Raw genomic sequence first — 71,280 nt, 5'->3', positions numbered from 1 at the left:
AAAACCAAATCCTATGAACTGATATAAAGATTCGAATTCATCAATTCTAATACGTCTTTTACGTCTATACGGAATCTCATAAATTTGCGGCCACATTTGTACTGTAATAATGTGATGATGGCTTTATTTCACTTTCATTTCACATGTGCCGCTACAAAATAGGGGTTTCGTATACCCATTTGTGAAAGAAAACTCAACACATGGCCTCCGTTTCCTCTCTCTTGCTAATTATGCTTTGAAATTACATTTCATATCATGTTCATCAGAAGAAACTTAACAATCGGTAGTTAATATAAATTATATATATATAAAGGATGTTGCCTTGTGAACCATGCGTAATATTAGTATATTGTAAATATACAGTAGTCCAAAATTGATGCTATAACAAATTTATAAATTATAACTTCAACATTGATTTTTCTTTTAAGTCTGGAATTCTGCTTGGATTAGCTAGAGTAATAAATCTTGAAATATAATTATTAGACTTATAATTATTATATTAAATAAATTAAAGTTTCATAACTATAATAAAAACTCAAACTCAAACTTAAACCTTCTTTCTAAAAGTTTTAATATTTTATTTATAGATTTATTAGGATTAAAACCAATAAATTGTTTTTTTAATACTATGTATTCAGGCATGTTGGAGACTAAAAATAGTTATATCAAATAAAAATAATATAAACAAGTGGTATATAAATGTGATAGATTATACCTTAGTACAGATCCTATATATTTTTATATATTATTAGAGCTTAAAACGAAGTGGTGAATATGGTAGATCTAACAACTTAAAGTGATACTGAATACTATTAATAACCTAAAGTGATCCGTAAAACGGTGAATCTAATAATCTATTGTGGTTGTACTTGAAATTGAACATTAATATAAGTTAATTGATTTTATATAGTATAAGTTTCGATCTCCATGACCCAATATATTTCTGCAATGTAGTAGCAAAAAATAAAAATAAATTTCAATAGAAAATTCAGTAGAGACAAGCCAAAAATAGATTCGAGCAATAATTAGTTTTATATTTTTTGTTTCAATTAGAAGAATATTGATGAGTTTTTATAAAAGTAAGATGAAAAGAAATATTGATTGCTATTACTTACATGCATGCAAAGTTTCTCCTTATAAAATAGTACATACATACATACATACATACATACATACATGCATGGTTTGTGAAGTTATAATTAAGAAATTACAAACGGAGACATCTGTAGATTATTCAAATGAAATTTTACTATACTTTTTTAATTTTATAGATGATAAGATAAGTAATATAAATTGCCGAATGAATTATGTAAATGCCTTTTGTCGTGGTACTGATTATACTTTTTTCTGGTGTTTTAATTTGGCTATTATCTGAAAGAGCTAACGATAAGAAAGGCTACTTGGCACAATTCAAAATGTGGGCTTTTAGAAATTAGATGTCACGTTGCGAAATTCTAAGTGGGCCTGTTCTCCTGTCGAATTGGGTGCCTAACAGTAGTGGCATGATAACTGTATTATATTTTACTCAAAATGACAAAAATTACCATTTCAACCTAACGCCGTTAAGTTGCAAACCTTTGCTGTAATTACTTTATATTATAGATAGATCCGAGTTAAATTTGAACTTAAGAATTTAATATTATTGAATTCAAGTTTAAGCTCAAGTTTTAAAACTATTTAGCTCGTAAAGTTTGGAAGCATAAAATTTTTTATATAAATCAACTAAAAAGATGTTGTTTTGATTAATATACATTAAAATAATATCATTTTAGTGTCAAATCAAACTTAAATTTGATTCCTCTCAAATAAGTCGAAATCAAACACTTTTAAAACAAATTTGACGAGCTTAAACTTGACTATACTAAAATGAGTTTGCTCTTAATTCAATTCAAATCTGATCTTATTTTATATGATTATGTGTTAATGAACCTAGTTCGAGCTAGAATTTTACCAGACTTCAAACTCGACACACAATCATAACAAAAACAAATATAAAACAAAAAAAAAATTACATGGTTCAATTACAAATAATATAGTCTATACCTACGAGACTTATTCTAACAGAATAGCAGAAAGTAGAAATTCTAGAAAAGCTAATTTCTCACTCTCTCAAACAGGAGCTCAATCACTAACTAAGATACCAAGTTATCCCACTTTTGGGTTTTCACATGTCCCATTTGATGTAGTTCAAAATGCACTTAAACTTTCAAAGTCGAAATTTATTCAACCCTCTAGCTTTGAAATCCCTTCAAACACCAGTATCAAATCAAACTCCAATCTGTTTACTAAAACTAATATTCTATTAGAAGATTGTAAGAAATGAAAAAATAAACTTGAAAGAATGGAACATAATTGCAATGAAAAATAAAAACATAACCACACACACTAAACGAAAAAAACAAGGTTAAATTGTAAAATAATTAGGTTACTTTTAAATGAACAAGAATATTGGTTTAGGTAGCTAATACAAATGAACAGGTTTAGTGCACTGGCAAAAGCAAAACAGAAAGAACAAAAACAAAAAGCAGTTCATGCTTGTACATAAAAGAGATCAAGGTGTCGAACATAGGACACAAGCCAAATTTAATTCAGTTAACATGCCAGTCTTGTATCAATGGAACGTTTTCTTGGTTAAATTTACGTTATTTTAATTAATCTTCCTAAGAACAGACTGGCATGCCCATAATGAATTTAATTAATCATAATATATAACTAACTTCCTCGTACTATAAATTTAATTGACAAGTGGATGCGAAACACAGTTCATTCAGGCTGCCAATAACATTGACTGTCGTTGAAGCTTTGATGGAGATGAAAACTCTACTTGTCGTCTACCTTGAGGGTAAAAGACAAGTCATGAGGTTGAAGACAACTAATGAAACACACATGCAACTCCCTTAAAACAGTAATTAGGAACTCTATCGTAACTTCAAAGAGAAGCGAAAGCCCATACATATATTTTTTTATTTTCTCCTGATACGAAATATAAAGCTATTCAGCCTCTCGAGCTATGAGGCTATGAGCTGAATAGCTTTTATACCAGTTAAAAGTTGGCTACATGAACAATTATTAATCAAGAGACTTAGAATACTATTATTAGTTGGATCCTAATTGATTAATTTCAGCACTGGTAGAATATATTGGAATATATTTTAAATATATAATTTCTTATCTTAAAATATAGTTTAAATATATTATTTTTTAGATTAGTATATATTTTTCTATTTTACATTATCATATATTGGTTATATTGATTTGTATTTTTCATATATGACTTAAAATAAATATAAATTCATAAATGCTAGCAGGCACATTTTCACGAGAACCTAGATGGGTAACCCCAGATTAGCTTTGCATGTGACTGCATGAGGGAGAAGTCTGATATACGTTTCTGATGAAAGTCATAAATTTCACTCAATTGTTTTGCTTAATTATGAATAATTTCCGAAGAAATCGAGGATCCAGAATGGCATGCAGATCAATCCCAGGAAATGGATTTTTTTTTTTTTTGGTTTTTTTCGAAAGCAACACGCAATCACGGATGCCCGTATATTATTTAACTGGCTCTTAGCTTCATAAGTGATGGCCATCTGGGCTCTGGCCAGGATTTTATTTGATGTAGAGTTTGTGAAAAGACATAATATATTTCTACTATATTGGACACTTACATTATAACATACTGCCATTTAGTGTTTTTAATTCTCACTAATGTAGATATTTTTTTAATAAATAATATTATATATTTATATATTTTATACATAAATATATACACAAATAGATATATCTTTATATAATTGAACGTTACTTTATTATTAATTTAAAATTATCTAATCATATAATAATATATTTATATGTGTATATTTATATACAAAAAAATATATACACATAATTTTATTACTTTTTAATACACAAATAATATTAGTGATAGAAAAATGTTATTTTGTATTTCACTCTATTTTAAAAGAGTTTGTATAAATGGGTATTTGTACAAGAATAAAAAATATATTTTTCATTTTTTTTATTGTTAAGTTATTGCTAACATTATGCTTGAATTGATTGAGAAAACTATGCTCTAATTGATTGCCAAAGTCAAGCTATGACTGACTGCTAGAATTGCATTAATTGATTGTTAAAATTAAACTGTGATTGATTATTGGAATTACTAAAAGAGAAATCAGTCTATGGCTGATATTATTTTGCATGTGCGTACGAAATTTCTGAGCCTCTTTATCGTGGAAGTAAATGCATTGAGGGGAGTGACATACAGGCAGAATGTCCTGTTGAGGGTGATCCCGATGCCAAGCGAAACCAGTGAGATAGGCCCTCCACATATATCCAGTATCCTTATAACTCAAGTTTGCGTAGCTCTCAAAGGCCTCGGATCACGACATCGCATGTTCTCCTTTACGTAAATTAGCTTGTATCTTTTTCATGCCTAGTGTGTCGATCAATTTTTTCTCTTCATCAAAGCCTTTAGTCCCAAGATGTTGCGCACTTCCACATCTTGCAACTATCACTTTCTACTCTTTTAACCGTGAATTCCAAGTCTGCTCAACAGTTTCACAATCTCACCAACCTTTAATTTGAAGATTCCAATGAGATACTCAGAAGAGAACAACGAAGACAGAATTAATAATAATAAAATTACAGCTACAAAACTTATATACTTTTCATGAAGAAGATTGACATGAAGGGAAAGACCAGTTGATTAAGTGGTGATAATCCACAATGAAGAGAAAAAAATAAATTTGGAGTATTAATAAGATAAGTTTGCTGAGAATTAACCACCGGAGAGAGTTCAAGGAAGGATTTGGAATATTACCAAGAAGAAAAATATTATAATCTTTACATTTTAATTTGGGCTAATTTATGTCCAAAATAATCTTCCAAACCAAAAATATTTAAATTAAACCATACTTGAATAGTACAAATGAAGCTCGAATGGTCCTGCTCAAAGCCAATGTTAAAAAAATATTAGGTCTTACTTAATTCAAATCAAATTTAAGTTTAACTCTTTTTAAATAAATCAAATTCAAGTATTTTTTAAATAAGCTCAAATTTAATACTATTTAAATTGAACTAAGCTTGAGTTTAAATGAATTTAACTTTACATTAGTTTTTGGTGATGAATTCATTAATTTTGAGTAAGAAAAAGAAAAGGATCATTTATCTTTACCAATATATCTTTACTTTATACTGTTGCCGACGGGAGAGCAAACTGGCAGCAAAACACTGTGCCTTGATATGCCGGTGGCTCATTTCCTTATAATATATACATATTTAACCTTTCATGTTGAGCATTTTTTACACAAGATGGATTTCAAGGTCAGGCAAGCACAAATGGTGATATCAGTATTGTTGTGTTTGTTTGAAGCTATCAAGAGGCTAACTCACAATACACCCGTATAGAAATACAAATTACGAAACGTGTAAGATATAAAATTTAAATCTTATATTAGAAATGAATTTTAAATTTTTAAATTTTAAAAATTAATTTATAAAGTATGATTATTTTAATTAAAAAATATTATATATGTATATAATAATATATTATTATTAATTAAATAAATAAAAATTATATTATTATATAATTAAATAATTAAAAATTAAAGGTAAATCGTAACCGAATAAGTCACTAGACAGATTTTCTTCGGTCTTTTTCGGTAAAATATACAGAAAGCAAGAGGGTATATTTCTGTTCAATTAAATAATGCCAGATTTCTAAATCTGCAAGCAAAGATGGCTAACGCGGATACTTCTTCCACCACTACGAGGGGTCCAAATGGCGCCTCATTTAATTAGTCATCTCGATTCATTTTGGCAAATGATCGCCGTTTGGACTCCTTTCCCTGTAAATTATGAATACGTAAAGACAAATGTAGAAGATAAAGTGTAACCATCGTGGCTTTTTCTCTGTAAGCTGTAAACTTTGACTAAGCTTTTAGAATTAAGTCTTCTCTATCTTTTTTAATCGTTTAAAGGAAAAAAAAAAAAAAAAAAAACACGTAGCAGGGTTCTAATACAGAACAAGTGCAATGCAACTATTCCGAGCCATAAGGTTCAAGCATGTTTAAATATCTATTAACTTAAATATGATTATTGTTAATATTTATACCGAAAGAACATAAAGTATACAATAAGATGAAGAAAAAATGGACTTAAAACTAAATATATAATATCATAAAATTTACACCGAAAATTTTGTGATTTTTGAACAATAGGGCTATATATATAAAAGAAGCTAAGAAAACAATTACAAGGATACGTAATAAATGGAGTTGGATGCTATGTTGCCCCCGAAGCTGTTGTGATTAGTCAAGAGTGTTAAAAATTTTCTAATGTAGACTGATATTAATTATGTTTTAATTTAATAAAATTGGATAATTAAATATTCTAATATTAGTTTATAGGTGGACTTAAATGATTCATAAAGATAATCTTAATATACTTAAATGTTATAATCTAAATGTGAGCCTTGAAGTTTATTGGACCTCGATGGTAGAGTTGGATTCAAAATAAGCTTATTTGGGCTCGAGTGAGCCCGAGCCAAACTTCTATTAAACGAATCCAAATATAAATGTGAGTTTGGATTTTAAGCGAAAAACGAACACGAGTCTGAACCCGAACATAGGTTGAACAAGCCGAGCTTAGCTTGTGAGCCGCTCACTCAAATGAAAAAAAAAATTTAACTTGGAATAAACGACATTGTTTATTCCCTAAAATACTAGTCTGAAGCCAAGCATTCGAGCTTGAAATGCGAGCCCGAGCCAGAACATACGAGCTCGAACACTAAAATTATGAAACGAGTCGAAGACGAGCATGTGTTTAATTAGCTCGGCGAGCCCGAACTCGAGCCTGAGCTTGGGCTTATGAAAAACAAGCAAAAAATGAGCCGAACTTAGTTCGGCTCGTATCCAACCCTATTCGATGGGGATCAAGTAACTTATTATATATTGACTAGTTTCTTATTCCAAAACCTAATGCAGTATAATTTACTCATTCAAAACTGTCATTTAGATGTTTCTGGAGTAAAAGACCAAGTCATATTAAAATAATCTCAACAAATAATTTTAAAAGCTTTGCAGAATTAGATTGCATAGCGATTCAGATATTTTTAAAACATTAAAATTTAATTCATTGTATAATCTATACATATATCCTATAAATTAGGGTTCTAGGATTTTATTTGTTTGTTCATAGTATTAAATCTTACAAAGAGAGATTAGGAAAAGGTAGTCGATACCGTCTGATAAAATAGTGAATTGGAGAAAATAATGTGTGTGGTTGGTCATATGGACAAATAGTCTTAGCCTTAACGCATAAATGTGTTTACAGCCATTACTAACTATCACATAAAAACAAACGATAGCTGCTACCAACTTAGAGATGGTACCGGGGGTGAATAGCTAGGCTTTGAATGCCTTAATCCCAGTCCCGTCTCCGGAATTTGCCGTCTGATTCCCTCCCATCGAATCTGTTATTGCCAAGCGATTAAAACTTGACTTGCATCACTGCTAGTCTTGTTCTTTAAAAAAATTAGCAATCATAATCACTGACTAAAGCAGTATTTAAGAGACGTTATTATCATTACATTTCCATTTTCACGGTTAGTAATGTTGAAAAAAAGACTCAGCATTAACATAATAAATGAATTGCTATGTCAATTTTCATACCCAGAATACCAGTTGTATAAAAGAACATATACTTGTTCTAATCATACATTCTAAGGATAATATTGAAAAAGCTAAGTTTCAACTACAAGATTCTATTTCTATATTTGATGAAAGGGATGAAACTTGTTTAACTTATAGAAGAAGATAAAGATTCTATGTTAGTATGGGAGATGATCTTATTGTTTCACACAGGATGTTATTAATAATCTACATGGGGTCCTCCAGGATATGAAGGTGGTGTTAGTTTTTTATTGGTGACACAAATTGCAAATTTTGAAAATGAACAAATATTACTCACTCCTCCTTTTTGTACGTTTTGTTTCATGTGGCCCTCCCTCTTGATGCTGGATTGTAAAGGAAGGAAATCTTTTACAAAATTATTTTATAATCTTAATACTACAGAATGCTTACATTTTTCTTCTTTTAAGTCTGGACTCTCCTCTCTCTCTCTCACTGTTCAAAAGGGAGAGAGGTGGTTTCTTCGAGGCCACTCTAGGAGCCTTTTTAACTTCAATTTAAGTACCTGGGGACTAATGACTATGCTTGTTACATTGAATCCTTCACTTGAAAGACTTCTGTTGATCATTTCATTGATTGATTCGTTGTAGTAGAATTAATATTCTTCTATATCTTTCATAAGTTGCAGCTTCAGGGGAGGTGTCAGATACCTGCCAGAGAATTCACCATGGCTGAAATGACCAAGTGTTCAATGGAGCACGAATTGGGTTGTGGTCTTATGGGAGGAATTTTTCAACTTCGGAGCTACTGGCCAGGAAAAAAATCAGTACCTTCACTTTCTTCCGATGGCACCAGCAATGATAATTTGAAACTACCTGTCCTTCATAATTCAAAGAAACCTCCTACTCATGATTCCAATATAAGGCGTAGCACCTCTGCAGACAGTTCCCTTGTCGACTCCATTTTGGCGAAGCCTTCTCAAAAACCAGACAAAAAACAAAGTAGGAGGCCTAGTTTGGTGCCTCCTAAGTCTACAACTTCTCAGCAGGAAGGTCATAGCAGAAGGCCTTCAGACGCCGTGAGATCGACCTCATCTTCATCTAGTCCCAGCAAACCCAAGGCGACTAAATTTCAGGATTTAACTGACACGAGAAAGCTGAGTAATGATCCCCCTTGTACCTCCACAGAACTTAGCACTGTAGTCTTTTCTAATTGCCGACAATCTGGTGCTAACAATGCTCTTGCTCGAGCTACTTCGAGTAATATAATGCTTATAGGCCAACTGGGGAACCTGAAGCAGCTTGGTACGGGGAGTCTGCTGGGGAATAATAGTCCTAATGCAACAATTAAGACTGCTGATTACCTTTACAGGAATCTTCAAGAGGGAAATTCCAAGTCTAAACACAGGTATGGCCAGAGTAGATTAGGTGATAATGGTGTTATGGGCAATATTGTGAAGCAGCCTAGTGGTGAATTTCCTAAAGTTAAAGGTTTGACGAATAAATTGGATCCTGAAGTATTGAAGTCGATGGGAAATGACGCATACAAGAAGGGTAGATTTGCAGATGCCTTAGCTTTATATGATAGTGCAATTGCTCTGAATTCAAATAATGCTACTTACAGAAGCAATAGGAGTGCCGCTTTGATCGGTTTAGGCCGCCTAATGGAAGCTCTTGTAGAATGCAAAGAAGCTATTAGAATTGATCCTTCCTATTGCAGAGCTCAGCACCGTTTGGCAACAATATATCTCAGGTATTTATCTAATTAAAGTTGCATGTAGACAAAGTAACAAAATTTAGAACTTTATAGTACACCCTGCAGACTGGGAGAGGCAGAGAAAGCATTATATCATTACAAACAGTCAGGCTCCCTTGTTGGCCGTGAAGACATTGCCAAAGCTGAGGCTCTTCATAATCACCTTATTAGATGCAATGAAGCTCGAAAATTAAAGGAGTGGAGCGATTTGTTAAAGGGAACCCAATTTGGAAAATCAGTTGGTGCTGATTCGGCTCCACATGTAAGCTTCAAATGTGCCAAGCTTATATGTCTTAACATGATTAGTTCCCTTTGTATGATTATGCTACATAGTAGTTTGCCCTTAATACAGGTGTATGCTCTGCAAACCGAAGCCTTGTTAAGGCTCCAAAGACATCAAGAGGCCTTTGCCACCTACAAGAAGGGACCAAAATTTTTCATTGAACCATGCACAAAACTGTTTGGCCCTGCTGGTAGCGCTTATATCTTGGTCATGAAGGCGCAAGTTTACATGGCAACTGGCAGGTTTGTGGGCATTTTTAATATATCATAGCCGAGTCTTACCAATTTTGGTATGGGCAAATTGATGCCATCTGCAAAAAGATATTAAAATTTTAGTCCCAACTCAATATGGTTTGTGTTACTGATGAATAGACTTGAAGATGCTGTGAAAGTAGCTCTGCATGCAGCTCAACTTGATCCAAACAACCAGGAGATTGCTAGCGTAGTAAAGAGAGCTAAAGTTATAGCATCAGCCAGACTGAGAGGTAACTTGTTGTTTAAAGCATCGAAATACTTGGAGGCATGTAACAGGTACAACGAAGGACTAGAGTACGAGCCATACAACTCAATCTTACTATGCAATCGGGCAGCTTGTCGATCTAAGCTTGGCCAATATGAAAAGGCTGTGGAAGATTGCACGACCGCACTTATTTTGCAGCCTTCTTACAGTAAGGCCAGGCTACGCAGGGCAGATTGCAATGCTAAGGTAAATTATGGTACTTGACAGTTAAGGCTACCTTAAACAATATTGTTGACCCTTGCTTATGATATTTCCTGTGAATTTGATGTCATTAGCTAGAAAGATGGGAAGCATCAATTCAAGACTACGAAATTCTGATTAGAAAGATTCCAGGAGATGAAGAGGTGGGGCGTGCATTGTTTGAGGCACAAGTGCAGCTTAAAAGGCAACGTGGCGAAGATGTTAAGGATATGAAATTTGGTTCAAATCTGATTCAAATTTCTAGCAATGAACGGTTTAGACACTTTGTAACCTTACCTGGTTAGTATCTAACAAACAATTTGTAAAATTTTTTTTTCTAAAACTTGTAAGGGATTCAAATTTGATGGGAAAATTGACCTTCCGGTGTGAGTAACAGGGATGGCTGTGGTACTATTCTGTAACAAGGCCAATCACAAGCCAGAATTGCAGCTTATGGAACAAGTCTGCAGGAGATTCCCATCTGTCAACTTCCTCAAGGTGAAACCCAAAACTCAATTAAATTAAAGTATGACCTAAAAAGCTTAAAGCTTTGATTACAAAATGAAAAATAAATCATAGATGAATCAATTAAGCTAAAACCTTTTCCATGGGCCTACCATATATATATATATATATATATATATATATATATATATGCTTTGACATAATCATTTTAGAAATCCCCAATTAGTATCTAAAGAAAGAGGTAAACAAAGATGATTATAATGTCTTTAAAGGCATATTGAAAAGAAAGAAAAGCAATAGAATGTTTAATGCTACACTAATTATGGCTTTAGTATTATATAGTTGTCTTGTCTGATATGTGTTTTTGGCAATTAACTAAATAGGTGGAGGTGGAAGACCATCCTTACTTAGCTAAATCAGAGGGTGTAAGCTCCGTCCCAGCCTTCAAGATATACAAGAATGGATCAAGAGTCAAAGAAATTCCAGGAAACAGCCTTGAATTGTTAGAAAAATCAGTTAAATTATACGGCAGCTAAAGATATACACACACACACATTTGTATTTGGACAAAAAAACTAACAGAGAATTTGCTGAGACAGAAAGAAAGAAAAGAAAATAAACAAGATGTGAAAAGATAATGTGGGCTCATGGCCTCAATGAACTTGGCAGAGAAAATGAAGATAAGAAGGAATCATTGAGTAAATTCATGAAGAGAGACGAATTGGTTAGTGATGATAATTTCTATATTAATTCTTTTTTTATTGACTTTGACTGGATGCTTAACCAATGTTTGTTGGTTGAGATCTTTTGTTTGTTTATTAGGTAAAAAAGTTGTGGAAGATTTGATTAGACATGTTGATTTTACTAGCAGAACAAGATTTTGATGGGGGCCTTCATTGTTTTGGGTTTGTCTTCTCCTCACAATTCTACCCTCTATCTATTTATATTCGAAGGAAAGGGACTATGTCCCACCCAAATGTTAGACTATTTCCAAACTTATACCACAAGAGTTGAAAAACCTCTCCTCTCATCTATAGTCAAACTTATGTTAAATTTTTTTGTTAAAGAAAAAAATAAAATAGTCATTTTACTATTTATATGAAAAAATTATAAAATTTATTACTCTTCACCCCTCCTCCTCTAGGTTTTAAAAACTAATATTTTACTTTTATCTAAAGTTTTCAAACTTTAAAAAATAATATTTTTGCCCCAAACTTAGAGTTTTTATATTTTTTTTAAAACTCAACCACCCCCCATAACTTTCAAAAATAATAGTTTCACCCAAACGACGAAGGATAACGCTTCGTCTGTTCTTCCAGATCTGGACTATACTTTGTCATCTAGATCTGGGGGATGAAGGGTTGTCCTTTGTAGTCAGAGATAAGAGATCGATGGAATGCGTTGGTCGTTGGTGGTGGTCGTAGAAAGAAGCAAACCCTAGAGGTAAAATCTAAATTTTTCAAACTTTGAAAATGAGTTGAGGTGTTAGTTTTTAAAATCTGGAGGGGGAAATGATAAAATTTTAAAGTTTCAAAGTTTATAAGTAAAATAACGATTTTATTCTTATCTTTAACTGAAATTTTGGACGACAGTTTGATCATGGATAGGAGAAGAGGTTTGTCATCTCCAGTGGATGTAGGTTTGAGAATAGTCTAAAATTTGGGTAGAAAATAGTCCTTTTCCCTTATATTTAAAGGCATTAGTCAATAGGTTAGGGTTTCATGCTAAAAATATTACGGAATCTAAATCAAAACCTATTAGTTATTGAGACATGGGAGTCGAACCAAAACCAACCAAGAGAAATTCTTATCTAATTAGTTTTGGTTCTAGTTCCACTTGACATCATTCATCGTTATTTTTTTAAAAAGGAATTTTTTTTTTTGTAACATAAGACAAATGAAAATAAAATTATGATTTTATTCAAAAGGATAAACAACTTCTGATAATAGATGATTATAAATGTGACGACGCTTCAACTATAAGTTTGTTCATTGAAAATGAATGATCATAAACCGCTATTTTCCAATCATAGATATTGATGATTGCAGTTGAATGATCAAATTATGACTACATTGTAATTACAATGTAATAAAACTATATATATAATTTTTATATATAATTTTATATATAAATAATAATTTATTATTATATAATTAAATTTTATTTTATATTTAATTTTTAATTATATAATTATATAATAATATGCCATTTTTTCTATATAAAATTTATATATATAACATTACTTGGTGTAATCAGCGTGACCAGTACTTTACTCTTAATTCTTCAACCCAAAAGCCAGTGTTGCCATTAAACTTGGCCTGAATCACACTATTGGGTTCAAATCGGCCTATACTATCACAAACTGAAGCCCGGTATCCATCACAAGATGACCCTGTAAAACCCTAATTTTGTTTGAAATTAAAGACTGGCAAATCACAATTGCTTCTTTACAGCGGCAGCTTCAATCCTTGAGTCCTACATTTCAATCACAGGTAACTTTTGTTTCTTCAATTTCAGATTTTACATGCTAAGGAAACAACATCTCCTCGATTATGAATTCTGGTATTTGCAAAACCCTTGTGTCTCTTTTCTTCAACCACTCTTCACACATCCACAAACCACCAATCGAATGCTCTTCCCTCTCGCTCTCGTTCCTCTCTTCTTATTCTTCTTCTTCACGGCCCGAAGATGTAAAAATCAAAGTTCCTTTAGCTGATTACTCGATCAATCGGCACAACTTTTCCCCTGCTGCTGCTTTAAAAGCCTCATCAGTTAAAAAGGATTTGAAAAAACCTGAAAACTCGGATTCAGTACTGTCATTTCTCAAAGAAAGTGGTTTCAGTGATTCCCATCTTCAGAAAATGGTCAAGAGAGTGCCTAACGTACTCTCTGCTAGTATTTTTGATACAGTTAAACCCAAAATCAAGGTTTTTCAAGATTTAGGTTTTTCATCAACTGACATTGCTGATGTAATAGCTTCTGATCCCTGGATTTTGCACAGAAGTGTAGATAGAATTGTACCGTCGATTTTGTTGTTGAGGAGCGTTTTAGGATCAAATGCAAATGTTACTAAGCTGTTGAAGACGCTTAGCTGGTTTCTGAAATGTGATTTGGAGAAGTCTATGATACCTAATATAGAATTTTTGAAGAGTTGTGGTGTTAGTTCTACACAAATTGTTACATATGTGTTTCATTTCCCTAGACTTTTTCTCCATAAACCTGATAGTTTTAAGGACTTTGTTAAAAGAGTTGATGAGATTGGATTTGATAGGAAATCGAAGATGTTTCTTTCTGCTATTCGGACGATAAGTTCGATGAGTAAGGAGAATTGGGAACTTAAGTTGAAGTGCTTCAGGAGCTTAGGATTTAAAGAAGATGATATTGTTTCTGTATTTAGGAGGTCGCCTCAGGCCTTTGCCATATCTGAGAGGAAGATTAGAGAAACAACAGAGCTGATTCTTAGTAGAGGAAACATGGATATATCTGTTATTATTAAGTACCCATGGCTGCTCACTATCAGTATTGAGGGACGGCTAAAACCTCGGCTAAGGGTTTTTGACATTCTGAATAGTAAGAATTTGCTTAGTAGGACAATCAAATTTACTTCAGTTTGTAAGATTTCTGAGAAGATGTTCCTAGACAAGTATGTGCTTCCCCATTCTGATGAACTTGGGGAATTATCTTCCCCTCTAATGAGAACTCATTGTCAATAAAATTATGAATTTTTTGTTGAAATTTCTTAGATATGAAGATTGAATTCATATTGAAACTCGATGTTTTGATGATTCTATTATCGATAGTGAGACTGAAATTGACAGCCAGAGTTCATGTTCATAGGTGGGTACTAACACTATTTTTGTTCTAAAGTTCACAATTTTTCTAGTCTCTTTTCTTAATTTGCTTGAAAAACAAGGACACAAACTTTGGCTTGTCTGTTTGTTATTGATGAAGCCATAATGGCTGTTGAAGGAGTGCTAAGCTTTCTCATTATTGTAATTAACTAATAAGGGGACTTATAATACAATGTCATCCTATATCTATATTTCCACACGGACAGAGATAGTGGCAGGCATATTTTGAATCCATAAATTAAAATGATGTATGGAGCGCTCCATTTTGTATTGAAAGTTTCTAACTTGCCCTACCTTTACAATATCAATTATTTGGAACATTTCAATATTTTAGAACAAGTAAAACACGTTTGTTATTTATAGTGAAATCTATTTGAATTAGATAATCTTTTCAGCAAGTAAAATCTCATATTTAGTCATTGATTTCATAATTATTATATCAAATAATTTAAGAGTTTGAGTGACTCTCGAGCCTAATCCTTCTTAAGTCAATTGGAGAGGCTATTGGAGAATTCCACAATCCTTCTTGAGTCTATTGGAGAGGCTATTGGAGAATTCCACAATCCTTCTTGAGGCTGTTGGAGAATTCCAAAATGACATTCAAACTATCATTTGCTTTAGGTTTAATTTTCAAATCAACTTTGGGCGCATATTGGGTTCAGATATATCAACATGAAGCCCATTCCCGCCCATCACAAGTGATAGCAGAAACGGATAAAAGGCTCAGAACCCTAATAAATTTCCAAGTACCAGTGCTTAAACCCTAAAACTGATCAATACAGGAACCTAGTCGTTTTGAAGAGACGGCTGCCTGGTTTCGGTCCCAATCTTTGACAACCACCTGGTTTCGGTCTGAATCTTTCCATTTCACTATCACAGGCAAGCTTTGTTTCTGTTTACTCTTATTATTGGTTTGCTAACAACTGCTAAAACCTCTTCAGAACCCACATAATGAAAACCCTAATATCACTTTACTTGAAGAACTCTCTGCACCTTAGGAAACCACTGATTGCATATTCGATTTCTCTCCATTTCTTCTCTACTACTTCTTCTTCTTCTTCTAGCTCAAAACCTAAAATTCCCTTGGCTGATTACTTAATCAAAAAGCATAGTTTCTCTCCTGAAGCCGCCTTAAAAGCCTCCTCCCTCCAAACTCACCTAACAAATACTAAAAATTCGGATTCTCTACTGTCATTTCTCAAAGAAAGTGGTTTCCCTAGTTCCCATATTGAGATAATGATTGGAAAGGCACCTCAGATCCTCTCTTTCAATCTTGATCATAATATTAAGCCCAAGTTTAAGATTTTGCTAGACTTGGGATTTTCATCAACGGAAATTGTCGAAATATTAACTGCTTATCCCTGGGTTTTGACAAGAAGTGCGGATAATACAATTCTACCGTCAATTTCGGCGTTGAAGAGTGTTTTAGGATCCAATGCTACTTTTGTTAAGGTTGTAAAGAGATGTGGGTGGTTTCTGACTTGTAATTTGGAGAAGACTATGATACCTAATATAGAAATTTTAAAGAGTTGTGGGATTGCCAATTCGCAGATTGCTAGATACACGTATAGTTTCCCTAGATTTTTTCTCCATAAGCCTGAGAGCATTAGGAATTTTGTGAAAAGAGTTGATGAAATTGGATTTGATAGGAAATCTAAGATTTATCTTCCTGCTATTCGAGTAATAAGTTCAATGAACAGGGAGCTTTGGGATCGAAAGCTGAATCTTTTCAAGAGATTGGGATACAGTGATGATCATATTCTTTCAATGTTCAGGAGCACACCCCAAGTATTTTCTGTATCTGAGAAGAAGACCGAGGAGATAACCAAATTGCTGCTTCAAAGAGGGAATGTGGATATTTCACTTATTGTTAACAACCCTGTACTCCTTCTATGCAGTGTGGAGCGCAAGCTAAAACCTCGGCTAGAAGTTTTCGACTTACTGTCAAGTAAGAATTTAATTCAAAAGGAAACCAGTTTGGTTTCCATTATAATGTCATCTGAAACAAAGTTCATAGAGAGATTTGTGCTTCCTTATTCTGATGAGCTTGGAAAACATATTTATTTTAGGTTACAAGTCCTCAAAAAATGAAATAATATTATAGATTTAAAATTGATCTTTTGATATTTGAGGGGCTGATTTATATGAAATTATAATTTTGCTCCCATGAAATTCTGCTTATTTGTAGTCTTCTGTGGTGTTAGATTGAGGATAAAAGTTTCATTTTTTTTTTTTCTCTTTTTTGTTGATTGAGCCTATAGTTAATGCATCAAAGTGAAATAAATTGGGAATTGTGGTCCTAATATTCAATATCTGCACTTACTGTCAGCAGATTTTGTTTTATGTTGAATCCAAGGAACAATTAATTGAAATTTTGTCCAAAGTACTGTGAGAGCACTGAAAGTTTGTTTAAAGTATTGTGCACTCTGGTTTAGATGTTCTTTTCAAGTATAGTATTCTCTGGCTTAAGTGTTCTGAACAAAGGACAATGTTCACTGAAAGGATGCTTCAGACTGATACGGGAAATTAAAATGATCCAAGATGATTTGTACCGCAATTTGAAAATGTCTGCTGTTGGCTTTTTTTCTATATATATAAAAAAGTTCATATTTTTACTATTGAAAATTTTGCCAATCCACACCATGTTTGTGCATTCAAGATTCTAGATGATATGTCCCCAAGTTTTGTGAGACCAAGTATATATTTAGATCACCCATAAAGTATAAGAAATATATTGAAGCGGCTCTTATTTAAAAAGATAAAAAGAAAAGTAAAAATAGAAATTTTCATTTTTGTGGTGTAGAATGTGAAAAACATTCATTTTTGTTACTTGGAATTTCGACCTTAAACCCATCATTTTCAACAATTTTCATCTCTCTTTTGTCAATCTCTCACTTGTCACATAAAATTTGATATCACCATTTTGTCGTAGTCGATCACCCCCAAATTCATGTCCATCAATCTTTTCCATAACGTTGTTATCTGTGGTCATCATTTTTAACACTATTGTCGCTGTTCACATTCCCATCACCTTTCATCTGCTGCCTTTGTGAAGTCCAGTTTGTATTTGTTTGTTTGTGTTAAGTTGGTTTGAATTGATTTTTGGTTGATTGAAAATGGAACGAAGTTTAGTTAATTAGTATATTTGTAATTGATTGGAGTTTGATTGTGGTCTTGTTAGTGACAAAGCTAATTCTACGCATGTTGGGTGTTTGAAAATAAACTCATAAGGAGCCTTTTGTTCCTTGTACTAGAAGTGTTTGTTTTATTTTCTGATAGAGTTTTTCCTGCTGCACACATTTCGTCCTGTAAACACTCACCCATGAGTTGCAAATTCTTGTTGAAACCATTACTAATAAGATGGTGATTTGTAAAGCTGAAACTATTGTTTTATTAATAAAACTATGTGTACCCATTATCGGTACACAATTTGTGTACACAGATGAGGTGTTATCATGTGATTAGATATTTCTTTATTATATGGTGACACATATTTTAAAATCACCTAATTACATGATGACACATCACTGTGTATATGAATTGTGTACCAAAAATGGATACACATAGCATTGCTCCAGTATCTGTTGTAAACATTATAACATCAATCAATACAAAATTTCAATCTCGTGTTGTTCTGTTTGATGTTATGTTTTAATTGATGAAATTCTTTCAATTTTACCCTTTTTATCTCTTGAATCTTAATAAAATTAAGAATTGAGATAATATATTAATTTTAAACTTTGAGCGGGACAATGTTAATTACTCTTATAATAAATAATATATAAAGCACTCAATTTGTATTGAAAGTTTCTAACTTATCCTACTATTACATTGTCATTTATATGGTAATTGTGCATTTTACAGTTTCATTTCTATTAATAGAGTTACAATCTGGATATAAAAATGTTTCTGCATAAAATCTTGAGTGGGAGAATGTTAATTACTCTTACAATAATATATAGAGCACTCAATTTTGTATTGAAAACTTCTAACTTGTCCTACCCTACCTTATATTGTCATTTATTTGGAATTTTTAATTTTTTAGATCAAGGTTAGAAACTTTGTTATTTATAATGAAATTTTAACCATTTTGTCAATAGGTTTTATAGCCACTAATATTTTTCCTTTTTACCAACAACCATTAGACCTAATAAAATGGATAGAATACTTGTATTATTTATGGGTATCCATTTAAAAAATAGATATGAATATTAAGTTTTTAGACCCGTATTTGTTTAAATTCGTATCCATTTGAACCACATAATTTAATGAGTTGGGTATACCCATAGGTAACCCAGTTTTTTACTTATCTTATTACTTTACTACAGTAACATCCATAAAATTTTCCATTTGTCATGCTCTTCTTCTTTTGAATCTTTTATCGGTTGACTCCAAAATCAAGATTTTAAAGTCACAAAAATGTGCCGCCTTTATTTGGATTCTCAAATCAAAAGCAAACATTAAAAAATCATATTGAACAAAGAAACTATACCTTGGTGTGAAGCATGACAACACAAATGATACCAGTGTTAACCATGGTGGTTCTTAGATTAACAAGGGTTTCTTGATTGTATCCATGAGAGAAGTTCAAACGAGCAACATTCATGCCAGTTCTCAATAGCTTTTCCACCATTGGAACCGATCTTGAAGCCGATCCCAAAGTGCAAACGATATTAGTCTTGGGCTTCATGTAAAGTGGGTTACTGTCCATTTTTAATAAAAAAAGGCAAGGACCCAGATGGAAGTTTTGACGGAGTTATAAAGGGAATACAAGAAGAGGGTGGCTTGGCTTTGGTACGCTGGAATAATTTAATAAATAAAAGGCCAAAGGACTATTTCCCACCCAAGGTATGATATTTTCTCAAGTTTCTTTTTTTTTAACTTTGAAAATCTCAAATACTCATCTATGAGCAATTAAATTTAAAGAAATCTTAACCCCTTAAAGTTTTATCTCTTTTTTCTCTCCTAAACTTTAAAAACTAAAAGTTTTCCCTTAACCTAAATTTTAAAAAATGACAGTTTTCTCCTAGGGCTTAGTTTCTAAATCTCTGGTGTCATCTTTGATGTCATTGTCAGTTGTCTCTCCCTCCTGAAGCTTTCTCTCCCTCGACGGTCTCTCTTTACCTATTTGGACACCCAATTGGCATCAAATGAGTCGTGGAAGACGAAGACGAAGTTGTCGTCTTCGTCTTTCTTGACAAAGCTCTTTGTTTTCAACTATTCATTTGACATTGATCGAGTGTCCAAATAGATAGAGAGAGATCATTGGAGAAAGAAAAAGTTTCGAGAGAGAGAGACTATCGGCAATAGAGTCGGAGATTTGGAAACTAAAAACCTTAGGGGGAAATTATCATTTTTTAAAATTTCGATTGGGAAAAAACTTTTAGTTTCTAAAATTTAGGGGAGGAAAAAAATATTATATTTTAATTTATTTTTATTATTATAGATAAAATAGAGATTTTATCTCTACTATCATTAATTTTAATCATTCATGAGTAGGTACTGTGAATTCACTCGTATCCGTTGAGTTAGGTATGGATTTTGAAAATAACTATCCGTATACAGTGACACTTTTTACCCGAACCCGTTGTATCTGAAACTACCCATCTATTTATAAGGTTTTACAACCACCGCACCAATATGGTTTTTGGTGCCTATATTCTCTTTTTTATGAGACCCCTTAGAGATTTTTCTTTTCAATCCCTGGTTTGGATTAATTTTCATTTCTTCTTTGGGCGCATACTGGGTTCAGACGTGTCAACATAAGCCCATTCCCGTCTATCACAGGAACTCTTAAACCCTAAAACTCAGCATTACAGGATCCTCGTGTTGAAGGGACGGCTGCCTTGTTTCGGTCCCAATCTTGACAACCACCTAGTTTCAGTCTGAATCTTTCCATTTCACTATCACAGGTAACTTTTGTTTCTTTTTACTCTGTATTATTGATTTGCTAACAGCTGCTAAAACCTCTTCAAAACCCCACATAATGAAAACCCTAATATCACTTTACTTGAAGAACTCTCTGCACCTACGGAAACCACCGATTGCATATTCAGTTTCTTTCCGTTTCTTCTCTACTTCGTCGTCTAGCTCAAAATCTAAAATTTCCTTGGCTGATTACTTAATCAATCAGCATAGTTTCTCTTCTGAAGCAGCCTTAAAAGCCTCCTCCCTCCAAACTCACCTAACGAATACTGAAAATTCGGATTCCCTGCTGTCATTTCTCAAAGAAAGTGGTTTCCCCAATTCCCATATTGAGATAATGGTTGGAAAAGCACCTCAGATCCTCTCTCTCAATCTTGCCCATAATATTAAGCCCAAGATTAAGATTTTTCTAGACTTGGGATTTTCATCAACGGACATTGTTCAAATATTAACGGCTGATCCCTGGGTTTTGACAAGAAGTGTGGATAATACAATTCTACCATCAATTTCTGCGTTGAAGAGTGTTTTAGGATCCAATGCTGCTTCTGTTAAGCTTTTAAAGAGATGTGGGTGGTTTCTGAAATCTAATTTGGAGAAGACCATGATACCTAACATAGAAATTTTGAAGAGTTGTGGAATTGCCAATTCGCAGATTGCTAGATACATTTATAGTTTCCCTAGATTTTTACTTCAAAAGCCTGAGAGCATTAGGTATTTTGTGAAAAGAGTTGATGAAATTGGATCTGATAGGAAATCTAAGATGTATCTTCCTGCTATTCGAGTAATAAGTTCGATGAACAGGGAGCTTTGGGATCGAAAGCTGAATCTTTTCAAGAGATTGGGATACAGTGATGATCATATTCTTTCAATATTCAGGAGCACACCTCAAGTATTTTCTGTATCTGAGAAGAAGATTGAGGAGATAACAAAATTACTGCTTCAAAGAGGGAATGTGGGTATTTCACTTATTGCTAACAACCCTGTACTCCTTCTATGCAGTGTGGAGCACAGATTAAAACCTCGGCTAGAAGTTTTCGACTTACTGGCAAGTAAGAGTTTAATTCAGAAGGAAACCAGTTTGGTTACCATTATAATGTTATCTGAAACAAGGTTCATACAGAGATATGTGCTTCCTTATTCTAATGAACTTGGAAAACATATTCATTTTTGGTTACAAGTTCTTAAAAAATGAAATTGTAATGTAGATTTAAATTTGATCTTTGGATATATGAGGGCTGATTGATTTGAAGTTATAATTTTGCTCCAGTGAAAATCTGGTGTTAAAAGTAAGGATAAAGTTTCATTTTCTTTTTTTACTTGTTTTTTGTTGATTGAGCCTATAGTTAATGCATCCAAGTATAATAAATTGGGAATTGTGGTCCTGATATTCAATGTCTGCACTTACAGCCACCAAATTTTGTTATATCTATGAATCTAAAGAACATTTAATGGAAATTCTTTCTAAAGTACTGTGAAAGCACTGAAACTTTGTTCAAAGTATTGTGTACTCTGGCTTAGATGTTCTTTTCAACTGCTGTAAACTCCAGCTTAAATGTTCTGAACGAAGAAAAATGTTCGCAGAAAAGATGTTTCAAACTGATACAAGAGAATAGATTTATCCAATATAATTTGTACCTCAATTTGAAAATGTCCGCTGGTGGCTTTCTTGTCTCTATATATAAAATAGTTGATACTTTGACATGTAAAAATTTTGCCAGCCACACAATGCTTTTGCATTCAAGATTCTAGATAATATGTCCCCAAGGTTTTGAGACCAAGTATATATTTAGATCACCCATAAAGTATAAGAAATGTGCTGAAGCAGCTCTTATTTAAAAAGATAAAAAGAAAATAAATAAGTAGATAATTTCATTTTTGTTGTGTAGATTGTGAAAAACGATCATTTTTTTTTTGGATGGAGTTGCATTGTTTTCGAAATTTGTTTCTTAATTGTGTTTTCCATGTGCAGATCTCCCAAGAATTGATTTCACAATATACATTCGTAAAACGTTTTAGTGTGTGTAGAATAAAGGGACCATCTTCTTCTATCATTCTATCTCCAGTGTGTATGCCAGACTCTTGGCTCACTTTTCATACAATGTAAATGTAACATTTAATTATCTTTGAAACAAGTTAATCTTCCAATTGGGATATTGAAATGTAGCATTTAGGGTGCAGTTAAGTAATCAATGAATGGCTTTTACCTGCATGGATGTCATCTACCCTGCTAAACCTTACTGGCATTGGAGATCCTGGATAATGGTTTTCCAGGGTGCATAGAATTGGCTGTCAGATGATATCTCTGCTGTAAATCTCAATGATGATGAAATTTTCCAGGGCCAAGAACTATTGTTAAGACGAGATTGAAAAAAGTAACAGAAGATGGCAATCCTTGTTACAGGAATTTATGATATTGAACCAAGATTATATACATACAATCCAACTGTAGTTACAAATTACTAAAACAAAAGGAAAACCCAACAAAACTAAACTCCTCCAACATCAAAACGAGTTCATTTCTAACATATAACTCCTACTCTTAAGCAATTCCTGCGCAGCTTCTCTATGAATCCCATCACCAAACGCCGCCAGTGCTAGTTCACTGTCATCAACGTCATCTTTCCCCTCACTCGGCCTAACCACCACAAGCGTGGCGCCCTCCACCCAAACGCCGCCCTTGAGCATCAGCTTTGGTTCGTGTCTCATCCGCATTTTCACACTCGGCACCACCGTCCGACTCCTCTCACATTCCCCTTCCCTAACATGCTCCCCCCCTAACCTACACTCTCTCATCCCTTGTTTATCCATCACCACTGTACCCTCGCCTTCTCTATCAGTTAGGACTAACCTCTCCATCTCTTCATGCTCTCTAACCACCTCTTCCAGCATAAAGTGCCTGGCTGAAGCCGCGATTAACGCGCTTATTGTCCACATCACTCTGGTCTTTAATCCTCCAGCAATGTCCATCTCACCTCCTTCTCCTGGAGTTTCGCTAGTTGCTGCCGTTGAAACCGACTTAAACCCGATTATCACGCAACTCTTTAAGCTTCTACCGAACTCCGCCCTCCATTTCACAGATAAGCCTTTATCTGAAGTTAGATCACCCGCGGGCAACTCTATCCTAAGACTCCTGACTCGATCGAACTTCGTTAAAATTTGGGCGGGTGAGTTCTGGACCAGCGTTCCGGTCGGGTTGTGGGGTTTGATTGAGGTGGTTAAGAGGTCATGGAGAGATTTGAAGAAGATTTTAAGGAAGGTGACGAAGAGTGAATCGGAGTCAGAGTCGGGCGAGATGACTCGGTCGACTGTTAATGTGAGTGATTCAGTCTGCGGGACGAGTGCGTTGAAACGTTTAGAGACGGCAAGGCAGCGGATCAGGGACTTGACGTCGGCGACCGAGTTGAAGATCAGAAGGATGAGGGAGTCCGGAAGCTCATCAAAGCCGTTCATTTTGGCGTCGTCGATCATTTAGATCTTTGCGTTTGTGAACGCCAGAACCCTACGTGTCTGTGCCTTTTAATTGCAAACTAATTTGGATTTGGATTTGGATTTGACCGTTGAAATGGGAAGAGTGCCGGCTGTGGAATCGATACAACGGTGAACTTAAATATATAAAGATTCATTAGGGGTTAACTTAAAATCACAGGCTGTTGTCTTGGGTTTGGTGACAGGCCACTTTATCAACGTCCAATCTGAGTAGGTTAGTTTGGCTGTTATCTACATATAGCTGTGAAATTAGGTTGATGCAAGCGGGGCAGTGGAGTTAGGTTTAATAATTAAGCCTACTCCATTATACAGATAGAATATAAATATACTCGTGCAAATTTTCATCAGATTTATTTGCATGCATATAAAAGGCCATGGCTCATGCGGGGAATTGTTTACTTAAAAAATTAATACATGTTTTTAAAAATATCAGCATGGCAAATTTTGCATAATTATATGTCTAAAATTATTTTATTTTTAATTTAAAATTATATAATTATCTAATAATATATTATTTATATATATAAATTATATAAAAAATATATATATATGTATAATTTTATTAAAATAATTTTTCATTGGCTAAATACATAAATTACATGCCTTCTCTATTATCCTCTCACACTTTTTTTTGTTTCTTCCTCTGCCTCTCTCTCTTCTTCTGCCTCAACCCTCTTTTTCATCTTCAATTCACCATTTCAAATATAAACCAAATAAAACCCTTCATTTACTTTTGCTATTTTTCTACTCTTATCGGTCACCACTAAATTAGCCTCATCCGTAAACTATCACGAAGATTGATTTCAAGTTAGTCCTTGAAACAACCATATTAATTGAGTTTTTGTGTTCAATCAAACATGAATTCACGTAAGATAAACACGAAAGGTAAATAATATAAGAGTAACACAATATGTCAATACACTTAATATAGAAACTATGCTTACACTTGGGAATGTTAATAACTCATGCAAGATTAGAGATATCAATGGGCCATGTTAGACTGATCTCAAGAATCTAACTTTTCTGGTGAAGAACAAAAAAGATGAGATTTAAGAATTAGTGTAAAAATCAAAAACTATTTTTGAAAGTTGTTTATAAAGTTTACTGGGTAATTTGATAACCTCTCAATTATAAACCTTAATAACAATCCACCGGGGCTACTGGTGGTCTGACCAAGACATTGAAACAACCAATCATCACATTGTTTTTACTTAGACATTAGATCAACTAAAGCATTACTGTCCAATCCAGACAAATTATCATTAGGGAAAATTACTATTTTTCACCCAAGTTTTAATACAAAAATAGATAGATATTTGTAGAGTTTTAAAAATCTAAATACTCACTCATAATAAATTTTTCTTTTAAAAATCTCAGTTAGGGTTAGGGAGAAAGTCATTATTTATTAAAAAAATTTTAAAAATTAAAATTTATCACATTTTACTCCTTAAATTTAAAAATCTCACAATTCCTCCCACCTAAAGTTTTTAACCATCTTCGATGACGATGACATCTGAAAACGCAATAAGAGAGTCAAAGTCATCTTCAATAGAGTTTCTTTGTCTCCTTTAATGAGACGAAAAGATATTTTCTCTTTATTGACAGAGATGAATTCTCTTCATTGACGAAAGTGAAGAGATAATGTCTTTTTGTCTCATTGATGGAGACAAAAGAATTCTATCAAAGGTGACTCTAACTCTCCCGTTGTGTTTTTAGAGGTCGTCGTCGTTACAAATAGTCGTCAGTAAGGGGAGAAAGAAACTTTAAGGATTTGAGAGTTAAATAATTACTTTTCAAAACTTGAAAACTTTGGATGAAAAAAAAATTATGAGATTTTTAAATATAAAGAGTAAAATGTGCTAAAATTTTAATTTTTTAAATTTTTTAATAAAAGACGATTTTATCTTTAATTTTAATAAAAAATTTTAATAAAAAATTTATTATAAATGAGTATTTAAGTTTTTAAAATATCATAAATATGTATTTAATTTTAAATTAAAACTTGGATAGGAAATAGTATTTTGGCCTTATCATTATTCATGTATTAATTACCAACTTTAATTTTGTATTATTGAATAGAACAGTTGCAGAAACAGCCATAAGTCATGGATGGTTATGAGATTGGGCGGGCAGGAGTGGAAATGACAGAGTCAAATACCAACCCAGCCCAACCCAACTGAGATGTGTGTGTGTATATATATATTTTAGGGGTTGTGTTGTTGCGTCCCAAGCTGACAGATTCCCATTTTAGCAGCAGTTTAAATGGGCTTGGCGTACGTGGAGCCCATGAATATTTTCGATAAACAAAGACGAGGCAAATATCTGGCTCACGAATGAATCTCAACTGTCAGTCAGTCAATTTACGTCACATTATTGCATAAACTTTATGGAGGTCCATTTATGACTTGGCCACTTGATTATAATTCCACAAGAAAACAAAATGATAATGGAAGAAACTAGGATTTGATCTAAATGGCATGTTACTGAAGCACAACAATACAAGAATGTCATTTCATTTCGGATGGTGATAGAGAACAACTTGTCATCATGGTGCACTTTCGCTCAATGAAAAAGACATAGATTTCCCAATTTACTTTAAAGTTGGTTGTGAGATCAAATTTCTCTCGAACTCATGGAGGTTTTGACGAATAGATAATGGGTAAATATATAACGACAAACTATATACACTGTATGCATAGACCAACCATATTATCTTTATCTATATACTAGTTTATGATACAATGTGAACAAAAAATATTCTGTCTGAAAAAGGATAAAAATAACTTTAGTAATTATAATTATTTCTTATGATCTCCTCAACATTTGACGATAGTTTTTTATTATTATGAGATCATATTCTATTAAAACTCTTTTCGCGATTGGAAAATAATCACTTTATACTAAATGAAAAACATACGATTCTCTATATTCAATTATATAATTACACTTGTAAACTTACCTTTTAATTAACATATAAATAAATAATTATACAAAGTCTTAAGGATAATGGTTTTAATATTTTATTATTACTCTACCAAATTGTGAACTCAAACAATCAAAAATATACCCATAGATGTAGGCTTCAAAAGAGTAGGTTGAATCATATTAAAAATGACATTTTATTGATTGCAATCTTATGATTTACAATTTTTCTCAACAACCTAGCATCGAATTATACTCATGATTCAATGGACTTCTCAGTACAATTTTTAACACCAACAATTCGATGCTAAAAATAGAGTCGCTGTATAGTTCTTGGTCTGTCCATCAAAAGCAACCAGGCTTTTGACAATCTTCTGTAAAGCTCTTTTTCTCTATGACCTATGGAAGAAGAACTAAAAGAACTATAAGTGATACCAAGTGAATGATAAATTTAATCCCAGCCACAATGTCACTCCTCCTCCAAGACCGGGGCCACTGGATCTTGCCTCTGGAAAACAATTTGCTTTAATAGTTGGAATTTATCACACCTAACGAACATTTGTAATTAAAGGATGCCAATGGTGGTAATGTCATCACCATTTTGATCCAGCATTTGGATATTGCTGCCCCATCAACAAAAGTGGGGACCCGTTTTCCTCAAGATCAATAGTTGTCATGAGGTCCCAAGGTTCTTGCATGACCAGTCCAGGTTTCTGCCAATAGAGACACAGGCAGGCAGGGTGCCCTGGGCTAAGGGTGTTTTTCCCTTCTCTAACGTGCAAAAAAATACTTACACAATAAAATTAACAATCCTCGTCACTACACTAATGTAGAATGTGTAGATTCTAACTCATGTAACAACAGTGTTGTTTGATGACATGCAACCCCTAATTCACACCATGACAGAACTAACCAATGACACGTAAAGCATACTCATTGTCTAGACAATGTGATTTATGTAACTCATATCATGACAACGTCAACCAATGATATACAAAGCATAACTTATATCATAATAATGTCAATTAACATTAAGGTGTCAACCCACGACTTATAAATGTTAACTCAGGTCACAAGACATCGAGCCTTGCGTCTCCTTGCCGGGCCACAATCTACTTGTTGCCACTACAAGACAACTCAAGAAGTGTCTTTGATAGATTACGTTACCTCTGTTACCAAATCCAAGGGCAAGATCTTTGCAACCTCTTAAATGTCCCACGGGTCTCTTTAAAGAAAGTGGTCAAGATAAACTCAGCAGATATCCAACTACATGGGCTAAAACTATCCCTTGACAGACTAACCATCTAGAAGGATGAGCCAAAAATTAAAGTCATAGAATTCCTATTTACCCTCTTCGAACGCCATGATCCACTAACAAATGGCTTCAAGGCACCATCAATTATTGCATTCAATGGAACTGGTGATCTACATGATCACTTAGATGCTTTCAATAAACTTTTGGAGCTCTACCAATATGTGCATTGGGATTCAGTAATGGCTGAAGCTGAACATGAGTTCCATACTCTATTACTTGAATAACAGATTACACATGGCAACAGTGGTAACCAGTAGAGAAAAAAAAAGAAAGAAAGAAAGAAAGGAACCTTTGCAGAGTCAATCTCAATATAAATAAAACAAAATAAGTGGCAACATAGGGTCCCTGGTCCTGCCTCGTTAGTTTGACAAGTAGAAAATATTCTATGCACAGCTGATTAGGATTAGTCATCATCATCAATATTTAAAACGACCGCTTTCTCTTAGTTAAAGGATTAAAAGCTGAAAACCTGGTGCATACATTAATAATATTTTATAATACTGCTGGGAAAAAAATGGAGGTTCATTTGGTTACTGCAGTCATCTGTCAGAGAGTTATCCTCCAATAATGGTGCAAGTGCGTGCGAACGAAGAAACAAATCCATATTTTTTTACAGAAAAACGAGACAGCTAATAAATTTGCTCCCTGTAACAATGTCATCGCCTTGATCACATGGGAATCAATTATATGCCATTGTTGAGAACAGCCCAACATTGACCAGACTTTGGTACGAAATTATGATTCTTTATTTGAAAATGAACCACTCTGCCGAGCAGCGCTCAACCCTCTATGCCGGGACCATTAACCAGTAGCTTAGATTGACACGTTTACAAGAAACCATTATTGGTGAGTATCTTCATGGCAAAAACAGTTTGCAAGGAGCATCTCTGTAGAGCAAAAACATATGGAAACTAGATCTATATATGTTTAAATATTAATATAAGCCTGCATGAGCTCAAAAGTACTGTTCCAGGTCATGGGTTGAAGCTGTAAACACAGAGTGCAAAGATATAATAATGGAGCAAGATCATTTCATATTCTTGGGAGCGGGAGCCAGGGTTCAACAAAAGCTAATTGTATATTGCTTTAGAGAACCTACTTTATAGAAGATCTAACAAGGTTAATATTTGATGAAGATTTGATTAGCGAATAAAAGCTGTTTACTTTATTAATTAATAATATTAAGTAGTGTGGTCACTTAGTGAGGTTAGTAGTATAGTTGGTTGTTATGGGGAAGTGATCCCCTTTTCCACCAATAATTAAAGGTTTATAGTGGTTAAATTAATAGAGATTAGGGCAACAATGATGGGTTGAATCTAGTGGCATATTTCTTTACACGTATGAAAGAAGGAGATCATCAGGGTGTTTCATGGCTTGGAAGCATGTTGGGTGTCCTCAGTAGAAAAAATCCATGTGTCTTCTTCAAATCAGGCACTTTCAGTGGATTCCAACTCTTCTTCAACCATTGGAAACCCTTCCTGGTAGTGGGTTTCTCTTTCACCACCTAACTCTCTGAAAATAACCATTAATTTAAGTTTTTTCATCCATTTAAATACAGCTTTTAGATTCCTTTAATCTTTTGAGGTGGGCTCTCTAAAATCTAAGTGCCCAATGGTTTAGGTCTATTTTTCTGTTTTGTAAGCAATGGCTTTGGTGTCAATATCATTTTCAACTTTTATCACTTCTTCCCCTTCTTTATTTGTATACAAACTTCTAGCTGTCTTAACTTAATATAAATATTTGATTTAGAAAACTGTGTATTCATATGAACATTGTCCCATCCCATCGATCAAGGCTGCCTAATCTCTCTATTAATCACTCTGCTAAAAATAAAGCATCATTTAACTACTAGTTGCTTAATTTATTCTCTGAGAAAAAGCCGCAGATGCATGTATAAACATGTGTTCTTCTGTGGGTCATAATGAATGAAGCACTTTGGTTAGGGGAGTTTACACTTCCTTATTAGATTCATAACACGTTAATCTGCTACAAAGTGCTGTTTTCAGAGATAATTAGGCGAATTCCATGATATGACTTTCTTATTTGTTGAAGTATTGACAAGTTTTATTTGCCATGCAAATATATTTCTTTTTTTTTTTTTGTATGTAACGGTGAATTCCACTTGAGTTAAACCATCAAATTGGGCTGAAACCCACAATCATTAATTTAAGTAAGTCAAGAGTTTGATTTTAATATATTATCAGAGAAGACTTAAACTTATACTCTCTTATACATAATGCTTTTTCTTTTGCTCTTCATGCTACTTCTTCAGGTTATATTTCATATGGGGCTGAATTTGAAGCAAGCTTGCTCGAATGAACCCAAACTCGAGTCTGACATATACGAATTCAAACAAAAATATATTTGAAAACAATCATGAGCCCAAACTCGAGCTTGACATAAACGAACCTGAGTTCAAACTAAAATATATTTAAAAAAAATTTTAAACTACACTGCATGAATCACAAGTGAACTAAATTCGAACGAACGAGATTGGCAAGCTTACCCTAAGTTCGGCTTGTCTACACGAATAGAAGCCAAACATGAACTTCTAATCTATGAAGAGAGTCAAACATGGGTTGAGTTAAACCGAATCGAGCTAAACTCTCTTGCAAACCAACTTCATTCTATTCGAGTTTGGTTCAATTCAAATTCAATCTTAATTTCATGTTATCTCGTATATAAATTCATAACACATATAACATCATCATCAGGGTTAAAATTTCAGACCTATCAAATTGATAACGAAAGACTAATATGATATCCGTGGTTTGTGTTGTCAACTATGAACTTAGAAGCACCGGAAGTTGATACATACAAATACATAGAAGCATTTAATAAAGAGCCAAGCTGGCTGACTTTCCAGGGCATCTCTACGATGCTGTGCATTAAATAATGCAACGGTGGCTCGTGTGGACACAACCGAGTTCAAAGATTCACACTTCAATTTCATCACCGGATTCCTCGCAGTATTAAAAAACATCAAACATGTTTCAAGATGGTGAGAACCTCTTTTTTTTTTTTTGTTAATTTCCGATAAAAGTAAAATAAAAAGAATGTACAACTTCTAAGAGAGAAGAAGCGAACAAACGCTTCCAAATTTCGGGATTTTTTTTTCACATTTGCCATTTTAAAATTTCCGAACAAGAAAAATTAATACAATAATCCACCCTTAAAACCAATTTCGGTTGGTGGGATTGATCAATTTCTTAATCTTTACAAACATATTACTGTTGGCGTAGAGAGAAGCGCTTCCAATCTACCAAACGCCGCAAAAATGCATTCACCTGTAAAATCAGTAGTAGAATATTAGCCTAACTTGCATCCTGGAAAATAACTAAGAAAACACCGAATCAACAAGGAAAAATAATCTACCTCGGATGGTTCTTGGAGAGAATAGGAAGCATTTGTATCCTTGGGAACTTTAGAAACAAGAATCCCAAAGCCCTGTCCTCTATCGCGCAAAACCTACAATAATGGGTAGGTTAGAAAAAGGGTGAATAAAATTAAGAATATTTAATCTGTTTAGAAGAAAATTTGATACCTTGAAGGCATCCTCATCAGTTCGATCATCGCCAATGTAAACTGGTACAACATCTTTAGAATTGGCATATCCTGAAGAACCCCAATTAACCAACAATATTAATTACGAAAACTCCAATGAAGATAACAATATTAATTAAAGCAAGGAACATATGCCCACCTAATGCCTCTAGCAAGAACTCAAGGGCTCTGCCTTTGTCCCATTTTATTGTTGGGCGGATCTCCAGCACCTGTTGGAACCAATGAAGAGTTAATCAGATTACTTTATTATTTTTTTTGTCTGGTGGAAAATCATGATCAATAGCCTACCTTTCTTCCTTGAGTTAGTTTCAGCTTTGGATACTCATTAAGAACTAATCTAACATCCTCAACTAATGCACCCCAGCTCTGTTAAACAAACAAAGCAAATATTAGCCTAAAAAATGTGTAAAAATTGTTACCAGATATGTGGGTTTGATTTGTACCTTTTCATCAACACAGCGAAAGTGTACGGAGAGACAAAACTTGTTGTTTTCAACCTTAGCCCCTGGAATTGATTTTGTTTTTTCTAACAGGGTTTTGTAAACCTGAATGTGGAAAAAGATGATACAAAATTACATAAATCTCCCATGCATGCATACTGCTCTCTCTTACCATTTTCAACAGGTTGGTAGAAGAAAACAAACCTCGTCAATCATGGGGAGGAATTCGCTGGCCGGTTGAAAGAGAACTCCTTGATTACCCTGGGAGTTCAAAATAAGAAAAAAACCATTCAAAATAATGAACAAAAACGAAAGTCTTTTACATCAAGTGTACAAGTTTAGCTTTGATCATTCACACACCTTCTTGTATTTACGACTTTTGGATGGCCCCTCGATGTCCATGCCATGGCTTCCTGCGTAGTAAAGCTCTGCTAATTTTACAAAGCTGAAAACCTGCAAATTTGCGGTGTTGAAACAACGTTAGATTAACATAATACAATCGAAAATCAGGAGAAGAAAATTTAATGAGGACTTGTGAATGGTGATGAAAAAAATGTACCTTATCTCGGCATCTCCCGGTCACTATAGCTGTGGGAAAATATCTGGCGACGTCCCTTACAGCTTCTCGCATCTGTATTTCAAGGACTTTTCAGTATTTATAATTGACAGAATAAAAATGAAAGTATCAGAGAGAGAGAGAGAGAGGGAGAGGTGAAAACAGAACAAACCTCGTTGGTCATGAAAGCTCGATCCGGGTCTTCAACAATAGGTGCCAGGGTACCGTCGTAGTCAAGAAACATGACTAATTTCTTCCCTTTGGAAGCATTCACAATCTCCTCAAACTTGCTTAAAGCTGATGGATGATGAGCCTATTACGAAGAACAAAAAACAAAGTTCAGCAATGTTCGAGAAATCCGCCAATATGTGTGTGTGTGTGTGTGTGTGTATAGTAATAAGAAGTACAAGAGATCAGTCATATGTACGTACAATCCAAGAAGTTTGCTCTTCAGTTTCGGTTACAGAAGCAGTGGACTTGGCACGAGTAGGAGAAGAGTCTCTCATAGAGTCGACCCAAGCATTGAGTTTGGTACCTCCTTCATCATCAAGTTTTTTCAAGAGCTTCTTTCGAGATATGGTGATGTAGCCAGCAGGCGATGGCTGTGAGAATAGAGCAGAGTTGGACAAGGTGAGTGTAATCTTGACCCCAATAGTTGGCTTGGATTCAGAAAGCATCACATTTTGATTAGTCATGTTTTCTAAACAAGAAAACAGAGTATTGAGCAAAAACAGAGAAACAGAAAGAAGAAGAAGAAGAAGAAGAAGAAAGATTTGTTTTGAGCAGGTGAGGTGAGGGGAGGAGAGAAAGAAGGGAGGTTTTAAGTGTTAAAAAAGTTGAAAATCAGTCGCGCACTAAACACAAAGCTAACGAGTGACAACTGGGGAGGTGGCTGGTCAATTTATAAACTTTCTTTCACGGCACTAACGGACGAAACAACCCGTTTTCTGGGCTACCGGTACTTTTCCACCACATACTATAGGGACCACCCTTTTCTGAGCCCACTCTCTCTGTATAATTTTATGTATAAATAAGGCCAAACAATAAATAAGGCCAAACAACTATTTTCCATCCAAGATATGTTGTAATGACAAGTTTCTATCATTTAACTATAGAAACACCAAATACTCACCCATGACTAGTTAAAAATAACAGTGGTAAGGGTAAAATCATCATTTTCTCTATAATATTAAAAAATAAACTAAAATATAATCTATTTTTATCCTCCTAAACTTTGAAAACTAAAATTTTTCCCCAGTCTAAGTTTTAAAAAATGGCAGTTTCACCCTAGGGTTTGGTTTTGAAATCTCCGGCTCTATTACCGACGGCCTCTCTCTCCTGAGACATCCTCTCCTTTCAGCGATCTCTTTCCTCTCATTTGAAGGATTGATCGGCATTGGAGATGCCTTGGGAAACGAAGAACTTCGTCTGGAACTCCGTCTTCGCCGACGAAGTTTTTCGTCTCCCAAGGCGTCTCCGACGCCGATTAGCCCTCCAAATGGGAGGAAAGAGATCGCTGGAAGGAGAGGATGCTTCGAGAGGGAGAGGCCATCGGCAATGGAGTCAGAGAGGTCGTCGGAGATTTCAACCGAACCTAGGGTGAAACTGCCATTTTTTAAAACTTAGGCTGAGGGAAAATTTTAGTTTTTAAAGTTTAGGGGGGCAAAAAGAGATAAAATTTTTAGGCGTTAGGGTTCTGTTAAATTTAACCGGTCATGGGTGGGTATTTGGTGTTTCCATAGTTAAAGGGTAGAAACTTGTCATTACAGCATACCTTGGGTGGGAAATAGTCGTTTAGCCTATAAATAATATAATATTTAATTATATAGTGATATATTTTATATATAAAATTATACATATAATATTATTATATTAATTATTATTATTAGAGTAAAACTACATTTGAATATTTGAATGTATATATACTTATATATATTATTATATAATTAGATATTATTTTATTTTTAATTCAAAATCATTTAATCATGTGATAACACTTATAAATATATACATATTTATGTATTTAAAATAAATATACATAATTTTATTATTATTATTTTAAATAAAACTATTAATAAAATTATGTATATATTATAAAATTAATACATAAATAATATATTATTATATAATTAAATAATTTTAAAATAATAATAAATTAATATCTAATAACATAATAATATTTTATCTAAGTATTTCATTATATATTTAAAATTATATTTATATCACCTTGTTTTAATTATTATTATTTCGGTCTATCTAACTTACTTTGAATATTTAAATTATGTCTTATCATACAATTATACTTTCTAACATATTACCCGTTTAAACTTTAAACTTGAGTGGGTTTTCTTTGCAAATCTTACCAAATTGAGGATCAAATCTTTTACCATTTCAATTTAAAATGTTTTCCATAAATATAATTTGCCTAATACTATTTTTTAATAATAAAATTATTTATATAAATAATATATATAATTTTACATATAATTAATTATTATTTTATCTTTAAATTAAAATTATCTAATTATTTAATAATACGTTATTATTTATATATAAAATTATTTGATTTATGGACATGTCACACTCTTCTTCTAAATATTCAGATAGAAACTGCTGGGAGGGGACCCCTCTCCACCACTATCTTATATAAATGGCACTAATGGAGTTCAGAAAACGGCGAAGGACCACTCTCAATATTTTTTATTATTCTAAGTTTCGACTGAATAATATAATTGCCAGGTGCTGGTAAAAAAAAACCTTTGTTACAACTTTTCATTTCTTTAAGGTTAAAGAATTTATTCTCCCCAAAGATTAGTGTTTTCTTAAAGTTTTATCTATTAACTTAGAAAATTTTAAACACTTAATTATTTATTAATTTTTGTAATTAGTATCAGAATAAAATTATTATTTAACAAAAATATTTTAAAAAACAAAAAATTTATTACATTTCCTTCCAAAAGTTTAAAAATTTAATAATTTTTCCTCATTCAAGGTTTGAAAAATCACCCTCTAAAGTTTTGATCCCCTCTCTTCGGCAAATATCCTTTCTCCAGTCATCAATTTTTTCTTTTCCTCCCAGGCTCCCCACCATCTTTGTTGGAAACTAAGACGAAATTGTCTTCATCAAATAAGAAGACGGCCAGGGGAGGGCAACAAAAAGTCCAGGAGAGAGAACGCCAATGGCCGAAGAAGAGATTGTTGTTTGAAAGAGGAGATTAGAACCCTAGGGGGAAAATAATGATTTTTCAAACCTTGGGTGGGGGTGCTGGTGGTAAGGGAGAGGAAATTGTTAGATTTTTAAACTTGTAGGGAATATACAGGAAAGTTTTAGTTTTTTCAAATATTTTTGTTAAATAATAATTTTATCTCTAACATTAACTGCAATAATTAATAAATAGATAGATGTTTGAGATTTTTAAAATTAATAGATAAAATTTTGGAAAAACACTAATTTTAAGAGTCCTTTGGCCTTTATTTTATTATTTACTCATGCACATGTTTCATGCATGCAATTTATTTGACTATTCATCAATTTAGACTTTTAGGGTAACTTGACCTTGTGGGAAACCCATTCTTGTGTCATTTTTACAAACACATGATTGAACAACAAAGTTTATGCATGGCAATTGGCAAATTATTAAGATGACGCCGCCCCTTGTAAAGTTTTGTGAAACAAGCGGCTCCAAACCTAACCTCTTGTAGTTTCAAATGAAAACAGCAGCTTGTTTCGTCTCTACATTAGGTATTGGGTGTTCGCGCATGCATGGCTTTTCTTTTCATTTAGTCGGCTGATGATCTCAACATAATTGCCCTTTAATTGATGTATTATTGCATTCATGGAAACGGACAAAGGCCTTTCCTGTTTTAAAAGAAACTTTTACAGCTTACGTTCATGTATCCTTCTTTTAGACTATCATAATTATATTATGAAAAACGTTGACAAGGACTACAAAAAAAGACGGTGGAAGTTTCCAAAATCATTGCTGTATTCCATTTTTACATTTTCTGTGGTTAAATTTATTGAATGTGCAGATTTGAATGTAGAATGTATTACTCTACCTTTTGCAAAGCATAGGCATCTTGAATATAAATATATGTAGATGGTCAAACCAGGAGGGCTTGGGAGATGCGTTTAAGCAATTAGCACGTTATGGGGAGATTGAAATTCAAAGTTGGGGCGGTTGAAGAATGTCAAAAGGAGAGAGTTAGGCAAGCTAAAGTTAGATTTTAAGGCCATCAAAATCTTTATATTAATGCCCGAAAAACGCAACCACCTTGCCTTAGTCTTGAGAATAACTTTCGCACGAATCTTTTACTAAGTTAAAACTTTCTACTTTGATGCATCATTCATTGTTCAGGAAACCGAATCTCATTAGTTAGGAATTTGACTCTGATATCTATCTAATTGGTAGGCTTTCAATTAAATGTCTTCATTTTTAAGATAAAAGCATGTGTGTAAGACAATGTTTCATTGGTTTTTGTTGTTAATTCTAAGCATTAAATCCTCGTGGGTTTCATAATTCCTTTCTTTCTTCAGCAACCAGCCTGGCTCTGACTAGTGAAATCTCACGTGGCCTTCATATAGTTGTCCCACTTTTATTATTAAGAATATGTTTTTGATTTATTAGTAAAGTAAAAAATTCCAAGATGTGAAACGAATATACATTACTTAAAAAGGGTGTCAAAATCAATCTACTAATAAATATTCGTTTTCGCCAAAGCCTGAAAGACTTATTCTCACCCAAGGTTTAGTGTATCTTCAAACTTTTATTTGTTAAGTTTTAAAATTTTAAATACTCACATATCTATTAAATTTCATTATTATTGTTAGAAGTAAAATTGTTATTTAATAATTTTATTTAAAGAAAGAAAAATTTATCTCATTTTTTCTACTTTAATTTTGAAAACTAATAATTCTTTCATAACTTAGTTTTAAAAAAATTACTTTTCCACCACTCCATCCAAAATTTTCATATTTTAAGATTAATAGTTGCTCGCTCTCCCCAAAGTTTAAAATATACAATTGATTTCACGTCAATCAACGGTAGGATTAAAAAGTAACTTTTTAAAACTAAGTTATAAACAAAACTGTTAGTTTTCAAAAACTAAAGTGAGAAAAGGAGATAAATTTTTTTCTTTAAATAAAATTTATAAATGACAGTTTTATCTTTCATAGTAACAACAAAATTTAACAGACAAGTAAATATTTAGATTTTCAAAATTTAATAAATGAAAGTTTGAGAATGCATTATACCTTGGGTGGAGTTGGAGACTAAAGAGTCTTACATCAAATAAAAAAAATATAAATGAGTGATATATAAGTGTGATAGATTAGACCTTAACACAAGTTAATTGGTTTTGTATAATAAAAGTTTCGATCTCCACACTTATAGATCCAATATATTTTTACATGGTATCAAGTCTAAAATCCAATGGATGGGTCTAAAAGCCTAATTTGATCCTGGATACTAAATAGAAACACACCCATAATGTGTAGGTCTAACAGTCTAACTTGATCCTGAATACTAGGTAGAAACACACATAATTAAATGACCTATGGTGGTTGCACTTAAGAAATTGTGTTGGAGTTAAAGAGTCTCACATCAAATAAAAACAACATAAGTGAGTAGTACAGAAGTGTGGTAGATTGGACTTTAACACAAATCATTTAATTTTATGTAACATGAGTTTTAATTTTCGTACTTATAAGCCTAATATATATCTGTAAGTGGGAATAAGTCTTTTGGCCTTTGCCAAATTTTTAGATGTGTCATCGGGAGCTTCACTGGAGGGCCTAGAGCAGAATGTAAATGTTCTTTAAGGATCACTTTCATGGAGCTAATAAAATACAAGACATGGATTTATGTAGATTTGTATGGCATTAATTTTTTTTTCAACACTAAAAAGTTGATGTGATTATGGAAGATAAATATTGTAGCCTCCAAGTTTAGGGCTCCTGGATCTGGTTTATCCATCTTTTATGATCCATATCCACTCACAATATAAACTTCCATTTATTCAATATGAAACTAAATATTCCTGATTAATTATCAAGAATCCCAACATATGTACATTTTAGTCGGCGAAATTGATTAAAGTTTGGTTTAGTCGGCAGATAGCCCAAGTCAGTCCTACGTCATTTCAAAAGCTTCATATAATAAACAGCATCACATGTAGTACCAAATTTTTGATATGGGATTTGGTTTGTGGATTTGTAAAATTAGACATCGATCACATGAAACGACACATGGGATGTTGCCGACTGGTAATCTTTAACCAATTGTCTTACATCACATAATTCGACTGGTCAAATGTCACTAGCTAACCTGATTTATATGCATGTACCTTAATATAATGGACGTTAATTCATTCATCATCCTCAAGCTGGTATTTAGTCATTTCAGTGCGGCACAACTACAAAGGAAAAAAAAAAGTACATTTTATTTAGTGCCAGCCAATTTCTATGATACATTATCAAGCACCACTCATGGCTGTGGTTATTTGTTATATAGAAAATGTTGTTGATTAGAGGAGATTTTTCGTCTTCAAAGAAATCTCCACTGAAAAATTTATAACCAAACATAGAAAGACCATCAAGAAAACAGAAGTCATAATTAGAAATAAAGGCAACTGAAAAAACTGCCAGAAGAGGAAGGGGAGATCCCATGGGCAGGTTTCGGTTGAGAAGAATGCATGGGGCCTCCAATGGAAAAAAAACAGACGCTGCGGAATTATAAGATGGCTCCACAATTTTTGCTTTTCTTGACAAGAAAAGTCATTTAGCAATGGCGATTAATGATTCATAAGGACCCACAAATCATGCCTCTAGTGCTTAACCCACTCATTCATTCGTGCTATTGCCATTGCCCACCACTTCACTTCTCCACTGAAACCCTAATCTCTGTATCCCCCACCACCAACCCCACCACCATAACATAATTTGGATTTTCTAGATTTTTATGGACTTTAATATTCTTACAGTGGTGGATATGAAAAGTGGAATGCTGTGATTGTATATATGCCTTTGAGCATCTACTCTAGTGTTCATTTTAGAAGCTATTCAAGGTGCCCACATTTTCATGATGCCATGCATCTATACAGTTACTTTGGTTCACTCATTTCTTTAATAAGATTTAATTTTAAAAAATTGAAGGATGATAGAGTATAAAGGGAGAGAGATTTAAAGCCATTTATTCATGCATGAAAGTAGATTTTAGTATACTTTATGTAGCAACATGGGAAATAAGATATTGGTTATGGTGATTATTTTACACCCAACTTATGTTTAATATACATGCCTCTAACTAGGCATAATCTTTCGTTGATATTATTTAAATTTGGAAAAATCAAGGTTGATGTACTTATGTTAAGTTGGAACATTCTCAGGACATAATTATTATCAATACTTTATCGTTATCTTGGTGAGTTTGGCATAAAATAAATAAAGCATTCATTACACTTATTATTGCCAAGATCCTTTGAGTTGCCACTTATAATTTCTTTCATATATTTGTTAGTGCCCTTTGCACCAACTGCCATAGTCCAAAGTTGCATTGATTATTCAACAACAATAAATGCAGCTCACGTTACATCTTACGACGTACGTTCAGTAATGCCTCTATTGGATCATTTTGTCTCTACTCATTCTTCTCCATTCCCAAAAGTTCTTTAAAGGGCAGTCACGAGAAGACACCTGTGACATAGACTATGCACCCACAGAAAATTGTACTTCTATAAGGAATATGTCATTCACTGTAAACATCCACAAAGAGATGACACCCGCGAAGAACTGTTATCAGAGAGAGAAGAACAAAAGCAAATGTGTAATTAATGGAGTCAAAAGGTTTTAATGGCGGAAAATTAAAACGGTGAGTTTAGACAAATTTGCAACGTTTTTGAGCGCATAAAAACTGTGTAGAGAGAGAGGGCCTAGGGTTATCAATTACTCTCCTCTTTTGCTCAAATATTTTGGAGAATTCAGTGTCCGACATTGGACAGTCGACAACACGCAATTAAGAATTAAGATATTTTTTTGTAGATCTACAATTGGGAAATTTGTTGTTAGACAGTTGAACTCTTTATAAAAGAGATTTTATGTATGATTTAATTTGTAATCAGAAATACAAACACTTGTTGAAGAAATAATATTAAGTTCTTTTGATGATTCAGAAAAATCTAGGGTTCTTTTTGTTCTTGTTGTTTTCAAATCTACTGTTTTTATTCAGAGCTGCAATTTGTCTCATTCGCCATAATCATGTGCTTTTTCCCCTTCTTCTATTGTCTATCCTTTTTTACTCTAGTTGTCACACAATAAATTAAATTTATTCTGAGGGATATACCTAATTAAACACAATTGTTAAGGTAAAATCGAACTTTTCTTCTCCCTTTCCTGACAATGACAACAACTTATTTTGCGGGAAAATCTGAATTAATCTTCGAATTAGGTCCATCTCAAGTCAAATAATAAGTGAATCAAAAGATTTGATTTAAATTTGACACAAGACCCAACTGATAATCATTTTATAATTGAACACTTGGTAATATTCTTCTAATTCCACTTAACACTGAAGAAGGAGGCCTGCTCGACTCAATAATTTGATTTGAAGGCAAGCTTGCAAATGATTTGCTTACATCTTTATGCACCATGTATAGTGACTGAGATCGATGGACAGAAAGTCGAAACGTGATACGATATCTAACATTAAGATATCAATAATTTTCACGTGCTTTATTATTGCAAAACATGTTGGAAAGGACCTTGCCTCAAAAACAACTATAGATTTTGCGGTTCCAGCTAGTGAAATGTACTTGAACGATCAAAAATGAAAGTGTATGGCATCTTTGGAACGATAAAGTAGTCAATACCCGATGGAATAGAAAAACTCTTTTCAACTTTTATTAGAAGCAAGTATAGAAATTTTTTTGTTAAAAGAACGGTTTCATTGTGACAAAGATTTCATATTCTTGGAAGGTTCCTTACAAGTTGACGAATAGTGGAAGTCTCATGGCATCCCAATGAGCAAGAGAATACAAAAATATATCGGATATAACTTCTTTAATGCAAGTATGCAAGTAGCTAATTTTTCTTTCGAAGCAAAATTCCAAGATACCCAAAATTTTAAACTTAAAGAGGAAGTTTCTTTATTATAAAATGGATGGTCATTAAAGAATATCTACAACTCCAAGCCAATGAAACGGCAATAGCATAACTCAATCAACCATGTTGTATAAATCTTTCTAAATCAAATCCATTGGCTGATTAGTTTAATTTGGGTAGCAGTCTGCCGGTGCTGAGAGGCTGAATGGTAGCCACAAAGTAGAGAGGATTTGAGGAAGCAACTTTGCTGCGTTGTTGGGTTCAACGCTCAACAGTTCTGCATGAAAGAAAAATGCATTTGCCATTACCTTTATGTACATGTTACATACATTGAGACATCTCTCAAGGGAGCATGATAACATCATCATTGATACACTTCCAGAAAAACAAACTTTGAGCAGATTACGTGCATGGGGATTGGAGAAGAAATAGAAATGGTGTACATGAATGATGATTCGATGAAATGTATATACATATTATGGGTTGACTTGTGCAGGCTACCTTTTTTTATCATTGACTTGGAAGAATCATTGTGCATTTGCAAATGAAATAGCATCGAGATTCCCCCATCATCCAAGAGTCAATAATATTGGCTCTTAATAAATAATGTGAGTGAAAAAAAGACGTAAAACCAGTTAAGTGACCCATCACCAATGGTATATTAAAATTAAACATGTTTTTATTATTTGTTGCAATGATTATGAAAAATATTATTAATTGTATAAGTTTCTTTTAATACAAAATTAAGGTTAAAGACCCAAAAAATTGACATAAAAAACAAAGACATTAATCTAAGTCTAAATTCTTAATGTTTTTCGTCAAAATGATCTCTCGCAACTTTATTAATGAATTCTGATAGAATGTTAATTTGTCAACTCATTAAATAAATCTAAAACAAATTTAAACACCTAATCAGTAATTTTATTTGCTTCTCGAAATGCATGCACAAACCTCATTTATCAATTCTCATTATATATATTATTAATGTTGTTAAGTAATTTAGTAAAATGACCTATACCTCGATGTGTAGAATACACCAGATGAAATTACTACTTTAGAGTCCGATTTGATATAAACATTTGAAATTTCATGCTCTCTAACTACTTCAAATCTAAATTTAATAGTATATAATTCAGCTTCTACCACCAAACAAATTCTAAGTTTTCTTATTTATTAGAAAATAAATGGATTGGTTGATAGCTTGGATGTTTAATTAAAGAATATCTCCCTTTGGGCTTGGAACAGTATTATACTTATGGTGGGCCAAGGGTTGAGGTAGAGAATGGGCTCTTGAGCCAGCTTTTTCATATACATATTTATATGTCAATTTAGATATGTTAAATGGGTCAGCTGGCCCGCGCCTGATAGAAGCAAAAAATTTTAGTTTGGTTGGTCAGGTTGTGTCGGGGGCTAGACCCGAACCCAATACTGCATAAATATTATTTAAAAAATTAATAAATAAATAATTATAATATAAAAAATATATATCTATTTAAATTAACATACCGACTCATTAAAAGCTCTGTTCCATATACATAGGATCAAGCTAAGGTCTTATATATTTTGTATACTGATTTGACCCAAAAGATCCCAATTGTGTAAACCTAAGATTTGACCCAACCCTAAGACCTTGTGGACAGCATAACCGACCTGGCTCGGCCTACGGCACCTCTAATTATCTTAATATACAATTAGATGTAAAGTATCGCTAAAATACAAAAATAATACGTGAGAGCTTCCGTACTAAAAACCCGAGATACGCTACTGTCCAGCAATGGCCCTCACCGCAGCCTTCTCGTTCGCCCAAAAGAGAAACAGATAGACAGCGCCAAGACCGTAGTTTAGGTCTTCAAATCTTAAACTCATCGTTGAAACAAATCAAAATTTCCGAATTACAAATGGGGCGTTGCGTGCCTTCTCAGACGATTTAGATTTTTGGTTTTAATTTTTCAAATCAGCACTGTTGGACATTGGATTATAAATTTGATTAAATTTACACTGATAGATCAATTCAATCGCGACAATTTCATTGTATGGACGGCATTATGTATAGGCTACGCAATTTGGACGCTTATCCGAAAATCAATGAGGATTTCTACAGCCGCACGCTCTCCGGTGGCGTTATCACCCTCGTCTCCTCGGTCGTCATGTTTTTGCTCTTCTTCTCCGAGCTCCGTACGTGTTTCGAATTTCTTTCTTCTGAATTGAATCTCAGCCTTTTTAGGTTTTATTTGAATCTGTATTTGTTTGTAGATAAAAGATTTAATTATAGTTAATTGTGCGAATAATTTATTTTGTTAGAATTTAAGACTTTGCTCGGTAGAATGCAAGTGGAATTCGACATCTTACCGAGCTTATCTTTCTGAAGAAGACAATAACAACATTTATTTTGAGGCCTTATTTCATGCTTCCAACAATAAGCTAAGACTTTCTTGAATACTTCATATATGCGAATTATTTAGTAATTTATTAGGGATTGTTGAATTGCAGTGGTGCAAATTCTTAATGCTGTTTTCGATTCAATATTAATAGTTTGTTTCTTAATTTTCATTAGCTATAGTCATAATATTTTTAACCTTATTCTATCCCAAAGGTGCAAAAAAAAAAAAAAACCTTGTAAAAACCATTTAAGGATTGAAAAAGTGTGGAACAGGGTGCCCCTAATTTTTTGTTGACGAACCTGTAATTTGCTTGATTATTTTAACTTCGTCAATTATAAGGATGCATTATACTTCTGTAGTTTTATTTTAAAATTTTGATATGGCACTCTATTTATTACCATGAAAGTGGTTGTTCGGGGAAAATGCTTGGGTGGGAAACATGTTTCTTTATGAAGGTGTGGGTCAAAGGCTTCAAATGTAATATCAGATTCATTGAATTTCATAGTTCCAATTTGCTTGACCTGGAAGGAGCAATCCCATAATCCATTGTTATTGCTGTTCCTTGTCTGAGATTCCAATTGGAGATGTGGTGCACTTTATTGGGAAGACCTTTACATGGCCTTAAAGTTGGTTTGCTTTTAATATCAACTTTAGCCAGACATAAAATTTTTAGAAATGTCATTGTTCCTTGTCTTTCTGATTGTAGTCCGTACTGTTGAGAGGATTATTTTCTGGCTTGTTTCAAGCCATGGAAAATTGTATACACTTGATTTTGAGATTAGTCTGTTTGCTTTTGTTGTTTTGCATCTAATAGTGGTTTAGATTTTTCCTTATCTGCTGGCATTAATTTTAATTTACCTCGCTTGCTGTGTCTCCTGTTGCAGGATTGTATCTCCATGCTGCAACTGAAACGAAGCTTGTGGTAGATACTTCAAGAGGAGAAACTTTACATATCAATGTAATGTCGTCTGGCTTTCTAGATTCCATGTTTCTTAATATAATTTTTTTAGCCTTAATTTTATTCAAGTTTTTATTACAACTATCTGGGCCAATAAATTGGAAGTGTTCTATTGTGCAAGCCTCTGGTTCTTTATACTATTAACTTTTTCATTTTGTACATATCAAGATTAGTTTATTCTTGTCATTTATGGATCTGTTATATCTTTTCAATTGCATTTTCTCCTATTGAAATTGTGGTAATTTTTGTCTTTTTTATCTAGTATAGTGTGATAAACTTTTTCCATTTTGATGCAAATAATTGATAACGTGCCATTTTTTATGCTTGAAAGTTCAGTTTGATGTCACTTTTCCTGCACTTCCATGTTCTATACTCAGTCTTGATGCCATGGACATCAGCGGGGAGCAACACCTTGATGTAGTACGTATTGCCAGGAGTCATGTGTTAGCACTGTTCATGTACTCAATGCTTGAGACCTTAGGTAACTTTGACATTTTAATTTTTGCTTTTTCGTGCAATTTGCAGAAACATGACATTTTCAAGAAACGATTAGATAATCACGGTAATGTCATTGAAACAAGACAGGAGGGGATTGGTGCTCCTAAGGTAAGAAGACACTGATTGAAATTATTTTCTTAAGACTAAGATTTCCAAAACATCTGTGTGTTGCATTGTTTTAAGGATTAAATTTACCTGATCATGTTCAGTTATAAATATGTGGTGAGAATTTAGACTTCCCAAGTATGGGTTGGCTATCTCTAAAATTACATGAGTTGACAAATATCGTTCTCTCAATTACTCCAACCAAGTAGCAACTCCCTATAATATTTCTTTATTTTTGTGCTTCACACATGACCATTGTGTTTAAGATATTCTGTTATCAGGTGAATGTAAGAACTACTTTTTCCTCTTTTTATTCTCATCACTGCTCACTGCATAAACAGATTGAGAAGCCTTTACAGAGACATGGTGGCCGGCTTGAACACAATGAGACATATTGTGGTTCCTGTTTTGGTGCTGAAACAGTAAGCATTTTCTATTGTTTATCTGCAGGCTAGTACTTCATTTCCATTTACTTTATTGTTGTGGATGCCAGCTCAATACCTCTTTTAGAACTGTGCAAAAGATTTGCTATTTATGGATTTGCTGCTATGTTCATGACCACTTAACAGAGATTAATATTGTTAGTCACCTAGATGTACTAATTGTAATATTGGGTTTGTGATTTTGCAAATTATGTTGTTCTCCTTTTGCTTCTCTTTAATAGATGTCTAATTTGTTCGCTTATGGCTGCACTATGTATGGCTTTGATGGGGTCTTGGTGAATGTTGCTTGAATGTCTCTTCATATGATTGTTTATAGATATGGATCGAAGATAACCTTTGTGTGATTAATCTAAGAGAATTCCTTTTTATTCTTTATGAATACTTATATATACATACATATATATATATATGTTTTGCAGTCAGATGAAGACTGTTGTAATTCCTGTGAGGAAGTTCGTGAAGCATATCGGAAGAAAGGTTGGTCATTGACACCGAATCTGGTTGACCAGGTTTGTGAGTATGAGTGCTTGTGTTTCCTAGAGGACAGATGTAACTTGAACTATGATGATGAATTACCTGAAATTATTATTGTTGTACTTCTGTTTTTTTGAAATGATAAAAATTAATATTTTTTGGTTTCTGGTAGATGTTGTCCTCTATATTTGATTGTCCATTTTACTAGAATTAATTGTTATTTGATTTATATTTGTTGAATATGGAAATTATGAACTTTGGTTTAGGAAATTATACTTTTTAACACTTTTTCCTTTCTTATCATTTAGTGCAAAAGAGAAGGTTTTTTGCAAAGAATTAAGGAAGAAGAAGGTGAAGGATGTAATATATATGGGTTCTTGGAAGTCAATAAGGTGGCTGGGAATTTCCATTTTGCTCCTGGGAAAAGCTTTCATCAATCAGGTGTTCATGTACATGATATACTGACATTTCAAAAGGATAGTTTTAATGTAAGATAAGTTGCTGCTTTGGTTAGTAATTGTAAAATACATATCGGTTCAAGACCGTATTCCCTTCTATTCTTCAGAGCATGATCTGTTGGTTAAGTCATATTCTTAATTTCTTATACATGATACAGATAAGTCACCAGATCAATAAATTAGCTTTTGGGGCAAATTTGCCTGGTGTTGTCAATCCTCTCGATGGGTAATTTTATCTTTCATTCCTTGCAATCCTCTTAAGCTTAGCATTCCAGTTTTATAGAGTTTCAATTCTCCTACCTAGGTTTTTCTGGGATTCTTTATATTGAAATAAGTTTTATTGTTGGCGTATGCTTTAAAACCTTTTCTTTCTCTTTTTAAATTTCAGTGTGCATTGGACACATGAAACACCAAATGGGATGTATCAATATTTCATCAAGGTAAATATTCTGGATGATTGTTTCTGTATTTACTGCACATCGTTTTCCTTTTCCTTATGCCTTGGGAACTAAAGGCAGTATAGTATCCCTAGTCTCTAATTATTTTCTTTATACAACTCCCTTGCTGTTCTAAGATAATTTCATTTTCTTGTCTGAATCTGAGTTTTGAAAGACAAAAGCATAGTCAATCGAAAGACAAGTCCTGTTGCTTACATTTGGATCATCCACCTTTTCAATTGTCCTTATTACATGCTTAATGTGGTAAATTTTTTACATGATAGTGGAATAGTCATAACTGCAGCGTTGCTCTGTCTTGAGCTTTTGTGCAATGATTCAGAATTATTGAATTTTATCCATGCAACTAAATATTTACAATCACTGTAGAATTCTATTGAACCTACTAGTACTGACTCTTAAAATAAGCTTCCATGGTTATCACATTACTGCTTACCAAACAATTAGCACACCAGTCGTGGAAACTTTCAATTGAGGTTATCTACAATTAATATTCTGATTCTGCAGGTTGTACCAACTGTGTACACTGATGTACATGGGAATACTATCCAGTCAAATCAGGTGTGTTTAAACTCCTTTGAGTGATTAGTTTCTCATTTTTGTTTTGTGCTCTACTCAAGTTGATGTCATATTTTCATGCAATCTACCTTGGCAGTTCTCTGTAACTGAACATTTCAGAAGTGCAGAACTAGGTCACCTTCAGACCCTTCCAGGGGTCTTCTTTTTTTATGACCTTTCTCCAATCAAGGTGCAGTTTCACTTATAACTTGACAATAGCAAGTTGTAGTCTTGATTTCTGGTTGTCTATGTCTTCATGATATCGGGTAACTTGAAAGTTTTATCTTTTTTTCCCTCCCCTAGGCCCATTCTTATTCTGTCTGGTTTGCTTGTTGCAGGTGACTTTCACAGAAGAACATGCGTCATTCTTGCACTTCCTAACTAACGTTTGTGCTATTGTTGGAGGTAATTACCAATTGTTTCACTCCCACTCCCAGAACCTAACTTTTTCTTCTTGAGAAGTAAAAGAGAGAAAAAGGATAGAAACAATGAAATAAATATTTTCTATTATCCCCTTGTTGATTTAGTGTCTGATAAGGAGTTGCATTTTTTCCCTGGTATTGTTTCAGTCGCTTAGCATAAAGTTTTAAATTGATGGGATTCTATCACTATCTTTGTGAACTGACCATCATCACCATTTGAACTAGATCTTACCTATGTATGCATATACTATTCTCAGTGAAACAATATCTACTGTTTGTTGGTTCTTTTAATTGTTTAAATTGTATTCATGTGAAATTTCTGTTTGTGCCTCAAACTTTGACCTGTGGTGTTGTGCCTTTCTTTTTTGTATATGGTCACTACTCCATAATTCAAAATTATCTTTATGTTTTCCACTGGAAATTGACCTCACCACTTCAATTTGGTTACCAAGAATTACTTTTTACTGTAATGCTTTTATTTTACTGATAAATTATTTTTAGTATATTGATAATTGCTGTATTCAGGTGTTTTCACTGTTTCGGGAATCATAGACTCATTTATATACCATGGTCAAAAGGCCATCAGGAAGAAGATGGAAATTGGCAAATTCAGTTGATAATTGAGTTGGGGATATTGCAGTGCTGAATTTGGTTTTGTCCACCAGTGCTTGCATTTGTGGGAGAAATACCAAATGAAGAAAACAGGAAACCCTGGAATGGACTCTCCCTAATGGGTTGATCCACACATCTTTCAGTGGCTGAATTGAAGTAATTCCTTAGTTCTTTTTGTAGGTGAAAATTGCGTCTGCCACTGAGCTATTCATGTAACTGTCTGAAGGATTCTGGGGTTTTCTCTTTTGTTTTTTGCTTTTTGTTTTTTTAGTTTTTTTTTGTTTTTTGGTTTTTTCCTTTTTCTGGAGAACTTGCTTAAATCTTGTTAGTGGGTATAGTAATATAACACAGAAAGTCCTGTAAGATTATTATGGAGTGCACCAACCATATAAATTTTTTTTACGGTCATAAGACTTATTTCCACCTAAGGATTAGTCTATTGACAAATTTTCACATAGTAACTTTGGAAAATCAAAATTTTCATTCGTCAATTATTATTATTAATAAAATCTATTAATAATAAGGTTATAATTGTTATTTGATTCAATAATATACAATAATAATAATAATAATAAAATTTTTGTATCCCCTTCCCTTGGCTCCACGGTTACTCCACTCTGCCTAGAGCACTCCATTGCCATCTCATAAATTTACCTGTACATTAATCAAAAAGCATATTGGCAAAGACAGAAAATTCAAAGAACACGAAGACATAAATGCGCTTGCACGTTAATGAAAGATTCTTGAACATCGAAAGTTTTTCAAATCAAAGCAAAATGCAATCAACCAATGATGGACTAGTTTTTGGTCATGATTGTGCAAGAGATCTGATGCTAATAGAGTTTTGTTTTTGTTTCTCAATATCATCAACCCAATGACGAGTGGTTTTTCTCTCCTTGAAATGTGACAAATCTATGTTAGAACGAAAAAAAAAAGTTATCATGATTGTGTTGAAAGGAAGAGAAGCCATGAAAAGAAAAAATAAACTGATGTCAGCTTGATTTCAAGCAAAGATGTTGGTTAGAGATGAAGAAAGAAATTCGGTAGAGTTAGATCTACAAATTATTTAAAATGGGTGAAAGTGTAATATTTCAAAACTTTGGGGTTGGTTACGATAAAAAAAATATGAATAATATGAGAAAAGGTCAATTTTTTTAATGATATACTTCTTCATCAAATTTTGGTTTTTTAAGTGTATGTATTCATATATATTAAAAATGGTAAATCAATAATTTATAATTAAACTAAAAAATGATACTAATAAAATTAGATGACGAATGAGTATTTAAATTTTTTAAGATTATCAGATAAAAATTTCTCAATAGACTAAACCTTGGATGAGAATGGGCCTTTTGGCCGGCTTTTTAATTTTCCCTTCCATAAAGTTTGATATGGTTTGCTACATTGAATCGTATTTGTTTTCCTCTCTGTTATAATTATAATTGAAATAACAGGATGTGTAGATGCCTCGGCAGCCCCTATTGCTTTATTGAATAGACAACAAGAGAAAAGACAGACAATCAGGATTGGTAAACCTGGCATGCCCAATTATTATCCACAATTCTTCCCCCACTTTCAACTTAGGCGTCTCCGTTAAGTTACATAGTCATCCATGTCAAAAGAGTGTGGCAGGTGGAATCGGATTCGTGATTAAAAGCAAGATCGGTTGGTCAGCTGAGGCATTTATGGATTGAAAATTGAGTTCTTTTCATTGAATTATCACCATAGAATTCACGGGCTGCAGTTGTGGACACACATCCAGCTTGTGCTTGGAATTCTAAGCCACATGATGTACAATTATCAACCCAAGGGTTGGCCTTAAAAAGAGAATTGTATAATCCGTTAAGATTAAAGATAATTTATATGATTGTAGAGAACTTATATCCAAGAAATTGAAATATCTGTAAATAGTATTTTTATTGCAATTTGAAAGAACGAGTCCAGTAATCTAAGAGAAATGGGACAAAATAATTATTATTTACTTTTAATGTAAGGTGCCAAATTCTGTCGTCCATGTGTGGCTTTAATTTCCACACTATTGTCCACCCAGTCTGACGGTAGGAGGTCCTGGAACAAAGGAAAATTGTTATGATGGTGTCGCCCAATGTGCAACTGTCCACGTGCTTACCGCACAAACTACTCAACATGCAATGACTAGGAATATCAATCAAACGAGGTTGTGTTCTTATCAAACTCTTCTTCTAACCAAGGTTGAAAAAATCTAAATTCGTATTTTTAAAAAATTTAAATATTTAATCTTTTTTTTTAATTATTACTATTAAAAATTTTTATTAATATTAAAAATATAATTATTATTTAATTAATAATATTTAAAAAATTTAAAAAAATTTTATCTTAATTACGAAAATTTATCATTTATCTTAATTTAGTTTTAAAAATATATTTTTTTAAGGGTTTCATTTTTTTTCTTTCTTCTCTAATTAAGATCATCTTCGATCAATCTTTTAATGATGAAGGTTAGAGAGTCTGTCACGAATGACGAAGGCTGGAGACTCTGTTGCAAACAATGAAGACCGACGACAAATGGTGAACGATGAAGGCCGAAGACGAAACAAAGATTGCCCGAAAATGAAGAAGGCACAAAAAAAAAAATGCTTTTAACTGGTGAATAAAAAAATAAACTTTCTAAATTTAAATAATAAAAAATTATCGTCGGTGAGAAAGAGTCATTCGGCCAACTGGAAAGTGTAATTGTTGACAAGTTACAAGAGCGCCTCTTTTACAAGATCTGATTTGATGCGAACAAGGAAAAAGTGTGTTCGTTTTGGATTAAATTTCCTTCAGTTAAAGTCTTAAATAAATAAAAGCCATAGTGAGTGGGGGACAATATTTTGAAAACTTGTCTTGACTTCGTAAATTCATTGAACCTGTTCACCCAAGAAACACAAACTTGGGTCATTTTTAATCAATTTCTACACCCTATGCCGTCTCCAATAAACCTGTTGAGCAGAAACTGTTTTGGACGGACCAGAAGGGTCGTCTGACAATTCCCCTATCTCCCTGCTCCTTTACACGCGAAGAGTTGATAAAAATAGTGCCCTCCATGAGCTTTTTAGGGTAATATTTTTTTGATAAAATATTCAAAATCAAAATTTTAATTTATTTAATAAAATAATTATAAATCTTGAGGTTTTATATCTTTAATATAATTAATTTGACCTAAAAAAATACCTAACTCAATAAGATAGGGCTCATTGGTGAAGATCAAAAAAGGGTACCCGCCATTGTTTACCCGGAAGAATCAGATTGGTTATCTCAGGTTTCTTTAAGTAACTTCTAATTCGTTAGAGACCTCAAAATTCTCCGTAGGTTTTCCAGGACCACAAAATTGAGATTAAAAAAAAAAAAAAAAGACAATTTCTGATCTGCAAAACTCAATTATTTTTTATCATACAAATCCTACCACGGAAGAACAATATTACAAACACAAAAACCAACCCAAAAAAACATACTACTACTACAGCTTCAATTACAAGACGCTAATTTACTAAAGAAAGCACAAATTTTCCCTGGTTCAGCATGACTAAAACCAGCTGACCACTTGGGAGATGTACATCATATTAACATAAATAAAACTGAAAGACCAGACTTCGGCTCTGCAACTGTCAAAAAATTTCTTTGCAGCAGCCACGAAACACCCTAGAATCTACATTACAACATTAACAATAACATTACAATGACTAGATCCAAGATAAGATAGAAGCCCAATCTATCTCATGTGACGGGTACTTCTGCAACTTAAAATTCTCTGAAACGACATCCCAGCAAGGTTCTGAAGAATCCTGGAAAGTCAAATCCGATAAAGGAGATGAGTCTGCTGACCCTTCACTACAACTACTCTCATCCTTAACACAAGCTTCTGCCTCACAACCACCATCCATATTCAAGTTCTCCAAATTTGTTGCTACTTTCGCTCCTTCCTTCACCACCGATGCGGGTTTTCCCAAACGGCGTAGTTTCTTCTCAGCAGAGTTACTTTGCTTCTCCCTTTTCCCTTGTTTTTGCGACTCAGCTAAGTTTTGACAGATGGCTGTCAATTTCGCATCAACAGAGGAATGGAGAGGCTTGTACTCGCCGAAGTCGCCACCGATGTGGGACCCGTTATGTCGGAGGTTAGGAAAGTTGAGCCTTGCGAAGTCGCCACGTAGCTTATAGGCGGCTTTGTCGTAAGCCAAGGCGGCTTCTTCAGCAGTGTCGAAAGTTCCAAGCCAGAGCCGGGTCCTGTTCTTGGGGAGTCGGATCTCGGCTACCCATTTGCCCCAATGTCGCTGTCTCACTCCTCTGTAGAGTTTCGCGGGCTTTGATGGAGAACCCATTTGCTTCATCGGGACGGGCTTTGGAGAAAGAAAGTTAAGGTGATGAAATTGTTGCGATTGTTGATGTTGTTGCCTGAAAATCTGGTTTTGGAGGTTGATCTGAGATTGGATCTGTAGGATTTGGAACTGAGTGAGGTTGTTGAGCCCAATTGAACCTGGCTGCTGCTGAAGACCTAACAAAGAGTCTTGGATCGAGAACCCGTTAGAAAAGAGATGGGTTGAAGATGTGGAGCAAGCATCAGGACACCAATTGGGCTCTGGTAATGTTGCAGAGGAGAATAAATTGTTACAAGAAGTAGAAGGGAAAGAGGAAGAAGGAGAAGGAGTGAGAGAGGGGTTATCAGAAGGAGAAGGGGTAATTGATGACGAAGAGGAAGCACTTTTCATAAAAGGTTCAAGTGCTTCCATTAATTCACCGCCAAAGAGGTCCGATTGAAGCGCTCTGCTACTGTAGAAATCCATTATAGCTGCCATTCCTTCAACAATGAAACTGATAAGATCACAAACTAAAACAAATCTGTTAACAAAAAAAGAAAATTAAAAACCAACCCGGCAATTTGATAAGAAAAATAACATCAAAGAGGTTTAAAATACACAACCCCTTCAATTTCAAGAACCTAAAAGTCAACCTGAAAGGAACCAAAAAAAAAAAAATCCTTCGAGCTGATTCAACTAACTAAAACAACAGATCTTTCTAAAAATTACCACAAAACATAGTTAAAAAAAAAAAAATCCTGGATCTCGATTCTGAAAACACCTGGCTTTCGAGAAATCCTTCTAAGTTTGCTTTTGAACCATTTATTTTTTCAGTTGTTTTGAAAACAAACCCAAAAATCAGATTTTTCTAAAAGACAGATGATTAACAGAAAGGGATTCAGAGAGGCGGGGAATGGCAGAGTGGGGAATTGTAAACAAATTAAAGGAAAACCAAAATCACTCTCAGTTTTAAGCTCTCAAATCTCTCGTATATTTGTGTCTGTATGTTGGGTTCATCTTCAACCTCAGCATTATATTATATAGCACCCCACCACCTTAATTATCCTCCCACTAAATCAGATTATTAACTTTTTAATAATATTTAGTCGATTTAATACAAAACCTAAATAATACGGCGATGAATCACCAACAACGACTTTTATTTGCTTATATTATAGTAATTTACATGTTCCCGCCTAAGGTTTAACTTTTTGATACTTTTTTACCCTTAATTGATATAAATAATATTTGTTTTACTCAAAATCAAGTGTACTTAACACTTTCCCTCAAAATTAAAATTTTGCTAATAAAATAACAATATTAAAAAGTGAAATTAGAATATTGTCTCTATTATTTTATTTTTTAAAATAATAAAATTATATGTACCTATTTTAAATAAATAAATATATATATATACTTATATATGTTATCGTAAGATTGAGTGATTTTTAATTAATAATAAAATAAAATGTAATCATATAATAATATATTTAAATACGTAAATATTTATGTATATAAAATGAGTACATATAATATTACTATTTTCAAAATTATCATATAACTTTGAATTAATAAAAATTAAAAACAATATCTTAAATATCTAAATTATATAAGAGACGTTTTATTTTAGTTTCTTTTCATCGTCACTTCTTCTTCCTCGCTTTCAATATATAGGAGTGTTTTTGTCACAAAATCATATATTAGGGGATAAGCTATAATTTTTAAAAATATTATGACTTTTAAAATTTTTGAAATATTATTTTATCCCTAATAATTTTAAAATTGACAATTATACTTTTAAAAAATTAAATATAATTCAACAAATTATAAATATAAATAACTATTTGAGTTATATAATAGTTTCAAAATATATAAGATTTGAAAGTTTTTCAAAATCAATTTGATTTGGGATGATAAAATGTTGTTTATACTATTTGGGAGTGAAATGGGTTTTTAGACCAAATCTGAGGTTAAAAAGAAATTATTTAATCTATTAATTAATTAATTAATATATATATCATAGTCTTGTAAGTGATGTTATAATTTTCAATAAATAAATAATTTTCCCAATGAGCGAGGTCAACAAATATTAATTAACGACGTGGCAAGCTGGAATTGAGTAATGAATAAGCCTTTTATTTTTCAATAAAATCATGTGTATTTATTTTAAATACACAAATATATACATATTTATATATATCATCATGTGATTGGATAATTTTAAATTAAAAATAAAACAATAACCAATCATATAATGATACATATGAATATGTATATATTTATGTACCTAAAATAGATATACATAGTACTACTCTTTATTTTTTTTTAACCAAAATTAAGTTGACAGAATAATAAAAAGATGGTTGGAAAAGGGCAGGTTCTCACGCGGTTTCACTCTCCACTTGGCCACCTGTCCCTCTCAACCTGCGTGTTGGATTCCACTAACCTTAAATATGATGCAAAAATGACTTCATCACAATTTTCCTACAAAATTTGTCACAAGACCCATGTGCATTTCACGTGATAATTGACTCATCTTTAAAATTTTTAATTTTATATATATATTAGTTGTTGATGTGATGATGGACCATATTATTTGAGGCAAAATCCTCGTGTCTAATTACCAAAAATAGGATATCTAGATATATAAGTTTGAAACTCATCTGTAATATATTAAAATTAAAATTTTAATTTATTTAATATAATAATTATAAAATTAATCATTAAATTTAAAATGTTAATCTATTCAGTGTGGTTAATCTAATCCTGGAAGGGTGTACTTCAAGTAAGATTTACTTGCTGAAAAAACAAAGCAAAATTTAAAGAAAGATTGAGAAATTTGTTGGTGGAGAATGCGGCCACCTAATTAGGACACAGAAGAGAAGAAGCAACGGTGGAAAGTTTGATATGTTTGAATTTGCCGTTTTTGTCATTTTCATGGTAGTTTTATGTCACTATAAATAACCTACGTTTTTCTTATTTTCACTTTTTCAGGACATCTCGCATGCCTCCCACCTCATCCCTTAATCAATAAATATCAACTACACTTTATCAATACAATGAATTTTTAAATTAGTTCAATATTAAAACTTAAAATATATATATATGTATATAGGTTTAAATCTCTATCAATTACGCAAAGGAAAAAATACAACCGATTCTGTTTTTGCTTTCTTCTATTTTTTTGATAAATTTTTTTTTCCAGTAAGTAAAATATATTTCTAGATTTGAGCATCAATAGTGAAATTTAACATTTTTTTTTCCCGTAAATCCTAAAAACGGAATCGTAGTGCTGTCAAGTAGAAGATAGTGGTGGGCGGTGAGTAGTGAGGCTGTGGCAACAATCGTGGAATTGGGCGGTGGTGGTGGTTCACCATATGTGAATTTGGATTTAATTCTTTTCCTCACCACCTTCTGTAGCAAACTATTTCCGTATCCTGGCCTTCAGTTTTGGCCCAAGTCCATAAAGATTTCATACAATTCCTAACTTAATGCAGTGTGCCACGGAGAAAAATCTGTCATGCACGTTTCGTTTATTTGAATAGCGCTAACCATGATGATTCAAATTCTGACTGAGAATAGGGAGTTGATAAATGTAGTAAATCATCAAAGTATAAAAAACAGATCAATTATTGTAGTTAAATTATGTATTATATTATATATCAAAACTTTAATTTTATATATTATATATCAAATATTGTATTATGTCATATATTATGATAAATTTTTAAAAATGAAATATTAAAATATCAACAAAATAATAAAAATTTAATTGATATGGTTTCATTTTAAAAAATATCATAAATATCTTTAAAATTTAAAATTTCTTTTTATATTTCTATTACATTGTTTTTTTTTTAAATATATTGATTTATATCGATAATATATATTATATTATAAAATATGTATTAATTTAATATATTTTATAATATAAATTATTTTTTATATGCATTATAACATATCTTAAAATATATATAATATAAAACATAAATAAATGAAATTTCAGCTTATTATACCCAAATGATCTGTTTTGTCGGGTCAAGGATACTTGAACGAATAGTCTTACGGACTATATATAAATTAAAATTCAACGTTAGAGAGGACAAGTATTAGCTTTCCCTTTAACCCGCCCATAGGCCACTCACTCCAAGACTCTATTTGCTTCCATTGTACTTTCAACGTGGAAACCCAGAAGCATCAATAGTTTTTCAAGAAAGTAAGAAATACAGTGATAGGGAGAAAATTCCAAGAGGGGTCAAGTGGGACTGTGACTGAAATTTGACCAGTTAGTGTCATCAAATCAGATTGGCCGACACTGATGAGAAAGACTTGACTTCGCACCTTCCCGTAACGAGGAAGACTTTGGTAACCTTGTGTTCCCCATAAGATAACACGTTACAATTCTTCTGTTTCACCAACCATTCTGCTTATAAATTTACAAACGACTCGACTCTTCTTAATGCAAAAGTAACTCCAAATCCATGCGATGGTGATATTACTTATTTGGTCAAAGATCTCAATTCAATTTTCGCACGACACTGCAAATATAATTGTATTATTATTTTCTTCTTCTTTTTCGCTGTCCTTCAACGTCCTTACTGATAAAAGACTTCCGTAAGGAAATGGGATAAGAAACCAATCTTCAAGAGATCCACTTCGGTGACTGAGGATGGTACAACAATTTACAATACAACCCCCCAACTAATAAAAGAGCTATGCAAAGGAGCAAAACTGATATTTCCATTTCTGTCGGTGCAAAAAGGCACCTTCAATAGCTTCCTAAAGCCAAACGACACTGTAATCTCGACCTTTACATCACCACAAATCCCAATAGAGAGAGAGTGCCATATAATATCAACTTCCAGAACTAAACTAAGCTTTAAACATACTTCAAATATAAAATTAAAAAGGAAAATTTTCCACTTCATATACAGGTTTCCATAGCCATGTGAGTGGGATTTGACTTAAAAGCGCACTCCACTAGAATATGGAGTCCAAATATTGATTGTAGTGTTTTCTGTTGAACTCCAACAAGCTGCCATAAGTACGGTCAGCAATGCCAACAAATAGAGCTTCCGCATCTGGGCTGAAGGCTATTCCAGCTATCTCCCCAAATAGATCAATCTCCTGACATTTGGCATACCCAGACCCAGCATCAACTATATGAACAAAGTCTGCAGGTTCTGCCATAGCCAGAAACCGGCCATCAGAGGTAAACTTCAGAGCTCTAATAGCCCCCATATTCCCTTCAATACAGCCAAAGACTGGGAAAGGTTTCTTATGTCCCACAGCCTGCAAGTAGTGTCTTGATTACCAGTAGCCAAAATTCTGCCATCTGGATGCCAAGCTGAAGCAAATGAGTAGTCCAGGTGTCCTTTAAGGTTCCCAGTGACTTTCCCAGTCTGGGCATCAGCTAATAAACACTCCGTGCAGTCCCCCAAGACTGCAAACAACTTGCCATCTGGACTAACAGAAGTATTCTGGAAGCAAACCATCACGAAATTTGATTAGCGTGTAAGAAATGAGGGAACCATTGGACATCCAATTCCTAGAGAGAATTTACAAAGAACAAACTTACATTAACAGACCAATCAAATGAGAAGCAATTAAGGCAGACAAAGTTTTCAGCATCAAACATTCTAACTTGAGCATCATTGTTTGCGGTCATGACCCTCAATAAGCCACTATAAAGAAAAGGTATAGCTCAGTGTTAAAAGGAATAATTTTACCTCTTATCCAAAAGATAAAAAAGATATCTTAAAAGGTCTGGTAAAGCAAGTATTGATGAGAGTTACTAACTTAGGGCCACGGTAAACATCTACATTATTGGTGATGGCATTTTCATCTGCTGTTAGTTTTGTGCAGAATGCAACCCCAGGTTGATCCAAATACTGCCAAGAACATAAAAGTAAATATGAGATGCTGAATACAGCAATTTTTTAGTTCATACTGGTTTTGACACATGCAATACTTAGACATGTGCTTACCTTGCAAATAAGTTCCCCCTGAAAACCACCAGCTACCAATAAATTTTCTTCAACTGCCATGGTACATATCTGTACTCTGTTTAGAGGCTGAGCCAGCAGTCTAGAGCGTCTCTGCAAAATAAAAATCAGTTCAGAGCATTTCAAACAGTAAATAAGTCTCAACCTTCATCAACCAAGAAACTACTTACCAAGGTTGGAACAATTGGCTTGACCATGTTCAGCACTTCTGTGCCCTTTTGGAGCAAAGAAGACCAGTGCATTGCAGAATAATTCTGCATAAGATACACGTCATGCTTTGATGTTGCCCATAACAAATTCCTCAACTGCACAGAAGAAGACAAACACATCAATAACAGCCATAAACATCACTGGATAGCATATAATAATAAAAAATGAATTCACCTAAAACTAGATAGGAGCTCTAGTATTAATGTATCACCCAAGCTGGTCAGTCTTTTCTTGGGCAATAGAAATTAAAGGAAAAAAATGTTGGCCACAATTATCCTCACACTTGGGAGTTCAAGTGCAGTAAAGAGGTAGACTAAGCATTGTTTGTGGGACAAATCACTAACTTCTTAATAAGTTAATGGTTAGACATCTTAATACTATAGGTTACTAAATTGTACATTATTCCATATATTAGAATCACAACATTCATAAACTGTTAATAACAATAAGGTATGCATTGCAACCAAGATACATTAACATGATATGGATGAATTAACACTCATGCATAATAAATATCAGAAAATCTAATGAGTTAGCTTCAATTGTATCAAATATATAAAACTTCAGCATGGAAAATGAATGCAAAATGAGTATGAATTAGGCCCCTCATGAGCACGACACATAGACGCTAAACTACAGAAATTGCCAAAGAGGCCAGTCAAATACTCAAATATTTTCCTATCATACCATATAAACAATGTATCCTTATGGTGCCAGCTGCTCAGATATAACTCCGCCATGCTTTATAGGCTGAAATTAGAGAAAGATTGCAGTCCTAAATGCCACAAAGGTTAAATCCATATAATTATAGTTAACAGACAATTAGAAGCAATCAGATCAATCTACATATCATCACAAAGCAAAGATAATTTACATCATACAAAAGATAACAACCATTCACATTTTAAGATAAAACAGAGTTGGTAAATATGTCAATAAGAGAATTAACAAGTAGCACAGTGTCAACAGAAGACTCTGGCTGGCTGATCAAAAAAATTGAAGATATCAGAATCACAAAAAATTATAGGAGTCATGGTCAAGCACTTGCCCATCTAAAAGATCATCCAACCTCATCATTTTTAACCCTTTACACCAGAAGTCCAAAATTTTAACAGTTAACAAACAAATTAAAAAACCTAAATAAATAGATTTCATACTGTGATTTCAAATCATCTACAAGGGCTATCTCACTAGTGATGAATTGTAAGCTTTATCCAGATATAAACATATTGTTTGTAATGTCCATGCATTTGCATACGTGTGAGTATTTTCAATATGGTATCTAGGCCTAACCTCGTTTAAAGATATAAAAGATTGTTCGAAAAAAGCTATATTACAATTAAACTATCTCATAGGATCAGATAAGATCATCTTCCAAAATGCCAAGCCATGCACAGCAATGATGCGTTGATACCTGTAACTTGTCATTTAATCATTTGTCTGTTAAAAATTATGCCATGAGAAATATTAGGTCATCTAATTTCATTTCCACTATGAACTGTTACCAAATGCGTGTATTAAGTAACTTCCATTCATAAAACCTGAAAAAGAGGGACTGAGTGAATATCAAACCCAATCATATTACTTCAGTGGGCCACTTTGCGTTCACGGATATTAAAAAAAATAAAGATCCAGAAATGGTGGATCAGAATAGTTGGAAAAGGGGTGTTCAAGAACCTGCCAAAACATAATTTGGTTCTAAACTATCCCATGAGGATACTTTCAAAAAGAGAAAATTTCTTTTATTATCATAAAAGGATTCCTTAGATCAAAGGAAAAATAGATCCCAAAAGACAAATCATAATAAATAGAAGACTTATTTCATGGATAAAAACATAGTGTTACACGATAATCTTGAAAACAATTATCGATTAATAGCACATTTTGGATTTTTTAACCACAATTTTTTGACAAATCAACAACTTAAATCAAGGATAGATTATATCACCAGCTTGTAGATCTGCACAAAAGGAGTAATGATGGACTCACTGGACCATAGTTTAAATCTGAAGCATTCTTTGAAACTTAAATTAGCTGAAGGTAAAATTAGTTATATCTCTAAGCAAATAATATGTTCATTGAAACCTAATGTAAAAGCAAGCTCCATACCTTCTAATGAATGGTTGAGGCACAAAGCTAGTATCATACACAATAATTTCCATAAAGAATTATAAAATATTCACAAGACCTGCAAAACTTATACAGACTAGTATGATATGCATATAAACAGAGTTCAAAACAAATTCAAAAGTCGGACTATTCATAATTCTAGAACCCAAACCAAACTCTTCAATATGACTAAATCTTTATGCAGTGATACAATGGATGCAATTTACAATTTATGGAATGCATGTCATTAATCAATTTATGCAAGGCAACATTAAAAATTACTATGGTAAACAATGATAAGGATTTGTAACAAATAGGAAAACCAAAAGCACAAGGGTAATATGAATTTCCACACTTCACCACAAATGACGACGCAAGAAAATAGGAAAAATAAAAATGAAATCAAAGTAGTGCAATGACTGCGTCCTAAACCGAAATTATTGTGTTTAAAAAAGGATGAACAATCAAATAAATGAGAGAGATGACCACAGTCTCTACCTGAAAATGCACAATTGTTGTCTTGACAATTCTTGTATTGAACTGAAAGTCATAGAAGGTCTTTCCCTTCTCTACTTCCAAGCACTCCTGTCAACGTAACATGTTTAGCAAACAATTGTCGAAAGAGATTCGTGTTCTGGGCTATCACAATCGTTTCGGATATTTTAGTTTACTTTTTAGCATTAACCAACCCATAATGTAAACAGAAAATACGAAAAACAAATAAAAACAATTTATCAAGGCAGAGACAAACTAACCTTCTGAAGCTCTGCACGTGAACGGGAAAGGTTCTCGTAATTCCTGTACTGCTTCAGTCTGGTCTCACGGTACCTATCTCTGGAAAACTTCATCCTCTCCCAAGGTATTCCTTGTATATCTTTTCCATTTCTTGCTTCTAAAGCAGACGTATCAGTCTTTGACTTACTCTGTTTATGCCAACGAAAAAATATATATCATTTATAATGATTTCGTAACACAAAATTGTGAAAAAGCTGCACAATATCGATGAAACTACCGTTTCAAAGTCATCTTCAGAGTCTGAGTCAAAGGACTCGGAACTATTGTCCCTAGGAGACTCAACATCACCAAAAGGGTCATCATTATCAAAACCAGCAGCGTCGTAGTAATCGTCCGCGTAGTCGAGATAGTCGTTGTTAAAGTGGAATTGTTCCATTATCCTACACAATTAAACTAAAATTTATTATTTAAAACAATAACAGAGCCTAAATTATACGAACACACGAGACTTAAACGAGAACTAAGTAAGTACACTTTACAGATGAACGAACATTTACTTCAAAACAGACACAGAATAACAAATTTAAAGGAAAAAAGATTTTAAAACATCTCTATGTCAGTCTAATTTAAACATGTAACAAAAAGTATGAAATTATTCAGCAAGTAAATCAGAAACTCAAAAAATAGCACAAGCAAAGGAAGTAATACCCCCTAATTCGGTAGAGTGACTGATCTCCAAGCCGAGAGCGGTGAACCACAACAGAGAGCGAAGAGTAATAAATTTCTGAGCAATTTACGGGAAACAAACAGAAAAGGTGTTTCTATTCCACTACAACAGAGTTAAGCGAGGTTCGCATTTGTTTTGAAACAAAAGATTTTATTGTGAAGACAGATATGAAGTATCTAGACACAAGACAACTAACCTTTCTCTATAACAGCGAGAAATTTTGAAGCTGGACGTCCTTCTTATAATGGGGAATGTGCGACTGGAGTAGCAACGTATAAAGAGTATGACAAGCGGGGTCCACCAAGGTCGTTGGGTCCCGCAAACAAGGAAAAAGAAGTATTCCGTGTGCTCGTGGGGTCTACACCCAACTGCTTCGCTTTTACGGGTGCTACTCCTTGACACTCTTCACGGATAAGCGTCGTATGACGTGTGAATGACGGTGGAACGACTATAAGGGTACTAGGGACAGTTAAAACGACCTATTAGATTCACCGTTTCAAAACAGAACAAGGAATATTGGCTATTTAAGAAACGGGGCCACGGGGCAGCTCAGCCGCTCTCCGAAATAACACTAGTCCCCAGCTAAGAATGCGATATGGTTATTCCACGTGGTTGGCTCAGAGCGATTGTTAAAGAAGATGGCAGCTATTGGTTCCACCACGTGGCTGCGTCCTTCTAGTCTTAATGCCAAATGGTACTTATCGCATTTGACGGCATCACCGCATCAAAGTACAAAAATTTCTTGTTAGTCTAACCATGGTTAGTTAAATGGGTTGGTGGACGGCTCTCATCTCCACACTTCGTTGTACTCTTTGGGCTTTTGGTCGATTAACAGGGGACCCATAAGAGTCCACGTGTGAGGTCCTCAAATTATAACCTTCTAACGGGTTAGGCCTCGTAGACGTTGCCCATGAGAGTTATATATATATATATATATGTTAGGCCAAAAATCTTATACCGGCCTATGCAGCAAAATCATAAACTCTTATCTTTTAATTTCAAAAAATTTAAATATGTAGTGATAAACTAAAATTTATTAAAATTTTTAAATAAAATTAAAGATAAAATTATTATTTAACAATATTTAAAAAATAAAAGTTTACATCATTTTATTCTCTTAATTAAGCAAATTAATATATTTTTTTTAAATTAAGTTTTAAAAAATAACATTTTTTTTTTATATTTAGGGTTTTAAATTTTATCGACGAATTTTCAATTAATGACGATCAATCTCTCTCCTTCCCTGTGTCATCTTTCTCTTCAATACTTTTTCTTCGATCAACAACATCTAAATTCAACAAAATTTAAACTAAGAATCGAAACTCTTCATCTAGATCTTTATCATCCAAACAAAGTAGCTTTGTCTAGACTGTCATCATTGTCTCGACAAAACCGATTTGTTTGGATAATGAAGATCCAAACAAAAAATTTTTACTCTTCATCTAGAGTTTGTTGAAATTAGACATTGTTAGTAGAAGGGAAAGTATCAAAGAGAGAGACAACACCGAGAGGGAGAGAGATCAGTAGTCATTCACCAAAAATTCGTATGTAAAATTTGAAAACCTAGAATGGGGAAAAATGTGATTTTTCAAAATTTAATTTTAGAATAAAATTGTTAGTGTTTCAATCATCAAGAGAGTAAAATGAGATTAACTTTTATTTTTTAAATATTTTTATTAAATAATGATTTTATCTTTTAACTCTAACTAAAAATTTTAATAAATTTTAATTCATAAATGAATGTTTGAATTTTTTAAACCACAAGATAAAAGTGTGAACTTTCCCTCTACCTTGGATGAGAATAAGTCTTTTGGCATATGTAAAAGGCCAAAGAACTTATTTCCACTCAAAATATGTTGTTTTCTCAAATTTTTTTCTGTTAATTTTGAAAATCTCATTTACCTTCTCATGACCGTTTAATATGTTAGTTATAGGAGTAAAATTATCATTTTATATTTAATATTAAAATAAATTTAAATTTGATTTTATTTTCTCCCCTAAACCCTAACAACTAACAGTTTCCTTAACCCAAGATTTCAAAAACTGTATTTTCTTCATAGGGTTTTCAAACTTTCAGATCTAATTTTTTCTACGACAATCAACAATTTCTAGGCACGTTTTTTCCTCTCCGACCCATCCTCTTTTCGATTATGCTCCTTTCAATGTCGTGAGACATGATCGTGACGAAGACGCTTCACAGGGTTAGAAGGAGCACAGTCGAAAAAAGGACATACCGGAGAGAAAGAGACAGTGTTTGAAGATCATCAGTTTTTGTTGAAAAATTAAATCTAAAAATTTGAAAATCTTAGGGAGAAAATATAGTTTTTAAAACTTAGGTTGAAAACTTATTAATCTTTAGAGTTTAAAGGAGAATAATAATATAATTAATAGATTTAATTAATTTTAACTATTTATAAATAATAGGTGAATTAACGAAATAAAACTTAAAAAATCAACGTCCGTTAGGGGGTGGGGAAGTCCTTTGCCTATGTAAAATATATATCCTATCAAAAGTTAGTGCAAACTAGCACTGATACTTATGCCGTTTATTATATTATTTGGGTGAAACAGTAGAAAGACAAGGTAAAAGTTATTTTCAACGGAAGAAACGGCAGAAAGAGAGAAACAATATCGTCAGACGGGCCCATCTCATCTCACTTGAAGTTGAAGCAACGTTGTTGCTGATCCAAAAAGATTGTCCCAATTCTTCAGAATTATATTCTCATTCAATTCATTTAAGTTTCATTTTACATTTATCAAGACAAGATTATTATAATAATCTGATATTCTTCAATAAAAAGAGAGATAAAAAAATTTATTTCCCACCTGTATTTTCCCGGATTATAAATGACATTTTCTATTTTCATTGAAATTTTCTCTTTTTTTAATTACAAAAGGCTTTTAGGTAACACCAAACTTCCTGAAACACCATTGGGTGCAATTAGATTGGGCATATCCTCTTGCCTTTGGAATATTTTCATGCAGGTACGGTATGGACCCATAAATAAGATTTCCCTTGATCGGAATTTACACCCTATTATTCATTATGGATAATGTTATGTTAACTTTTGAAATGGTAGGTAAGGTAGGGTTAAACACTTTTTATCAACTAAATAATTTTTTATTATAATTAATTATTCATTTCAGGGCTCACATGTCAACAAAGCGATAATGAAAGAAAATATTTGTATTAATATAACCTTATTAGTGATGTTTCAGGAAAATCAGAGTTTTACTTTGAATAATAGGCTTATATTCCTTCCCTTTTTCAATCAAAAGACTGTTTCCTTTATCAATATAATATTTTGTCGTTACTTTGGACCTAACCCCAGAACGTGTCCTGTCCCAATTCCTGTACCATAAAATCTTTCTGATTCAAATTATAAATAATTTGAACAACAGATTGCTTGATCTGATGTTATTGATATTTTATGACCGACCAAGTTGGTTTTAAGCCAAGTATTTAACGAAGATAACATTATCAACTTAACTATAACTAAATAGCTGATCGTCTTCGGCAGATGAAGAAACCAACTCCGTACCAGTTTTTATTTTTTATTTTTAAAAATCTTATTTACTTATTTATAAACTATTAAAATTAACAAAACTTTAACTCATTAAAATTTTATTTATTTTTTCTCTTAAATTCTAAAAATTAACTATTTCATCGTTAGATTAAGTTTTAAAAAATAACATTTTTTTCTCTTAACGTTTAGTTTTCAAATTTCGATGTCATTATTGAGTGTCTCTCCCTGTCAACTCTTCTTCTTCCTTTAACAATTTTTCTTCTTTCACCTAAACCTCTAACCGACGTGTTTGAAATTGTAAAGATGAAAGAAGAAGATGGGAAGACAATCATCTTAATAGACAAGAGTTTTGTTTTCCTTGTTTAGAACGTGTCTATCATAGGTCCAAGTGAGAAGAGAGTGAAAACATCAAGAGAGAGAGAGACCGCCAACAATAACTCAGAAGTAATGCCAAAGTTTTAAAACTAAACTTTAGAAGAAAATGTTATTTTTTTAAAACTTATATAGAAGAAAAATAATTAATTTTAAGGTTTAAAGGAAAAAAAATAAAATTTAAATTTATTTTTAATATTACATATGAAATAATAATTTTAACCTTAAAATTAATAAATTTAATTATCTATAGATGGGTAAATAAGATTTTCAAAGTTAAAAGATAAGAATTTAAGAAAACAAGATACTTTGATTAGAAAAAGTCCTTTGGCCTTGTTTCTAACTTGAAATTGAGGGGGTTTTTGAATGAATGTGCATTTGAAACTAACGGAACTTTAGCCTGGAGGGGTGATGGTGTGGTCAATAAGCCCAATCTTGTTTCAGAAGATAGTAATAAAACAAATAAATAGGAGAGTTTCCTATTGCAAAGCCCGTTCTCCCATTTTCATTGTTATGACCCTTCATGCATAAACGCATCCATTTTGTCAGTACTAAGTTGAAGATGTTCTCACTTGTCAATTTATGCAAGATTTTGGTTTGACAGTTGCAAATTATATTGATCGAAAAGCTTAGACTTCAAAATGTAAACTGGTTTCTATCTATAAAGGAGTCATCTTTGGTTTGGAAGTTGAGTACGATGATCGAGCATTTTCATAATAACAATTGATAGGCGATGACAAATAAAAAAGGTTAGGCCAGCCATGTCATAATTTAAACTCCTGTTTTTTGACACAACCCATAAAGTATGACTTGTTATTATAATAGGTTATGCCAAGCCGTAGGGTAAGGGTCCACAGGGTAGCCATTAAAAATATTAAAAAATAAAAAATAATTAAATATTAATTAAAATTTTAAAAAAATCATAATTTGATGGTTGGTTCCAACACACATTGACTGCCCTGCTAAAGGCCTACAAAGGCACGACCTAAAGGGTCGTAGGTTGTGTTATAAACTTTTCAATCCTTGCCTACTAGGCCCTTGATTGACTCTAGCACGACTCACTTCCCATCTCTAGGTGGCATCATACGGTCAAGTAGGAGACAGAGGTAGGCCTAGATATAATTCAAACCAGCTTGATCTCGAAAGTCGATTCAGCTTGACTCAAATTGGTTTAATTAAAATTCAAATCGAACTTGAGTTAAGATTTGATTTATTTTTTAATTCAAATCGAACTTGAGCCAAGAGATATTTGACTTAATTCAGCTCAAATCCAATTCGAATCAATAGTTCGAATTTGTGACTTGATTCAATTCAAATTCATGGCTTGAATCAGTTCAAATTCGTAACTCAACTCAGCTCGAATAAAAAATTTTGAATATTATTTAAGTAAAACAACGTCATTTTATCAATAAACCACAAACTTTAACTATGAATCTGAGTCATACATTTAAATTATCAATTTGAACTGAACCAAGTTACGAATTCAAACCATTAATTCAAGCTACGAAATCAAGTCAAACTCAAACAGAATCAAGCTGAGTTATTTTTCATCCGAATCGAACTTAATTTTGACTCTACAAACTTGAGCCAAATTCGAATTGAATTATTTTTTGTCAACCCAAACTCGAGCAAGGGGTGTTCGGAATCCACCCTAGATGGAGCGATGGCTAGATGAGGAAACAAACAATGCTTATTTAAAGGACATATTACAATCACGCATGCTTGTTATTCCAGCACTCACCTCAATCTTTGTATTTGTTTCTCAATGATCCTATCCAACATAAAAGGCTGCAGAAAACCACCAATCTCAAACATAAACATCACACTAGTACTTAATTTTTATCCTACTTTAAAAATAAAATCAATTTATAAGAGAAAATCTACAGCAGAAGGTTAATTTCCTCATTAAACTTGCATGTCAGACCAAGCTCTTTTTGCAATTAAGTGATCTTTCCTATAAAATTTTCACTTCACACAGCTGCCAAGATGACACTCCAAAAACTCTGTTATGACTCTTCCCTACTTCATTTTATTTCTAATCCCAGTTAACTCAATTCAGTCACAATTCTCATATGACTCAGCAACCCAAACCAACTCATTTTTAATTGATGTCGATTATCTCATATCTAGGAAATAACTACGAATAAAAATCCATTGAACATGCCCTTTATAAGTGAAAAAGTGTTTAGTATCCATCGCCTGTGCACTACACCAGTTATGAATGCAAATGAATTCCATCAATGATAATTTAAAAATCAATAACTATAGTGGTTTCTGAACCTGAATCAAAGAATAGAAGAAGAACCCCTTTTCACTAAATTGCAACAAAGTTGGAAGTGCTTTGCTAAGGGATTTTCACACAAATAATAAAGTCTACAGCTATTGTATTGGAACTTCAAGATCAAAGAGGCTCTTCCAGTAGCCAGTCACCTCTATCTCATTGATTGGTATCATTCTAGAGAATGGATATCTCCACCTCCACAACTAGAATCAACACATTAAATATTCATGTAATGGTAAACCATCTTTCATTTGAGTTCTAACACTTTATTTAATTATTATTATCGGGGCATACAAAGGGTGTTAAGATGGAACTGGATTTGCTTTCCAACTAAGGGTTTAACAAATGTTGCCCTTGGAAAAACATGCAATGGGAAGTATGGAATAAGGAAGGTCATTCAACAGGCAAATAATATTCTTGTCCGGACGTATCATCTGGAAAGAAAAAAAAATAATGCATGAAAAGAAAGGAATTCGTGTTATAATTGTAATTAGAGTCTTAAACTTCGCCATTGAGATATATTTGCTACAATTACAAATGACAGCAAAAGAACCAGAACAGAAGCATAGGCTGTTAGTATATGAGATTCCCTAGCAAGAGAGCAATAGCTAATACTTACTTCTCTTCTGTTCCCATGGAAGGTGGCAACAACAAACCCGGGTCATCCCTTGCCTTCCATGTCATGGCTGACACAGTTACTTCACGAGTTCCATCTTGGTGAGTGTGATCACAAAATTCATGGGTGTGTGCACTGAAAATGATCCTGCAAACACAAATAAAATATGCAGTTTATCATCTTACAATAAAAAATAATAGAAAAATAAAGTTATCAAGGCATGTCCAAACTTCAAGTATTAGTTTCTGAATTGAGGTATTATTGAAATTTTGTTGTTAGTCTCACAATATAAGTATATGAGGTCAGGAACTGCGAAAACACTTGACCCAACTTTATTCCACAAAAACTCTTTTTCTTTTTATACTTCCCTATTCAAATAACACAATATACCGAGTTTTGACTTGAATAAATTATAACCTTTACACACAGAGTGCAAAACAGAAAAAAGGAATAAAGGGTACATCAATGGATTCACAATAGACTTTGATTTGGTACCGGGAAATAGTGGGAAACAGAAAGGGCACTTCACATGCCCAATTTCACACCATAATGGAAAATATCACATGTTTTGTTGGAACGCGTATTCAACAAATTCAGCAATTTGATTTACTGGCACGAGAGAGAAGGTTTCTAACTACGAATTTGGTTTTCTGTGTTAGGAGATCATATAACAAAAAACAAAGTTTCGAGATGAATAAAGTACGACTATAAAAACATACCACAAAGAGACATGGTACTCATATGGTTCGATATAACCCACCCACATCCACTTATGAGAGAAATCTACTATAGTTTCATCAACATGATATACAATGGTACTCATCACCATAAACCTAGTACATAATTAACAGAGGAGAAACAATCCTAGTTTCTAATCATACTCAACCAATACTCAGAGATATAATCCTTCCCCAGTTTCTAAGGCACTCTACCCTGGTTTTAATAAATCCTTGATATTATATAACCCTGTGTTCCACATCCTCTCATTAACTTGAATTGGTTTCATCCTTATATTTATATGAAGTCTATAGG

At 33.1% G+C, this 71,280-nt stretch overlaps 8 protein-coding genes, 1 long non-coding RNA gene and 1 pseudogene across 9 annotated transcripts; 5 read left to right on the top strand and 5 right to left on the bottom strand.

Annotated features, from left to right (window-relative positions):
- Positions 1-8,151: 8,151 nt before the first annotated feature.
- On the top strand, positions 8,152-11,787 carry LOC123205553 (TPR repeat-containing thioredoxin TTL1-like). Its single transcript, XM_044622533.1, has 7 exons — positions 8,152-9,383; positions 9,453-9,648; positions 9,739-9,911; positions 10,041-10,374; positions 10,464-10,668; positions 10,766-10,866; positions 11,217-11,787. Exons 1-7 carry the CDS (start codon positions 8,359-8,361, stop codon positions 11,367-11,369), a joined length of 2,187 nt encoding a protein of 728 aa, XP_044478468.1. The 5' UTR covers positions 8,152-8,358; the 3' UTR covers positions 11,370-11,787.
- A 1,370-nt stretch (positions 11,788-13,157) lies between these two features.
- On the top strand, positions 13,158-14,887 carry LOC123205521. The gene has a single exon (XM_044622491.1). The coding sequence runs from the start codon at positions 13,386-13,388 to the stop codon at positions 14,544-14,546; it is 1,161 nt and encodes a 386-aa protein (XP_044478426.1). The 5' UTR covers positions 13,158-13,385; the 3' UTR covers positions 14,547-14,887.
- A 556-nt stretch (positions 14,888-15,443) lies between these two features.
- LOC123205525 (transcription termination factor MTERF4, chloroplastic-like) lies at positions 15,444-16,849 on the top strand. The gene has a single exon (XM_044622494.1). The coding sequence runs from the start codon at positions 15,636-15,638 to the stop codon at positions 16,773-16,775; it is 1,140 nt and encodes a 379-aa protein (XP_044478429.1). The 5' UTR covers positions 15,444-15,635; the 3' UTR covers positions 16,776-16,849.
- A 3,753-nt stretch (positions 16,850-20,602) lies between these two features.
- LOC123205498 lies at positions 20,603-22,756 on the top strand. The gene is made up of 2 exons (XM_044622457.1): positions 20,603-21,658; positions 22,579-22,756. Exons 1-2 carry the CDS (start codon positions 20,671-20,673, stop codon positions 22,623-22,625), a joined length of 1,035 nt encoding a protein of 344 aa, XP_044478392.1. The 5' UTR covers positions 20,603-20,670; the 3' UTR covers positions 22,626-22,756.
- Positions 22,757-22,972: 216 nt separating this feature from the next.
- LOC123205499 (F-box protein AUF2-like) lies at positions 22,973-24,204 on the bottom strand. Its single transcript, XM_044622459.1, has one exon. It carries the CDS (start codon positions 24,075-24,077, stop codon positions 23,112-23,114), a length of 966 nt encoding a protein of 321 aa, XP_044478394.1. The 5' UTR covers positions 24,078-24,204; the 3' UTR covers positions 22,973-23,111.
- A 7,117-nt stretch (positions 24,205-31,321) lies between these two features.
- LOC123205519 (probable trehalose-phosphate phosphatase D) lies at positions 31,322-33,860 on the bottom strand. The gene is made up of 11 exons (XM_044622488.1): positions 33,324-33,860; positions 33,065-33,205; positions 32,896-32,967; positions 32,697-32,789; positions 32,541-32,597; positions 32,340-32,441; positions 32,185-32,262; positions 32,036-32,105; positions 31,877-31,947; positions 31,708-31,800; positions 31,322-31,619 (listed from the first exon to the last, which is right to left on the bottom strand). The coding sequence occupies exons 1-11, from the start codon at positions 33,585-33,587 to the stop codon at positions 31,560-31,562; spliced, it is 1,101 nt and encodes a 366-aa protein (XP_044478423.1). The 5' UTR covers positions 33,588-33,860; the 3' UTR covers positions 31,322-31,559.
- A 9,869-nt stretch (positions 33,861-43,729) lies between these two features.
- Positions 43,730-49,721, top strand: LOC123205492 (endoplasmic reticulum-Golgi intermediate compartment protein 3-like). The gene is made up of 13 exons (XM_044622449.1): positions 43,730-44,164; positions 45,255-45,328; positions 45,665-45,748; positions 45,854-45,934; positions 46,273-46,353; positions 46,794-46,883; positions 47,157-47,336; positions 47,465-47,532; positions 47,695-47,746; positions 48,269-48,322; positions 48,417-48,509; positions 48,658-48,724; positions 49,267-49,721. Exons 1-13 carry the CDS (start codon positions 44,023-44,025, stop codon positions 49,356-49,358), a joined length of 1,158 nt encoding a protein of 385 aa, XP_044478384.1. The 5' UTR covers positions 43,730-44,022; the 3' UTR covers positions 49,359-49,721.
- A 3,014-nt stretch (positions 49,722-52,735) lies between these two features.
- Positions 52,736-54,694, bottom strand: LOC123205569 (ethylene-responsive transcription factor RAP2-13-like). The gene has a single exon (XM_044622557.1). It carries the CDS (start codon positions 54,162-54,164, stop codon positions 53,055-53,057), a length of 1,110 nt encoding a protein of 369 aa, XP_044478492.1. The 5' UTR covers positions 54,165-54,694; the 3' UTR covers positions 52,736-53,054.
- Positions 54,695-58,388: 3,694 nt separating this feature from the next.
- Positions 58,389-63,799, bottom strand: LOC123205550 (annotated as a pseudogene).
- A 6,078-nt stretch (positions 63,800-69,877) lies between these two features.
- Positions 69,878-70,582, bottom strand: LOC123205547. Its single transcript, XR_006499861.1, has 2 exons — positions 70,252-70,582; positions 69,878-70,066 (listed from the first exon to the last, which is right to left on the bottom strand). It is a non-coding gene; the product is annotated as an uncharacterized LOC123205547 (long non-coding RNA).
- Positions 70,583-71,280: the final 698 nt, after the last annotated feature.

This window comes from Mangifera indica, unplaced genomic scaffold (genome assembly GCF_011075055.1).
Source record: "Mangifera indica cultivar Alphonso unplaced genomic scaffold, CATAS_Mindica_2.1 Un_0008, whole genome shotgun sequence".
NCBI classification, from domain to species: domain Eukaryota; kingdom Viridiplantae; phylum Streptophyta; class Magnoliopsida; order Sapindales; family Anacardiaceae; genus Mangifera; species Mangifera indica.
Note: the sequence above shows the minus strand (reverse complement) of the source record. Positions and strands in the feature narration are given on the sequence as shown.

Coding starts and splice junctions, on each gene's coding strand:
- LOC123205553 (XM_044622533.1), top strand. CDS start 8,359: ATGGCTGAAATGACCAAGTGTTCAATGGAGCACGAATTGGGTTGTGGT. Junction 9,649..9,738: donor GTGCTGATTCGGCTCCACAT/GTAAGCTTCAAA, acceptor CCCTTAATACAG/GTGTATGCTCTGCAAACCGA. Junction 10,375..10,463: donor GGGCAGATTGCAATGCTAAG/GTAAATTATGGT, acceptor TGATGTCATTAG/CTAGAAAGATGGGAAGCATC.
- LOC123205519 (XM_044622488.1), bottom strand. CDS start 33,587: ATGACTAATCAAAATGTGATGCTTTCTGAATCCAAGCCAACTATTGGG. Junction 33,206..33,323: donor AAGAGCAAACTTCTTGGATT/GTACGTACATAT, acceptor TCTTCGTAATAG/GCTCATCATCCATCAGCTTT. Junction 31,620..31,707: donor CTCTCCAAGAACCATCCGAG/GTAGATTATTTT, acceptor CTGATTTTACAG/GTGAATGCATTTTTGCGGCG.
- LOC123205498 (XM_044622457.1), top strand. CDS start 20,671: ATGAAAACCCTAATATCACTTTACTTGAAGAACTCTCTGCACCTACGG. Junction 21,659..22,578: donor AGTTTTCGACTTACTGGCAA/GTAAGAGTTTAA, acceptor TTCCATGTGCAG/ATCTCCCAAGAATTGATTTC.
- LOC123205525 (XM_044622494.1), top strand. CDS start 15,636: ATGAAAACCCTAATATCACTTTACTTGAAGAACTCTCTGCACCTTAGG.
- LOC123205521 (XM_044622491.1), top strand. CDS start 13,386: ATGAATTCTGGTATTTGCAAAACCCTTGTGTCTCTTTTCTTCAACCAC.
- LOC123205492 (XM_044622449.1), top strand. CDS start 44,023: ATGGACGGCATTATGTATAGGCTACGCAATTTGGACGCTTATCCGAAA. Junction 45,935..46,272: donor AGGGGATTGGTGCTCCTAAG/GTAAGAAGACAC, acceptor CTGCATAAACAG/ATTGAGAAGCCTTTACAGAG. Junction 48,510..48,657: donor ATGACCTTTCTCCAATCAAG/GTGCAGTTTCAC, acceptor TGCTTGTTGCAG/GTGACTTTCACAGAAGAACA.
- LOC123205499 (XM_044622459.1), bottom strand. CDS start 24,077: ATGATCGACGACGCCAAAATGAACGGCTTTGATGAGCTTCCGGACTCC.
- LOC123205569 (XM_044622557.1), bottom strand. CDS start 54,164: ATGGCAGCTATAATGGATTTCTACAGTAGCAGAGCGCTTCAATCGGAC.